The sequence below is a fragment of the Monodelphis domestica genome, chromosome 1, assembly GCF_027887165.1.
Source record: "Monodelphis domestica isolate mMonDom1 chromosome 1, mMonDom1.pri, whole genome shotgun sequence".
NCBI lineage: Eukaryota > Metazoa > Chordata > Mammalia > Didelphimorphia > Didelphidae > Monodelphis > Monodelphis domestica.
Genome location: NC_077227.1, coordinates 418,171,882 through 418,243,970, shown reverse-complemented (window position 1 = coordinate 418,243,970; position 72,089 = coordinate 418,171,882). Strand labels below are relative to the sequence as shown.

At 37.3% G+C, this 72,089-nt stretch overlaps 1 long non-coding RNA gene across 1 annotated transcript; it reads right to left on the bottom strand.

Moving 5' to 3' along the window:
- Window positions 1-18,709: 18,709 nt before the first annotated feature.
- On the bottom strand, window positions 18,710-65,190 carry LOC130456426 (uncharacterized). The gene is made up of 4 exons (XR_008915260.1): window positions 64,464-65,190; window positions 62,188-63,090; window positions 61,299-61,383; window positions 18,710-21,737 (listed from the first exon to the last, which is right to left on the bottom strand). It is a non-coding gene; the product is annotated as an uncharacterized LOC130456426 (long non-coding RNA).
- Between the last annotated feature and the right edge of the window lie 6,899 nt (window positions 65,191-72,089).

Sequence of the window (72,089 nt, the reverse complement as noted above, 5' to 3'; positions counted from 1 at the left end):
TGTAATGGACTTCTCCATTGGTGGCAATGCAGTGATCCTGGAGGGATCTATGAGAAAGAACACTATCCACATTCAGAGGAAGAACTGTGGAACACCAAACAAAAACACCAAAGAAAAACACTGCTTGATCACATGGGTGGAGGGGGATATGATTGGGGATTTAGACTCTCAACAACATGGAAATAGGTTCCAATCAAGGACACATGTAATACCCAGTGGAATTGTGTGTTGGCTACAGGAAGGGGAGGGGGAGGGGAGGGAGGGAAAGAATATGATTCTTTTAACCAAGGGATCATGTTCTAAATTGACTAAATAAAATTAAAAAAAAAAAAAACCTCTCCTTTCAGGACATAACTCCAACAACCCCTTCATACATGAAGACCTTACTGGTTCCAGCTGCTAGTTCCTTCCCTTCTAAATCGCCTTTAATTTAAATGCTTTGTATTTATTCCTTTTATATTTATTCTGTATACACTTGTGTATACTTCCTGTCTGCTGGATTAGAAGCAAATTCCTTGTGAATAGCAATTGCTTTATTCATCATGTTTTTATCTCTGGCACATTGCATAATGCTGGGTACATAGTAGATTCTTAATGTTTTTTGATTGATTGATTGGTTGAGCGACCTAAATGCAGCCTTCATGTGCCTGTATTGGTCATCCTGACAGTATGCAGTCAGAAGCCTGAAGGAGGAGCTCCAGCTCCTTGTGTCCTAAGAGACCAGTAAACTGTCTCAGTGGCCTGAACCTTAGAATTCTGAACTCCAATTAAATCCTGATGACGGCTGAAATACCTCTTAAAGGTAAGCTAGCCTATTCTGTGGTGGAGGGAGCATGGTAACTTAGGACATTGCTTCTATGATCCAAAGGAGGCAAGGTATTTCAGAGGGAGTAGTTAACAAAAATATAAAGGAGAGAGATGATAAATAGTCTTATTTGGCTAGAGAGTAGAATACTTTAAAATTAGAATCCTAGGCAGTTAGAATTTTAAGAGGGTTTTTAGAGATCACCTAAAGATCTCAGTTTATAAAGAGTGAAACTGAGACACAAAAAAGTTGTTGCTTGTACAAGATCACACAAGTAAATTAATGGCAAAGTGAGCATTTGAACATAATTCTTTGGATTCCAAATTTTTTCCATTATACTGTTCTTGCATGACACTATTACCTCCTATATGAATCAAGGCTGGAAAGGTAGGGTGATGTCAAATTGAATGATCAATTAAGCAAGCAAGCAAACATTTATTACCGTCCCAGTATGTTCTAAGTACTCTGTACACAATGGCAAAAATGAAATGGTACTTGCCCCCTTCCAGCATATGACCTGTAGTGATATGTCGCACAATTTTTCTCAGGAGAGAACACATGCCTAAATTAGAATTTGTATTTCTAGCAACTAGAATAGAGCCTTGTCCTATTAGGGACTTAGTACTGATTGACTTATTAAAGTATATTAAAAATAAATATAAGTCAAGTCTTTTTGTTTGGGGGGTGGGGGGAGGAATACCCTAGCAATAAGGAATGACCAGAAAATCCTTCATGGAGAATACATCACTCAGGCATAATTTTGAAGGAAACAAGAGACACTAAGGAACAAAGGTAGAGTCAGATTGCATTCTAGGCTTAGGGGACAACCAAATCAATAAATGAGATGTGCAAAGTCTTTTGTGATGAAAAAATAAGAAGGCTAATTTAGATGGATTATAAACTATGAACAAGGGAAAAATGAATAGTAAGGTTGGGAAGAATAGGCTGAAGTTACACTGTGTAGGACTTTAATAAAAGCTAAAGTAAAAAGTATGCATTTGATTTCAGAGGCAATAGGGAGCCATTGAAATTTGTTGAGTAGAGGAGTGATAATATAATTTGTACATTAGGAAAAGCACTTTGACAGCTCGGTGGAAGATGAGAGAGATTGCAGGAAGGAAAATGATGGAGGAATGATGAGAGCCTGAACTAGGGTAAGGGCCATTAGAATAGATAGTAGGAAATGAATGCAAGTGATATTATCAAGGTAATAATGCCATACTTTTGCAATTGACTGAACATTTGGAGTGAGAGAAAGTGAGGAGTCAAGGATGAAGCATCCTGGTACAGTTTTCAAATCTAGAAAAATACTGGTATCTGTGGTAGAAAGAGGGAAATCTGGAAGAGGGGAAGATTTGAGGGTGAAAAATCAGTTTTGGACATGTTTAGTTTGAAATGCCAAAGGAAAATCTAGTTTGAAATATCCCTTAAGCAGTTGGTGATATGGAACTAGCATTCAGGAAAGACACTGGGGTGGAATTGATAGATCTAGTGTCTTTTTTATAGAGATAATAATTAAACCTATAAGAGTGGATGCAGTTACCAAATTAGAGAGGTAGAAAGAGAGCAGAAAAGGGATATGGAAGAGATTGAGTAGGAGTGATCAGTCATGTAGAAGGAATAACAAGAAACTAATATTCATAGCCTTGAATGCTAGAGTGAAGAAATGGAATTTTACTTAATAGCTAATAAGGAATCACTGAAGAATTTTCAACGGAGACTATATCTGTGTATAAGAAAAAAATAGTTTGGCAGCTACATGAAGCATGACTTGGAGAAGAGTACAAATGGTGGCAGGAAGAATTGTTAGAAGGCTATTGTAATTGTCCAAGCAAGCAGTAATGAGGGGTGCAGTGGCAAAAGGACTAGAGATGAAGGGACAGATATTTCAGAATAGAATCATAGTCAGAATGTTACCAAAAGTATTGACCCAGTATATGATGGGATAGTTCTCAAACTTCATAATTATATCGTAGACTAGCTAGTTCCCAAGAGGCCTCATAGCCTCAGGCAGTAGGTAGCCAGAAATAGAAACCTGTTTTTATGAATCTTTAATTTTAAGCTGCATGGTACAGCTTAAAGAATAATCATTCTGGAGTCAGAGGAGCTGGGTTTGAATCCTGATTCTTCTTCTTACTGTATATGGGATATTCATCAAAGCATTTACCCTCTCTGGATTGTTTCCTAGTATATGAAATGAGAGGGTTGGACTCATGACCTCTAAGCAACCTACCAACTTAAAATTCATGATCCTAAGCTGCTTCTTGAATGACATTTTCCTTGAATTGACTTGGCTAATACAGCTTACTCTTTTCTATGTTTAGCCTATTGTTTCTCCCACTCACCCACCCACCCACCAGGTTGTGGGCCACATGCTGAACAAACATCTTTTCCTTGAACTATTCTTCATATGGTATGCTTTAGCAGACTAGTTCCATCTTGGAATGCTGTCTATCTACACATATGAAATCAAATGAGTTCAGTACTGGTACTGAAAACTATTAACTCTTTTGATATCTCTGCAGGCCTGAATAATCACTTGATTTCTCTGACTTTCAGCTTCTTGATCTATAAAACAGTATGGAAGGAGGAGAGTGGAAGAAGTTTTGGAAACAATGACCTCTAAGGTCTGTTCCATCTATAAATATATATTCTCTCTATAAAGATACTATGATTAATTAATTCTCCAAATAGATGATATTCCTATACTGCTTTGTGGTTTACAAAGTACTTTTCTCACACTAACCTTGAAGTAGGTACTATGCATATACTTATTTTATCTAACAATTGGAGAAACAAAGGGACAGAGATAGAAAATGATGAGTACGATTATGATTATGATTATCAAGCAGTGAAGCTAGAATTCAGATTGATTCAAATCTAAGATTTTAAAACAGGGTTCCTTCCCCCCCCCATTTCCCCAGTCTCATTTAATAAGCACCACCAAAAAGTATATGCAATTCAATACTGACTTTTACCTCTTAAGTTCACAAAGACTGTGGTATTCTCACCAGCATCCCTATAACTCCTAGCTGAAAAGGACCTCAGAGCCATGTGGTCCAACTTATAATTGACCCAGCATCCCCTCAAAAATTTCCTTGACAAATGGTCATTCATTTGAAGATCTTTAACATTACACCATGATATAGCCAGCTTTCTGAACCATGAAGGGTAATCTATTAGATACTAAGATCATATATTATGTTTTTTAAAACCTTTGCTTTCCATTTCAGAATCAATTCTGTGTTTTGGCTCTAAAGAAGAATGGTAAGGGCTACGCAATTGGAGTTAAGTGACTAACCCATGGTCATGAAGCTGGGAAGTGTCTGAAGGCAGATTTGAACTGTTGTATGGGGATTTTGGGGAATGGAAGGTTTTAAGGAAGGGATCACACAATTGTATAAAAACAGTTTTATTAACTAAAAGGGTAAGGAAATGACACGGGTCGAGGGCCCAACTTACTATTACCCACTGTTATAGAAAGAAATGGGCAAAGACAGAAGACAATGAGATGCAAAGAAAATGAGCTTAGGAAGAATTTGATGGCACTCTCTAGACCCACTGGGGGGAGGGGGAGTTCCATGGAAGGTTTCAAAAGCAGGAGTAGTTAACCAGAACTGCTGGTCTGGTCAGTTCTTCATTTTGACTTGACTACTTCACTTTTTTTCTTTCTGGCCAGGCCCTCTAAAGGGGGAAGGCAGAAGAAGTGCCTGACTTTTACCCTCCTCTACCTGGCTGAGCTGAAGAGAGAGTCTTGCTCAGTGAAGACTGCAGGTGGACTATAACTGTTTTCCCTCAGGGGAAGTCAACCTTATTTCTTTTGAAGAGACTTGAACTAAAGCCTTCAATAAGTGATAGGAATTAGAGTTAGGGAAATCCTATCTCCCTCTCTCCCCTTTTCCTTTCTTATTTCCTTTCCCCTAAGAAATAAATTAGATCTTTAGTTACAGAAACTGTCTTTAGAACTTTGTAATAAGAGGGAGGGGCTGACTCAACATCTGTTAGGTCAGACTCCATTAGGGATGTCCAGTAGAGAGAAACAAGAAGGAAAGTCACTCCTTTGAATTCAGTCCCCTACCTAAACCTGCTTTCTGAGGTCAACATCTATTTGGTCCCCCCCTCTCAGTATCCCTCACCACTACAATTTGGCACCCAAAACAAAGCCTGAACCCACCCCAGGCTAGTGAACAGAAAAAAATTGTATTGGGGAAAGGAATAAGGAAGAGAACAAACATGATGTTGCAGATCATGTTCTGGATACCTCTGCTAGTGGTTTTTGCTTTATATTGGATCTATAATATCATTTATAATATGGTTCCAGGAGTTATGTGGGACACAATGAATTTCATAGCTAACTCTACCTCATTTGTGACGATGGTACCTTTCTCCTAGTCTATCATGTGGCAAGTGATCATACAGATCTATGTTATCATAATTGCAACAATTCAAATTTTCTCATACCTCAGAAATGTTTCAAGACTAGTTACCCCTAAGAAAACTGCTCATATCCTAGTGCTTGATGATAAGTTACAACAATTGGTCTATAAAATGTGCTCTGAATATCTGGCACACTGGGAGAAAGGACCGAATAAGGAAAAGTCTGGAGAAAAGGCTGAAATGGTTGAGAAAACAGTGAATACTGAAAAAGATAACAGGAACAGATAAAGTTAAGAATGAGACAGAGGAAAAAGACAAAAATAATATAGATAAAGTTGCAGAGGCTCAGAAAATCCTACCATTGAGAGACATAGCTAAGATCACGGATAGGGCTGGAGAGTCATTTTTACACAGGACCTAGATTCTTTGAAATATCGATTTCCAAAATTTATCTACGAACCATATAGATGTTTAAAAGACCTGAAAGGGGCCTTTAAAGTCTTTAAGCCTGATTTTGAGAATGTAGATCTTATATTATATGAAGTATTTAGCCCTTATGAACACTGGCAGTTTGTAGAAAAGTCAAGAAAGGATGCTAATTTAACTAGTTGGCCAAAAGAAGATGAGAGGGAGGATTTTGATCTTGCTAGTCCAGCAAGCTTTCCCTGTCTAAGAAAGTTCAGGCTATCAAATCATTTTGTTCCAAGCCCAACACATGGAACAAATTTGATAAGATGATGCAAGATAAAGAGAAACATCCAACCACATATATTGATAGATTGACAGGAAGCATTTAATCTATCATGGGCATAAATCAGGGCTCTCAAGATTCTGTGGCACATATGAGAAGACAATTTCTAAGGGGATGTAATATGCAATTAAATAATTTTTCAGGAACGTTTTCTCAAAATAATGACACCACATCAATCACAGAGCTGAGGGACACTGCAATATATTTATTTGATAATCAGAAAGAGCAAGAAAGTGGAAAAGGTGAGTTAAAGCAAATGTTACATCATACTGAAGAATCTTTAAAACAAAAAAGAGATTGAAGAAATTAAAAATTTACACACAATTAGGATATATTCTACACCATCTTATCAACAACAGAGAGGTAAAAAAGAAACAAGGAAATATTTCTTGTGTCACAGAGTAGGCCACATAGTGAAAGACTGTTACTTAAAGAAAAAGTATGAGCAGAATAACAAAAGTATTAGGAATCAAGGAAGAACTTATTATAGTTCTAATACCAATAGGTGCTGTGATCATTGCACCCTAAAAAACTCAGAAACCCCAGATCTTAAGAGTATGCAAGCTGTTATACAATCTGGAGCTAAGTCATGGTACTTGGATATAGTTGCTAAAGGAAAATATTCAGCATGAAGCCAGGCTCCTAAATTAATTGAGAAAAAGAGTGGACATGGGGAAAAGATTGGAATATTGTAAAAAAAATTATAAGGGACTAACCAGATTGAAATCTGGTGACAAAAAGGGAGAAGAGATTACATGGGTGGTACCTGAAAATGAATTTATAGGTTCTGTGAGAGTTTCCAGAGAAGGATCCAACTAGAACATTAGTGAAAAGCAAAGATAAGTTAAGGAAATAGATTTGGAGATTAGACAAACAAAGTAGCAGAGATAAAACAAGATGTAGGAAATGCATACAGAGGGAACATAGTAGCAGTCAAGAGAAAACCAATGAACAAATCAAAACATATCAGGAAAATTTCTTTGGGTGCAGATTTGGTTCAGGGATTGAACAGGAGAGAAGGGAAAGTTATAGAAACTTGTATCAACAAAACCACAAGTTGATGGCAAAAACAACCAAATTCAAAATGTTGTAAATAAATCAACAGTTAGATTTGAAAACATAAGTAGAATGCAGGGCACAGCAATTGACAAGATGGTCGAGGGTTCATAAAGCTTCCATGAAGCCAAGATTCTGAATGGAGGGGGGAGGTCTAACCAAGTCAAAGAACATGGACAAATAGCTAACTATAGTTTAAATCCATGTTCCAAAACAGAGAAAGACACTACAGATGGAAGTGTTACTAAAGATCAGTCAGGAAATGAATTAAAACAAGAAATTTTAATTGGTCCATCCATATAGTCAGCAGATGATGAAAGTGCAGTGCAAAGTAATAACATGACTAATGGTTCACTGACAAATGAAACATCAGAACCATATGTATGGAGTAAAGTGGGTGAGAATGAATACACAGATCCCAATGATACAGGGGGTAATGCATCTGTACTAAAGTCATTCCCAGAAGATAACATCATAGAGAGAAAGGTTTCTACCTCAACAGTCAAAAGAGGGGTCATATGAATAAAAGCATGTAAATTATGTTATTGCTGTGCCTTGCATTCTATTTATGTTTTCAAATCTAACTGTTGTTATTTCAAATATTGTGAATTTGGTTATCAATTTTAACCCCATTTTCAGATGTATAATCATTTAAATTTGAATTTTCCAGATTGTATGGAAATTTCCAGATTGTATAGAAACCTTACTAAGGTTTCTAACTTAACCTTAATCTAACTAACTAAAGGGCAAATAAAGGATAAAATCCAAAAGGGTCCCAGATTATCACAAACTCGAGTCCTTGGTAGAGTCTTACTGAAGAATCTAGATATAGGGTCCTTACAATATTCAGGAAGGGAAGAAGTTCACACCCAAATCACTTCTGTCCACCAAAATGAATGGGGAACTCACACTCATTCTTTTTCTTGAGGATAATCCAAGTCAGGCAGCTTCAAAGATGATTTCTTCAGGGAGACTCTCAGATACACAGCCTCTGTGTCTGAATCCCACCTTAAGAGAGACAGTTGTTAGCTGCTCAACCAACTTAGAATCATGACCCAGCCAGCTCTGCAGAATCTTGGCTTGCAGGCTGTCAATCAACTTTTCAAAATCCCTAGCTATAGGACCAAGACCTCTGGTGTCTAGGTATGACACTCAATCTACTGAGCCACCTAACTGCCCCTGAGTATTGCATTTTTGGATAAATAATTGTTTGGAAAGGTTTTTTGTTGGTATTTTATTGGTAATTTTGTGAATTGATTTTTGTTCTTTTTAATTTAGATTTGAATCAATCTGAAACCTGAATGTCTAGCCATCTTCTTCTTTTGCAAAATACCATAAATTGGAGGATTTAATCCTGTACTGTTTAGAATTTCTGCCTTTTTCTTCCTCTTATGATCAGTGAGTGCTACATGTCATCCTGTTCATGTAAGCAGGCTCAGGCTATGCTTCTGCTCTATTCCCTAACTATTCCCTAATCTTCTTACCTGCAACCTTGAGTATATATGTCTTGGCTGCCCCCATTTTCCATGTAACTTTTCAATTCTGGGACCATAATGAAATTGATACTACTGTTGCTCCTTTTCTATTACAATCCTTGTAAAATTCTAAACCATAATATACCATTTGGATTATAACATCTTTATTCAGGCTCTGCCCCACTCCTCCTCAGAATGTAAATTTCTGGGAGTGAGTGACTCCATTCCTATTGATTCTGATCTTTTGGAACAACCACATGCATTTACATACTCATGTAACTATTCTCACCAAGCTAAAGATCCCCCGTTTATGTAAATGATCTTTACAAGGCATGATCTCCAGTTTTTAGAACATATCACCCTGAAACAAACAGCTCCCCACTTCACTCTCTTCCCTAGCAGTACAAGAAATCATCCAGGTTAGCTAGGCCAGAAGAGTGTCATCTGTGGGGAAATCTTACCCCCTTATCTTGACTTTAAGTAGTGCTCATGGGTTCTGAAGGAGATGAGAAACAATAACTCCATTCCTTCTAACCAAAAGTCTTTGCTCCACTCTTGCTGCCACCTCCTAAGATCTTCCAATTCTTCTCATCCACTTTGACTCTATGGTCTGACGTCTCACAGTATCTTCATATTAACTAGTAAAATAACCTAAGAACCTCTGGACTTTTTCTATTAGCACTAACAACTGTACCCTTATGACATCTCACTTTCCCTGAAGCTGAACTTTTCCTTCAATTTCAAGTGAGCTCATTGAGACCAGGGACTGTCTGTTTTTTTTTTGTTGTTGTTGTTGTTGTTTGAATCTCCAACATATAACACATAATAAATGCTTTATTAATGCTTTTAAAAATATCATTTCAGTCATTCTCTCACCATTCTGGTTGCCCTGTTTTGGATGTGCTCCATTTATTTATTTATTTTTTTTAAACTAATCAATTTAGAATTTTTTTCAATGGTTACATGATTCAAGTTCTTTTCCTTCCCTCCTCCCTCACCCCTCCCAGAGCTGACAAGAAATTCCACTAGGTTTTACATGTATCATTGTTCCCCAAACCTATTTCCATATTATTATTTGCAGCAAAGTGATCATTTAAAGTCAAAATCCCCAATCATATACCCAAATGTGCTCCATTTATTAATTCTTTTTTCCTGAGGATATTTGGGAGTTACTTCTTCTCATTCTCCTGAAGTTTTCTTTCACATCATCACCAAAGCAATCAGGGCAAGAGTTCTGAACAATCCACTTCAGAAGAGGCTGGAACACACATTTTGACTTAATGCCCACAATGTCTAATCAGCATCGATATAGTTGAAGAAGCACTCACCAACACTAATGGCTGAGCTAAAAGGAGGCTACTCAACTTGACTTCTAACATGAGTCCTGTTGGATGCTTCTCTTGATAATTAAAATGCCTTTTATGACAAAGGCAAGAATTCAGGCTAGCCTTAAAATGGAGAATGTTGTGCAGGACAAAGTCTAAGGTGAACATGGATCTATGAGACTTATTAAAGCATGCCTTCTTTCCATAGTCCCATTGGAGAAATACAGGGGAATAAATGTGCACAAATCTATGATCAATAACCAGGAGACAATAAAGGGAAAAGGAGATGAAGGAATATATGAAAAGAAGTTAGTATCTTAGGCAGCACCATGGGATGAAGACTACTTGCCAATTTTTTTCCCCAAGAACACTATGAGATAGGTAATTTAAATGCTTTTATTCCCATTTCATGGATAATAAAAAAGACTTAGTGAGGAAAGTTGACTTACCTAGGGCCATACAGTAAGTAGCAGAGAAAGAGCACTAGGAATTAGGCAAATGTCATGTGTTTTAATTGTCTCTTGGCATGTTTCTCATCTTCCTAATTAGACTGTAAAATCCATTGAAGGCATCTTCATAGGGTTATTTTGAGGAAAGTGCTTTACATAAAAAATAATCATTGCCTTTATTATCCTTATTATATTATTATTACAATGCATAATAATATAATAACACTATATTATTATCCTTATTTTTATCAGATGAAATTTCACTGGTGTCCAGAATTTCCTTTGAGGAAACTCCCTAAGGCAATATAAATTTACAAATTAATGTCTTAAAGAATTTTCTGGAGTATTCAAAAACTAAGCAATTTGCCTCTTGTCATATAGACAGTGTGTGTCTGAGATAGGATTTGAACCCAGGTCTTCCTGACTGAGGGCAGCTCACCATCTACTATATGATATCATCTATGGTTTCAATGAGCAAAGTCAATGCTCCCAGTCAATCTCCCACTGAAATATTAAACAGTTCCATTCTAGTTTGACTCCTATTATAAATTGAGATTTGATGCAGTAGGAGTGATATGGCTATAAACTTATTATTTATCTTATTCTACTCATTTTTTATTATGTGGAGTTCATATAGAAATAGTCCTGAGAAAAGTCACTACCCTGCTATCATCATTTTTATGTAATATGCTATAGACTACCTCAAACGTAGATAAAATGATTGCCTTTCTTAATGAATATACAAATGTAATCTCATCTTCTGCAGGCTCAGTGAAAGCAACTTCTGCATAACTTCTGTATCAGAAAGAAGATGATGACAATATGTTTCCCATCACATGCACTACAGTAACTTTTGAAATTCTCAAGAGATTAATATTAATTAATTAATATTTATTAATTTTAAAATCATTATGAAGGACCAGTCCAGATTTCCTAATTATGGTAAAAGGATTCTCTTGCATTTGCCAAAGACTCTGAAAACTCCTGGTACAGGTACTTACATGCACTTTGAGGAACTCATTATTTAGCTCCTCCCTTGAACATTCTAAAACAACTCTAATTGATAATCAGACTATTAGGAGGAGACCCATCAAACCCTAGACCCTTCCCCCCACAGAGAGATGAATAAGTAATTGGATTTATATTGGTATCATGGGGATTGGTCATGTGTTAATTCACAAAAAACAACAAACTTATCATTGCTATTATTTCAGACTCTTTTTTAAAAATAGTATTAAAAAAGAAATGATTTCAAGATAGGTCACTATCCTGATAGTATTCTTTGATATCTTGATTTTTGGGGACTATAATGTGGGTGAATCAAATTATTACTTTTTTTAATTGACTAAGAGTGTGTACAAATTTATGTTTTGAATGCTCTGAAAGTAATATCTTTAGAAAAAATACAATATAAAAGAAGAAAATAGAGCCAATGTGTACATTCATATGTTCTCATATGGTTTCAATTTATTTTGCTCCCCTTATATTAGAGAGCTATTCTATAAGTAACTTAGAGAGTAAGAATTATTATTATAGTGACAGTTATTAAATGCTATTTTAAAATTTTTTATCGATCAAGGTATTCAGACAGTTGTGGGCAACAACAATTTTTTTTCAAAATGAAGCTGTCCATTTCAAAATGAAGGTCCATTACAATCTATTTGTTGAATTCTCAAAGTCTTTTGGGGGTTTGCATGTGCAGATTAGGATGTTGTCTTTTGTCAGGTTATAAAGGAGAGTGAACTTTTGATGTATAATTCTAGCTATCTGATCATGTCTTTCTAGGTATCTAGTTCTTGGCTACATATGTATGTGTATATGTTTGTTTGTGTGCTTGTTTTAGTTTCCACCACTTCACTGACTAATCATGTAGCAATCTTTAGCAATCAATTAATTGGGGTCCTTTTTCATGTAATTTCTTTTTTTTAATATTTTATTTGATCATTTCCAAGCATTATTCATCAAAGACATAGATCATTTTCTTTTCCTCCCCCGCACCCCCCATAGCCGACGCGTAAATCCACTGGGCATTACATGTTTTCTTGATTTGAACCCATTGCTATGTTGATAATATTTGCATTAGAGTGTTCTTTAATGCAATTTCTAATGATAGTACTGTTATCTTGAGTTATTACATAAATTTCATTGTTGTGCATATCTCTTAATGATTTAGCCATTCAGCATTATATGTCAGGAATTCTGGTAAGAGTTTTACATTTATTATTTTATTTTATCCCCACAATAATCCTGGGAGGTAGGTCCTATTATTATCTCCCTTAGGCAGTTTAAGAAACTGGGTTTATTGACTTGCTCAAGGTCATAAAGCAATTAAGTGCATGGATTAATAAATTAATAAAACTCAAGTTTTGTTGATTTCAAGTCCAGTGTTCTACCCACTGCATCACTTAGGAGTCTAAGTTAATATATATTAATTTTCTTTTTATTTTTGGATGAGGGAAAGTAAATCCATGGCAGCTAGGTGGTACAGTGGATAGAGTACTGGGCCTGGAGTTAGACAGACTTATCTATATGTGTTCAAATCTGACCTCAGACATTTACTAGTTGTGTGATCCCAGGAAATTAACTCTGTTTCAGTTTCCTCATCTATAAAAGGAACCAGGGAAAGAAATGGCTAACCCCTCCAATATATTTGCAAAGAAAACCCCAAATAATGTCATTAAGAATTGAACACAACTGAAAAACAACTGAACAAGTATAATAAAAAATAACAAAATATTCCTATTGTTGCCTTGGGGTTAATAATTCTGCCTTTCCTTAAATTTACATAACTTTTTGTTTAGACTTTGTTTTTATGTGTTTTTGACTATTTCACCATGCCCAAAACTATTTATCAAGCCTATTATTGCAAAGATGTTAATTGCTTTAAATGTGTTCTTCTTTATTCCCTTTGACTTTAGGATTCCAGCTAGTCTCTTAACATGAAAAGTTTCAGTTTTTTTCTTTCATAGTGTTTTGCACATTTTCTCTTAGCTGGAGAAGATAAAAGTATTTGGAGGAATTGTCTTCATTTAGTGGTTAAATCTGACATGTAGATTCTGGCTCAATATTTTTAGTCTCTATTATTTCTTTACACTTATTAAAAATTTTAGGTTTATACAGTCCAAATTAAATTTTGATGCCATTAAAGAAAGACCCTATGAGAAACTTTGATATGATTTTCAGAAGAACCAAATGATTTGATGTATACAAATCAACTAGTTAATATAATGTTTTTGTACAATGAACTCATATATTGAGTTCTATTAAGAAATGATGGTAATGGGCTTAAAAGCTGGACAGAACGAAGTAGACTTCAGTAATCTTGAAAAATGGTACATATTGTGTTGGTAGCATATTTCAAAGAAACAGATTTCCATGCAGACATGAAATACCTTAGCTTTCTTCCTGGGCTTGCATCTACTTTATATACTCATAATACATTAGCTATGGATATAGAAATGAATCAAAGGCTTCACAATACCAATAAAAGTGGTATAATTGTTATAATGCTTTTAGGTGGCTTGTTAAATGATCTTTGAATTAATGATGAATTTCTGTTTACACCCCTGGGATTCTCTGACATACCTTTTTTCCTCCTCACCAAATATGATATTTTATTTTATATGCTTATAGATTTTTAAGTGAAATAAGCAGTAAATATTTTGCTTAAAGTGCACAAACTTGTAATTGATCTATATAGGGAGGAGTCACATATATTTTCATCTCTTGGTAATAATTACATGATGCCTCCTGTTTAAAAAAATCATAATCAAGCTTGTAAGGATAGTGCAATTGGTTTATTTTCCCTTGGGCTATATGTTGATACAATTTTAATAATATGTTTTTGATATTTTGTAATCCATTTGCTCTTCTTCCCTCCTACCCAACCCTTCTCACCAAAATTTCTGGTAATATGATATGAGTAGTACATGGGTTATCATACATTATATATTTCCATGTTCATCATAAAGTGAAAGAAAACACATATTACTTATAATAAAGAAAAATTCATGGAGTAAGTAAAGCAAAGAATGGCATGTTGTAATATACATTCAGATGCTGCAGTTCCTTCTATGGAAATGGATAGCTTTTTTTAGAGCCCTTTGGAGTTGTCCTATATCCTTGCATTGCTGATAATAGTTTAGTCATTCACAATTGATTTTCATGCTTTAAGGCTGTTATATAAATCACATTTTTAAATTTTTGCTTGTTTCCACTGTGGTTCAAACCCAGGATCACCTGCATATAAAGCAGATCTGATAATTGCTACACTATGGAACTGTTGAAAAGAGTTTTGCTAGTAATTCTCATTCTGCTGTTGTCATTACTGGCTTCTAGTTTTTCAGAGATGCTAAAATTTCAGGCATCTTCGCTAGGAGAACTGCTCTGTTCATTGTATCAATGATAGGTCAGCTTCCTATTTTAAGCTTAATATAGCTTGAGTTTTTATTGCATTCAAACAAATAGACAACCTCCTTTTAAGGGAATTCCTGTTTTCTTCTAATTTCTTTATATCTCAAATCTTTTATAATTCCTTTAAATTTATGTTGATTATTTTTATTCTTTCAACTATATCCACTCCTTTGCTTTAAACATTGGGCTTTTGTTTTCATTTGTTGATTAAATAGTAACAATTTCTGATATACATGTTTTCTGAGTTCTATTCAGCATATTCTTGTTTCCTTTTACTTAGCTATATGATATTTCATATTACTAATGCATGTATTATATAGATATTGTTATATACTTGTAATTTTTTTTCTGCAGGTCTTTATTTTTTTATCAAAGGCTTTTTCTGCATCTATTGAGATAATCATGTGGTTCTTGCTAGTTTGCTTGTTGATGTGGTCAATTATGTGGATGGTTTTCCTAATGTTGAACCAGCTCTGCATCCCTGGTATGAATCCTACTTGATCATGGTGAATGATCCTTCTGATCACTTGCTGGAGTCTTTTTGCTAGTATCCTATTTAAAATTTTTGCATCTATATTCATTAGGGAGATTGGTCTATAGTTTTCTTTCTCTGTTTTTGACCTGCCTGGTTTTGGAATCAGTACCATGTTTGTGTCGTAAAAGGAGTTTGGTAGAACTCCCTCTTTGCTTATTATGTCAAATAGTTTGTATAGTATTGGGGTTAACTGTTCTCTGAATGTTTGATAGAATTCACAGGTGAATCCATCAGGCCCTGGGGATTTTTTCTTAGGAAGTTCTTTGATGGCTTGATGGATTTCAATTTCTGATATGGGATTATTTAAGAATTCTATTTCCTCTTCTGTTAGTCTAGGCAGTTTGTATTTTTGTATATATTCATCCATTTCTCCTAAATTGGTGTATTTATTGCCATATAATTGGGCAAAGTAATTTCTAATGATTGCCTTAATTTCCTCCTCATTGGAGGTGCTGTCCCCCTTTTCATCTTTAATGCTGTGAATTTGCTTTTCTTCCTTCCTTTTTTTAATTAGATTGACCAGTACTTTGTCTATTTTGTTTGTTTTTTCAAAGTACCAGCTTCTTGTCTTATTTATTAAATCAATAGTTCTATCACTTTTGATTTTATTAATTTCTCCCTTAATTTTTAGGATTTCTAATTTGGTTTTCTGCTGGGAGTTTTTAATTTGATCGCTTTCGAGTTTTTTCAATTGCATTTCCAATTGATTGATCTCTGCTCTCCCTTGTTTGTTAATATGAGCTTTCAGGGATATGAATTTGCCTCTGATTACCGCTTTGGCTACATCCCAAAAGGTTTGAAAGGATGTTTCGCCATTGTCATTTTCCTTGATGAAATTATTAATTGTTTCTATGATTTCTTCTTTAGCTAAACGGTTTTGGAGTATCATATTGTTTAATTTCCAATTGGTTTTAGATTTGGTTTTCCATGTACCATTACTAATCATTATTTTTATTGCCTTGTGATCTGAGAAGGCTGCATTCATTATTTCTGCTTTTTTGCATTTGTGTGCTATGTTTCTGTGACCTAATGTATGGTCAATTTTTGTGAATGTGCCATGTGGTGCTGAGAAGAAGGTGTATTCCTTTTTATCCCTATTTATTTTTCTCCATATGTCTATTAATTCTAATTTTTCTAAGATTTCATTCACTTCTTTTACCTCTTTCTTATTTATTTTTTGATTTGATTTATCTAAATTTGATAATGGTTGGTTTAAGTCTCCCACTAGTATGGTTTTATTGTCTATTTCTTCCTTCAATTCTCCTAGTTTCTCCATTAGAAATTTGGGTGCTATATTATTTGGTGCATACATGTTGATTAATGATATTTCCTCATTGTCTAGAGTCCCTTTTAACAAAATATAATTACCTTCCCTATCCCTTTTGATCAGGTCTATTTTTGCATTGGCTTTATCAGATATCATGATTACCACTCCTGCCTTCTTTCTATCAGTTGAGGCCCAGAAGGTCTTACTCCATCCTTTAATTCTGACCTTGTGGGTGTCAACCCGCCTCATGTGTGTTTCTTGAAGACAACATATGGTAGGGTTTTGGATTCTAATCCATTCAGCTATTCGTCTACGTTTTATGGGTGAGTTCATCCCATTCACGTTCAAAGTTATGATTGTCATTTGTGGACTCCCTGGCATTTTGATTGCCTTCCCTAATTCTAACCTTTTCTTCTTTGGCTCTACCTTTTAGTCCAGTGATTTACTTTGAATCAGTCCCCCTTGTCCCCTCCCTTGATGTTTCCCTTTTTAGTCCCTCCCTTTTTGTTCCCTCCCCCTCCCCCCTCTCTTTCCCTCCCTTTTTGTTCTCCCTCTCCCCCTCCCCCCCTTGGTTTTCCCTTCTCCTTACCCTTGTTGGGTAAGATAGAATTCAAGATCCCAATGGATCTGGATGTTTTTCCCTCTCAGAGTTGATTTCCCTGAGATTGAGGTTTAAGTAAACCCCCCCCCCTCTCTTCCTCTCCTTCTTATAGGAGTTTTCTTCCCCTCCCCTTCCCCTGTGAATCTTTGTGTGAGAACCATTATTCTATTTGGTCTTTCTTTACCCCCTATTTATACATTACATTTTCCCCACATATTAGTATACATAGGTTGATATAAATGTAGTCCTTATAGAAGGGAGTTTGAGTAAAAGAAGATAACATTTTTCCCCTTTCCTTAATATTTACCTTTTCAGGTATTCCTTGCTCTTTGATTTTCGGTATCAAACTTTCCACAGAGCTCTGGTCTTTTCTTTGCAAAAAGTTGGAAGTCTTCTATTTTGTTGAATGCCCATACTTTCCCTTGGAAGTATATAGTCAGTTTTGCTGGGTAGCTGATTCTTGGTTGGAGACCCAGCTCTCTTGCCTTTCTGAAGATCATGTTCCATGCCTTATGATCATTCAGCGTAGAACTTGCAAGGTCTTGTGTGACCCTGATTGGCATTCCTTTATATCTAAATTGTCTTTTTCTGGCTTCCTGTAGGATTTTTTCTTTTGTTTGATAGCTTTGGAATTTGGCAATTACATTCCTGGGAGTTGTCTTTTGGGGGTTTAGTGTAGAAGGTGTTCTGTGAGCTCTGTCAGTGGCTGTATTGCCCCCTTGTTCTAGAATCTCTGGGCAATTTTCTTTGATTATATCTTGTATCACCATGTCCAGTTTGGTGTTTATTTCTGGCTTTTCTGGGAGTCCAATTATTCTTAAATTTTCTCTTCTCCCCCTGTTTTCCAGATCTATCACCTTGTCGGTGAGATATTTTATGTTCTCTTCTAATTTCTTGGTGTTTTGGCTTTGCTTTATTAGTTCTTGCTTTAAAGCCTGGTTTTCTTTTACAGTTTGGTCAAACTGGTTTTGTAGATGCGTGAATTTCTTTTGCATCATTTCCCACTTTTCCTCCCAGAGGGCTTCCATCTTTTTGGTCCTTTCTGATTCAAATTCTTCATGGGTTTGTGGAGAGTTTCTATTTCCTTTGGAAGATTTTGGAGAATTTTCTTGTATATCTTCTTCTATCTGCTCTGTATTTTGTATTTTGGCTCCATAGAATGTGTCCAGAGTCGCCCCTTTCTTCTTATTTTTCTTGGTATTTTGGGGCTTCTGTGCTTCTGTGGAGTTTGTCATCTCTGAACGTGGAGGATTGGCTTTTCTTGTCTTTGTCTGGTGATCAGAGGCTTTAGTCCTGGGCAGATGTTGGTTCTATGAGCGTTCCCTGGGTTAAACTGAATATGCCTCACTGGAACTGGAATGGAAGGGTCGGACCACGAGGCCACACTCTCCCCCTGGCTCGATTTCCGGAAGTTGCCTTCAGAATCCCTGGCCATGAGGCTGTTTCGTCGGCCTGCGGGGGGATGGGCTGCCGCTTCCCCAAGCTCCAAGAGCACAGACTTTCACTGAGACTTGGATAGCAGGATCCAGCCCGTGAGGCTGTCTTGCCCGCCCTGAGGGTTGCTGTTGTTTTGACCAGCTCTCTGCAGCGGAGGCCCCAGGCAGTAACTTTCACCGGGACCCAGCGGCTCTTTGCAGCGGAGGCCCCAGGCAGTAACTTTCACCCGGACTGGGACTTGGGTAGAAGACCCTGAGGGTTGTTGTTCCTCAGACCCTGCTCTCTGAGCCCGGCGCGGCTGCCGCTTCCGGGAGCCTTGGACTCTGCGCTCCTACCCCTGAGGTCCGAGGGATCTCGGGTTCTGGCTTTTAAGGGGAGCCGTACCTTTTGAACCGGGTCCAGGTCCAGGAGGAGGGTTCCCAGGGTCTGTGCTGTTGATCGTTTTGAATTTCGGCGCCTTAGGAGCTTCTAGTTTGAGATCGGTCGGGAAGGGTTTTCCGGAGATCTGAACTTCAGCTTTCTCTAAGCCGCCATCTTAACCGGAAGTCCCTCTGCAGGTCTTTAATAGTCTTCTCAAGTCACTCCTGCCAAGATGGTTGGACAATTTTCCTTAAGGGAAAGCCTGTGAAGCTCCATTTTCTTCCTATTGTCCTCACCATATAATACCTTTTAGGACCCAAATACTTATGCTTTCTGTATAATATTTTAGAGGAATGTATGAATTCCTGATAATTATAACAGATGACATTTTAAAAAGTCAGTATTTTAATTATTTGGTCTATTATAAGTGTTAGAATATTTTTTGCATCATAAATCCCTTTGGCAATTTTGGGAATATTATCAACCTTTTCTCAGAATAAGGCACTAACATGAATTAAACAAGATGCATCAGATTAAATTAAAAAAAACAAATTAAACTGAAACAGTTATTGAAAAATATTTTTAGGTCCATGTGGTTTTGGCTTCATGGTTTCATGGGAGTTTGGTTTGTGCTCTTCAACTCAAAAAGGAGTTTTCAAAGTTTCACTTTACAAATGTCCATCTTTCATTTCAAAATCAGTTGAGACATCAACTTTATTTTGTATAAACATTTCACTGTTAGGTAGATACTGAATTTTTGTTCACTATAAATTTTTAATGCCTCTGGGTTCTTCAGCTTTTTCTTCAAGTTTAAGTAACTCATCAATTTCTACTCTTACTTCATCTAATCTCTGCTTAGGAATGAAGTTATTTCCTAGGATTGCCCTACATTGATCTATAATATGCTGTTATGTAGCTTGAAGCTGAGAATATTGTTGTAGAAAAGCTGGAGAAAGTCTTTGCTCATAATTGTGAGATCTGCTTTCAATTTTGTTATGAAGCAGCTTTGGTACATAATAAAAACATCCATATCCTCCATTTCATGTGCAGTGGTAGTTTGCTTACTTTAATGGTCTGCACCATCTGCATTGAAGCATTTCCATCAGTTGGAGTATTGGCAATTCTGATTTCTTCCTATGTATCCCGTCTTCTTAAAGCACTCGAAGATAAAGGAGTTCTGTGCTCCATGTCACGATGATGATCACAATGATTCTGAGTCTGGCCAGCCAGGATACCTGATGTCACCTTGTCTATTTCTTAGATTCATAAGAACAGTTATATCACAACAGACAGAATGCTGCCTGCCCCAATTGATCAGCCTTTCAGAGCTCCTTGCAAATCTTCATTAGTCTCGGGGCACATAGAATCCCCATTGTTTATCACCCTGGCTGATACTCCCTTACTTTGGTATTTTCTGCCTCTTCACCCTTGCCTCCCTATATGGTTTTGTGGAGGTTGTTTTTCCTTGTAGATAATGCTGTCCCTGTCTTAAGCTTTTTGAAATAACATATTTCTTAGAGCAATTCTTTACATGAAGTCAGATCAGAACTCAATAACATCTGATTAACTGGCCCAAGACCCAAAGAAGTAATGGGTCAGAGATTAAACTACATTTCCAGAGATGAGGTGTTAAAGACACACCTCTCTTCCAACCTGCCTCCTCTGTATGGGGCTTTCATTGCTATCATTAGTCACTGGCTTTCTTGAGTCTGAACTTCATTCAGGCCTTTGGGGGAAGGGGAAGTGGGATGGGTGTTTTCCCCTTTTAGTTCAGTTTTAATTAGGGCTGTAGATAGCATTGGAATCCACAGACAGTAGAACAGGGTTGAGTGCAGGCAGGTGGCAAAACAATTTATGCAAGGCTTTTCGATCTGAGGTGTTAAAGTTGTTTTGTTTCTGCTTTTGGGTATCCAAGTTAGGCCCAAGAATAGAAATGCCTGTGCCAAAAATAATGAAGCTGCTTCCACAAATCTTCATCATTGTCACTGAATATGACCCTACAAAGAGGTACAGAGATCTCCAACCCAACACACTCACTTCTCCATCCTCTTCTAATCTTAGAACATTAGAATATAGAATATTAGAGCTGGAGTAGTCCTTAGAATATAGACTGTTAAAACACAAAATACAGACTAATAGATCAGAAGAGACCCTAGAAAGTGAAATGTAGAATACTTGAGCTGAAAGTTACCTTAGAACAGAGAATGTTTGATCCGAAATGGTCCTCCCAAGACTCCAGTTTTACAGATGACAACACTGAACCTCCCCTTCAGATGTGACCAACAAGTGTCCTTATCCCTGCCTCATCTGTAATCACTACAGCCCTGTGCCCACACATACACCTTTACGAATTGGCCCTCCAAAGCCAGCACCGCCAGAGTGAAACATAACATATCGCACAGCTGATTTAATGGCCTTTAAAAGTCCCATCCGGAGCGGCTCAGAAGCCTGGTCTCATCATCCTGGTGCTTGGCGCTGCTCATAAAGCTGTCACTATTCATCTCCACCCACCATCCTGATGGTGTCAGGGTCGGCCATCAGGGAAGAAAGATGTATATTTCTCTGGGGGGGATCTGGTCCATTGCTGCAGTATCCTTAACCCTGATTCATCAACGCTCCCTTACCCCTCGCAAATGATGCTATCTAAAACTCCAAAGCTGTGGTTTCATGGCTTCAATTATATGCCATTTGTTGGCAATATTGACTTTCTTTGCCCCAATTTGGAATATTCATTCCTGAATCTGTTTTGAGTCAATGCCTGAATTCCAAACCAAATGCTACCTGTCTCTCTGTTTAGTCTTTGTTAATCCACGTGCATCAGCGTCTTTGGAAGTATTCCTTTTCATCAGTGAGCAGATTTTCTCTCTCTGCATTGGAGTTGTGGGCCTGAGGAAAGAGCATAGGGTACTCATCATAGGATCTTGGAACTAGAAGGAACTTTCTAGTTCAAGTCTGTCATTTTCTAGATGAAGAAACTGAGAACCAAGAATGGCAATAATGATGATAGCCTTGCACTTAGATAGCATATAGGAATCATAAACATTTGGGCTATAAGAATCTTTGGAAATTATTTAATTCAACAGGACTTTAAAAATGAAGAAATTAAGTCCCAGGGGAGGGTGAAAGACTTCTAGTATCACTGATCACACTGCCTCTCTTCTTTCCAAAATGTTTTACTTCCACAATTTTATTTGATCCCCATGAATCTGGTTGGTATAAATATATCTCCCATTTTTTCAGATAAAGTTTTGACTGGTCCATGTTACTTAGCTATTAAGTGACTGAACTAAGACAAGAACTCACATCTCCTGATTCCAAATTCACTATTCATCCTACTATCCCGCATTGTCTCTCTTTTGAAAAGATTAACCAAGGTCTGTAAAAACTCCCTCTATACATGAAACATCACATTTTTGCCTATCAAAGCCACCTCCAAATTTGTTTCAGTGGCCCAGTGAGAGATATGTGCTCATCGATCTCTTCTACATATGTTCTGGAGATACTGCTCTCTTATCAATAAATTCCCTACTGTTTTTCTGAGTTTATCAAAGGATAGGATATCAATGTGAAGACATTAATGAAGGAAAAATCAACAAGACATGTTGACTGACTGGATGGAAGGCTGGGGATGGGAGATCCAAAGATGACTCATTGTCAGTCTGATTGATTGGAAGAATAATTCCATTCAATTCAGTACACTCTTATTAAGTAATTTTATTGTAGAAAGAGCACTGAACTAAACACTAGAGGTGATATAAAGATGACTATGTCAAAATATCTATCTTGATAGAACTTTTGGCCTTATAGATTAATGCTAGCTGGGGAGGCAACAGGATAAAACCTATAGAAAAGTGGCCTCAGGGCCAAGACCTGGGTTCAGAAGCTGCCTCTGACATACATATTGTCCATGTGACTAAGCAAGTCATTTAACTTCCTAGTGCTTAAGGTAACTCTTTCAGTGTTGAGTTGCAAAGAAGGTGCCACCTATATTAATAGGGGGAGTTTCCTTTTTCAGGAATTTCTTGCACCAATGAAATCACAGTTTCAGGCCCTATTATTATAGATTGCACACTAGGGTAAGATATATAAAGGTATGATTAAAGAAACAAAATTTAGAATTTGGATATAGACATTCTTAACTTGAGATATCAGCAGGCTAGCACAGAATTATAGATTTAGAGATGAAAGGAATCTTGTAAAGATCCAGAGTGATCCTTTTATAAAGATTTTCATCTAGACAGTGTTTTCTAGGAGTTCATGTATGTATATTCTATCTCTTCAAGTAGACTACAGGTTCAGAATAGAAAGTTTCATATATTTCCTTTGTACCATCTCCTTACCTCTTTCCTACACACTTTCTTTTCCTCATAGCCCCCATACACCAACTTCAACATGTACCCAAGCACAAGGCTTGAGAGCTTGGTATATTTTGGTCAAATGATGGTGATTCATTCAATGAATGAATGAATGATTAAGTAGGTGTTAGACACAGTAGGAAAAAAATGCTTGGATTTTTCATGCTGAAGAAAAAAGTGTGAAAGGGAATTTAATAATAATCTCCAAGTCCTTTAAAGATTCTTATGCAGAAAGCATCTCAAACTTCATAATCAATAGATCTGGAAGGGAATTTAAAACACAGACCTTTAGAACTGGAAGTGACATTAGAACACAGAATGTTCAAGCAGAAAGGGACTTTAGAATATTAATGCACATTTCTATAGTATGGTTTTAAGATGTATAAAGTATCCGATAAGTCTTGGGGCAGTTTTAATCTTTAGTAGTTTAACTATTAATAATAACTAATGTTAATATTAAAAGTAAGAGCTAATGGAGTATTAAATAATTTAAACACTTAGTTATCAAAGCTTAAAACTGCACTAAAATTTGAGACATCTTGTACTTTCTTCACAACAGTTCTGTATAATAAGTAGAAGAAGTATTGTCATTCCCATTTTATAGATGAGAAAACATAAGAAAGAGATAAAACATAAGAGATAAAGTAAATTACCCACTCTTAGGATTTATTGGAGCTGGAACTTTAAGTTCTCCTGACTTCTAGTGCAATAACCTTTCCATCATGCAATACAACCAGCAATAACATATTCTAGAACATATATGTGGGAGAATTTTTCAAGCTGGAGGATCAGAGGTGAATAGGACCTTAAGGATCATCTAAGCCATCACCCTCCTCATAGTAACCAATAAGGAAATTGTGGCTTAGAAAGGAAGGTTGACTTGCCCAAACTTACAAACCTAACTAGTATTTGAACTGGGACTATACACAAGACCTTGTACCCCTAAGACCAATGGAAGACTATTTGACAAATAAGAAAAGAGAAATAATCTAAATCATTAAAAATTAAAGTTAGTTGTAGAAGACTTTTTTGATTATAAAACCATTACACATAGGTTACCAAGGTCTATGAGAAATCACCCATGGTTTGACTTTAGGAGAAAAAAAATTATCACTTCTTATGTGTCTGGGATGTTGTATATAGGGCCTTGTGAGAAGGCATGGAGAAATAGGCAGGATGACCTCTCAAGGTCTCTTCTGGCTGTGGAGTGTTATTATCGCCTGGATCCCTGCAGTGCCCAGTAAGAAGGCTGCTTATCTTGAATTTTTTCTTATACTAGATGGTTCTGCTCCTAACCCCACCCCTTTCAACTTCCTCCCAGCAACCCAACAGGCAGGTAGGTATTTTTAAACTTCCTATAGTAGCTGTGTTCTTGCTACTGTTCCCTTCTCTATAGCAAAGAGGGCATTATACTCCCCTAACCCTTTGGGGATTGAAACTGAAGGGGAAGAGAGGCAGGAAGATCACTAGTGCTAAAAGATTTTATTTTCCTTGGCATAAAGAAAAATTCTTAAATAGTTTCCCCTGGGTAGGAATGGGGGTGTAAAAAGTGGGAAGTGGGAATGGTGTTGGAAGGAATCAGAGTACCTTAGTGGGATAAGAGATGACAGAGAAAAGAGGCAAAAAAGACAGAGATATATGGAGAGGTGAAGAGAGAGCAGGCAGAGCAAGACAGCAAGAGAGTAGTAGAAAGAAAAGTGGAGGAGGGAACAAGCATTTAATTAAGCACTTACTAGATGTCAAGCACTTTATAAATATTACCTCGTTTGATCCCCGTCACAGCCCTGAGAACCAGGTGCTATTATAATTTTAATTTTACAGTTGAGGAAACCGAGGCAAACAAAAGTGGTGTGTGTGTATGTGTGTGTGTGATTTGCCTAGGGTTACACAGCTAGTAATTATCTGAAGTTCAATTTGAACTCTGGTCTTTCTGACTCCAGGCCTGGCCTTCTATCTACTGTACTCTCTAGAAGCAGGGGGGAAAGAGACAAAGGATCCAGAGACACAAAGCCAATAGATGGAGAAGCAGAAACCGAAAGAGATTGAGACAGATACAGTAAAATAAAATAGAGTCAGAAAGAAGAGCAGGAAATGTCAGATTCTTCTGGTATTGAGAGCATCAAAACTGTCCTAAGAAACTGGTAGAAGATGCAAATTAAGAGAAGTTATGGTATTATTTTACTTATTTATTTATTTTTTACCAGCTGCTCTACTGTCTTTAGCTAACGTTGCTGTTGTAGCTCACTCCAAGCAGGAGAAGCATTAGCTGGCTTTGTGACTGCTCTACTTCAATCTAAAGTCCTTGGGGAATTATTCTAAACATGCCATACAGACAGCATAATAACACCTCTGCAGTATTACGACTGCTTTCCTGATGGTACAGAACACAGGGGAAGAAGCCATCACTGCTCATCTATAATCCTTTGTTAGTTTACTTTTTAAATGGCTGTGGGCATTTGGAAGCTTAGGAAAGTTTGGGTTGGTATTTCTTTTCCCTTTTTTTTCCTTTCCTCTCTTTTTCTTTTTAAAGCTTTAGCAAAAGTCTGCACTTGGCAAGAGAAGGAAACCCAAGAAGAGCACTATGCCCAGGGTGCCTCAGGGTTTCTATGTATTGCCTTCTAGGTCCTGAGGCAAGTCTCCTTCAAGTCAGGGAATATTCAAGGTGCTCACTCCTTAATATCTCCTTCCTCTTTTGCCCCAATCCAAGCTAACACCAGTGATAATAATAGCTCACATTTATATAAAACTTTATAGTGCACCCATCACAATAATTCAGTAAAAATAAATTAGGTTGGTATTCCCATTTTACATATAGGGAAGCTGAACCTTAGGGGAGTGAAAGGGTTTGATCAATCAAGGACATTTAGCAAATCAGTGATGGAACTAGGTCTCTGTCCAAGGTCCCTTTATTCCAAAGTCAAGGATATTTTCATTTCCCTTGCTAAAGAGCCCCTAGACTTTATGCTCTTTGTTGTTCCATCATGAATCTCTAGATATTTCTCTCTTCTGTTGTCATCTTTGCATTCTTTCACCCCTGGGCATCCTGAGTAAGATATATTATCAGAAAATCAGTAATTTGATGGTACAGAGCCCACTTTGATGAACAAAATACAAAATTTAATATGGCCCCTGACTTGGAAGGAAAGTTTATTATTGGTTCTACCTAAAAAGGAGATGGAAAGAAGGAAATACTATAAAGTACTAGACTTTGGTAAACCAATACCTTAGGATGATTCTCATGATGTCAGGGAATTAGACGAGATTTCTGAAGTTGGGGTTTTGGGACACTGGTGTTCAAATACCTTAGAAAAGTCACTTAACCTCTCTATACCTTAAATTTATCTTCTGAAAAGTTAAGGAATTAGACTAAATGAAATTTAAGCTCCTTCTATCTCTAAATACAATTATACATATATTTACTGGGACTAGGAAAGAAAATGAGCACCTCCTATACAAAGACTGCTCTCATTAACCCCTAATTAGGGGTTAATCAATGATATTTCCGTAGAAGGGTAAGAGATTTACTCCAGATATTGGTCATCTATATAGAGAAGTGAGAAGCAGTCATCTGTAAGGGACAGAGGAAGATGTTAGTCAAGATTATCTAAGTATCAAAAACTCTGACTTACCTACTTGTCTAGAATTGTCTACCACTCTATTATAGGAATTCCAAATTTATCTGCAACACTGATATTCTGTACTAATTTGTTCCTTCTTTATATTTCCCCCATTTCTTTTAATGGCACCACTATCTTCTCAATCACTCAAGGTCAAAGACCCAGTGATCTCTGACTCTTCCCTTGTCCTTCACATCCATGAGGGACATGACTAGCTCTGTTACTTCTCTAGCGTCCCTTCCTCTTCCTCTGCACTACTGTTGCCCTAGCTGAAATACCTATAAACCCTTCTGTGTATGCAGTCTTCAAACTGTCCCCTCTGCTTTCACTCTCATCAAGCTCTAGTTCAGCTTTCATCCAGAAGTCCTAAATACTATTCCTCTACTGCTCAAAATTCTTCATGGCCCTGATTACTTAGAGGATAAAATATAAACTCAGTGTAGCATTTAATGTTCTCCACAATCTGGCTCCAGCCTACTTACTTTCCAGCTTTATTTCACATGCCTCTCTTTTACACATTCTATATTCCAGCCAAATTAGACTAGTTGCTGTTCCCCAAACTAATCCTTCTATATCCTACTTCTTTCTTTAATGCAGGAGGTTTCTATGCTTATGATGGATTCCTCTAGGCTGCTGGATAGTGCAGTTGAGAAAATGCTGGATCTGGAGTCAGGAAGCTCTGAGTTCAAACTTAGCCTCAGCTACTTCAACCAGTCTGATCCTAGGCAAGTCACCTAATTTGTCTACCTTAATTTTCTCATTTTTAATTTGACATAATAGCATCATCTACCCCTCAGAGTAGTTATAAAGATCAAATGAAATTGTATTTGCAAAGTGATCAGTATATGATAGATGCTTAAAAATGTTTTTTTTTTCCCCTTTCCATTCCTGTTGAAATCCATCAAGATTCAATTCAAGTGTACTTTCTCCATCAAGCCTTCTCAGATTTCAATACCAGAGTCTGGTTTTCCCTTTGATATTTTTCCTTGAGAAGATTTGCATTTCTCTGTTGAGCCATCAGACACATTATGTTTATTGGGGTATAAATTATCACCACAACAATCCTCTCTTTCACCCTTATTACATTACAAGCATCTTGATGACAAGGACTAGACCATTTTCAATCTTTTTATCCTCCAGTACCAAGCCCAGTTCCTTAAACTTAGCAGGATTTTTATGTTTGTTGACTTGAAAGGGTAATCCATGCAAAACATACAAGAAATGAGCCTATTACTTAAGCTTTGCAGTAGGCCAGAAAGGAGCAAAATTCATCTAATTTTTCCCTTATTAAAAAAAAAGATTGAACTATTTTCTCATATTTATAATAGTCACTGTTAAAATACAAAGCTCCCATCACGTCAGTAGTCATTTCTACAAATAGAGCACTGACGTTTTATATTATTAACATGTGTTATAAATGTCATTGATATATTAAGATTTTCAGATGATCTAACCAAAAATAGCAAAGACAAAGAGGCAGAGAGGGGAAAAAAAACAGAAACAGAGGTGAGTAATTCAATAAGAGAAAAGGGAACAAGTTCTTGCACAATTAAACCCTGTATTTGTTAGTAGTGCAAATAAACACAATTCAGTTTTAGGGCTTGATTTCAATTCCCCAGCAGAGCAAAGAATAGATACTGCAGTAACCAGAAACAACTGATTGCATGAATACACAGAATTATGGAATGCTAAAGCTAGAGAGATTGTCAATTGCCTAGCTTCTTGTCTGACAGATGTGGGAACTATATCCCTATATGAGGCCTTGTTTAAGGTGATAGGGTAGCCAATACATGATATATATAAAGAATGCTCTTTCCATTGCATGCTCTCCACCACCACTCCCACCACATATATTTAATGGTAAAATTTTAGACTTAGTGAGAGGCAGTAGGAATATTGGAGCAGGGGAAGAGGGACCCTCCAAGAGCATTATACTATGTGGACAGTTGATTGACTATGGCCAGGGTCCACTATGCCACAGGACTATTTCTATCAAGAAGAAAACAAATTCACTCATGAGCCTGAACTGTATGGCAAAGTGTAGAATATTCGACCGAATTAATAAAAAGAAATCTAATATAAAACTGCTAAACAAAGAGATGCCATGGAGGGAGGAGGGAAATGGAGAGCTTTAACATAGGTCACAATAGCACAACATGAAAATGAAGAATCCTAATGAAATATTAGGCTACATTAAGATACAGTGCTAAGAAAAAGAGAAAGGATATTTCAGCTATATTCTTTGCTGATCAAACCACACCTGGAATATGCTGAGGAAGACAACCAGTTTATGAGTTTGGGTTTAAAACTTTGCCCTGCAAAGGCTAGTGGATCAGAATAGGAATGTTTAGTCTGGATAAAAGAAAATAATGGGGGCCATGATGTCTGTGTTCAAGTATTTTAAAGTAAGAACTCTCTTGTGCAAGAGGGATCAGAGGGATCAGATGTGTTTTGTTTCATAGTGAGGAGGGAAGGGGAGCAGATCTAGGAGCAATCTATCAACGGAACTTGTAGAAAGGCAACAATTGAACTCAATATATGGAAACAAAAGCAAAACGTCTTAAGAATTGGAGAGTTTTAAAAGTAGAACGAGTTATCATAGCAGGTAATTGGTCAACTTTGGTGACCAATATTTGGCAAAAGAATGGATAAAAACAAATTTTGGCTTTTTTAAGAGGGATTTATTTTATCAGGTATAGATTGAGACAGGTAGTCTGAGATTCTGTGATGTCACTTATCCTTCTCTTGGACTATTTACTTTTCTATAAACTGAGAGGCTTAGAAGAGAGGGTCATTCAGGTCCCTTATAAGTCCAATATCCTATGTTCTCCTTTATTATTCTATGTCCCAAGGTCCCTTCTAGTTCCAATATACTTTTAAAGAATTAGATTATATTATTCTATGAATTCCATTTGAATTTACAGCCTTTGCTTTGAATTGACTTCCCAGAAATGTCCTTGGTTTCTACCTTCTGGGAGAAAATTGCCAAGAATTCACCTGGTTATTATTTTATAAAAACCTTGAGATGTGCTTTTGCTTTATTTCTTATCCATCACTGAGACTTTTTCAAGGGCAATTTGGCCCCAGAATACCTTGAGGGTTTTAGGTTCTACAGGTCATGAAGAGAACCTGCCCAAGTTGATCTATGTCTCTTGCCCAGGTCCTGTCTCATTGGAGCCCAAATTACAGTCTAAGCCATAGGTGCTAATGTAAACCTACTATCTCTGTACATCTCAGCTATTCAACTCCCCTGTGTTTAAGAGACTCTTCCCTTACAACTTTTCTATTATAAAATATCACATACACCCGCCACTGAGACCTGGACCATAGCAACAGTGACAGGGATGAAAACTAGAGAAAACAATAAACTCAGAGAGGAAGGGAAATGCTGACATTTTCTCTAGGAGTGAATAATGTATTGGAATGCTTCATTTTGTTACAGATTGAAAGGGGCTTTAGGGGAAAGAGGTGAGAGGGGGAGGGAAGAACAGAGATAGAGGGACATGGAAGCCCTTAGAGACAGTTATTACAATCCAGAAAGTTATTTCTCAGACTGGGTTTAGTTCTAAAGTTCACCACTGAATTAAGTGTCAGATGCTCAGAGACCGTTGCAGGTACAGTCGCAACACCTCTAATGGAATTTAACGCTTGGTGTTGGACTCATCTCCACATTTCTATCTTTGGTTATTGTTTCAGCATCTTCAGTTTCCTTTTTTTCCCATTTATTTTCTATTTTTCCCTTCCTCTCTTTCCCAGGCATGTAATAGGTGCTCAATAAATAATACAACATTAAAACTGAACAGAAACTTAGAATACAAGTTAGAACATAGACTACAGAATGTTAGAGTTAGAAGGAATCTTACAGCATAGAGTGCATATGATATATTAGAATTAAGATTTAGAAAAGGACATTTGAAAGAGAATATTAGAATATAGAATACAATATAGCCTACTTTCCAATCTTCTCTGTAGTTTCTATGGATTGCTGAGATCAATTTGTTCTCTTTTGCAGTTTTGCAAATAAATATATCTTTATTGTGGCTTGAGCCCCCAATCCAACATAAAACTGGGAACATTTAAGAGTCCATTTAGTTCTAGACACTCATTCCTGGTCTAACAATTGACACAGGGAAACCAGAGCACAGAATAAATTAAACTCATAATTAAAAGAGAAAAGAAAAGGAAACAAACGTTAGAAATTACCATTATCCTCTTCCTGAACATAGTCCAGAGAGTAAGTTAGCTTCCTGATAGCTAGGTATCATCTTCAAATTAATTGAGGAAAACAGCCTACTAACTTGGCAGCCTCTGGCTTACTTCCTGGGTCAGTATGCTCATATAGCTAATCCTCAGCTCTAGTTCTGGTTGACTCAGTGAAAAAGAGTCTTAATATATTTTCTCCATGACCCTCAATTTTTCTTCCTTCTTACCTCATACTCTTTCCATGACATCCTTATACTACCAACTCTGCAGCAATAATAATTCACTGTCTTAACAATCTTCTACCCCAGCGTCCCAACCATCAGGCCTCATGCTTGGGCCTTGGTTCTTTGAGGAAAATTAGACATTGATAGTACAGAATGTATTTGTGGCATAGGATACTGGGAAGAATTATTTTCCCTTTCACCAGCCCCATTATAGTTCAATTGTTAGAAAGACCATAGAACATAGAACTTTAAAGCTAGAGTCAATTTTGCAAACCAACAGTTTAACCCTTCATTTGGCAAATGAAGAAATTCATGTAAAATAAATATCTCACAATTATGCTTATGAAGTAATTTCTATCAGTTATTCAATAAACATTTACTAAACAGCAATTATGTACTAGGCACTGTTCTAAGTTCTGGAGATACAAAGAAAGTTAAGAGCAGCTCTTTCTCTCAGGAAACTCACAGTCTAATGTGGGAAACACCATGCAAACAGTGATGGTCCAACAAGATATGAACAGGATTAATCTGAGACACTAAACAGAGAGAAAACTATAGCATGAAGAGAAAAAGCTTACTGTAGAAGGTGGGATTAAATCTGGTACTTGAAAGAAGCCAAGGAAGACAGGAAACAGATATAATGGGGAGAGCATACCAGGCAGGAGGGACAGCTAGTGAAAATGCCTGAAGGTGAAAAATGGAATGTCTTTTCTGATAAACAGCAAAGAGGCCATGTCATGGGACTAAAGAATAAATCCATGGAGGGAAGGGGGGAATGTAAGATATAAGGGTTCTGAAAAGGTAGGAGGGGAAAGGTCATGAAGGCCTTTGAATGCCCAAGAAGAAGATTTTATATTTGGTCCTGGAGGTAATAGGGAGCTACTGTATTTTATTGAGTTGGGGCTGAGGGATGAATGTCAGACCTGGAGATTCTGACAGCTGAGTGGAGAATGGATTGTAATGGGAATAGATTTGAGCCAAAGAGACCAACTAGCAGGTTATTTCAATGGTCAAGGAGTGAGGGACTGAGGACCTATACCAGGTGGCAATGTCAGATAAGATAGGGGCCCCAGATGAAAGATGTTACTAAAGTAAAATTGACAGGCCTTGAAAAAAGTGGGTGAGAGAGGTAGGACATGGTGGTTAACATCTTGGACTTGTAGTTAGGAAGACTTGGATTTAAATTCTGCCTTTGAAACTTGCTGGCTGTATGACCTTGGATAAATCATTTAACCTTTGTAAATCTTAGTTTCTTTATCTGTAAAATGCAATCAATGATACCTATAATATATCTACTTCACCAAATTTTTGGATTTTGAATTAACAATGTATAAAAATCACTTTGTGCTAATCACACTTTAGAGTAATATAAAGGTCAGTAATGTTGTGAAGATCTAATGAAATAACATGAAAATTGCTTTCCAAACTATATAATGCTTTATAAATTCTACCATTATTATTATTATTATCATATTTTATACTCATTTCAGATATGGGAGTTGGGCAAGCCTGGGATTAATATCCTCATTTAACAGGCAAAGAAACCAAGGTCCCAAGAGGTGGTATGACTTATCCAAGGTCATCCAAAGAGAAGTCAGAAAAGGGAAGGATTCAAAGGTATTTTTGGACTTCTCATTTAGTGACCTTAGATACTTCTTGGTGGATTTCTGGCATTTCTGTAGGCATGAATTCCATGTTCTCAGATTTATTTGCTAAAATATATATTGTTCCAAGTCTATGATCTGACCATGGTAAACTAAACCCAAATAATGACTGAAAATACATCTGTGTACATGTAAAGGCTTTAAGTAGATATGCATGCACTCCTGAGAAGTAGGTATAGCAAGTTTAATTCTTTTAGTGGATTGTATTATGAAATTGTAGATGTGTTCTTCTGGAGAAACTACACCAACAATAAAACATAAGTCCAAAGATGGAACAAAGTCACACATAAGATGCAGCAAGCCTTCTTAAATTGCCTACAGTATTTAAAGGAAAATGATAATTTACTGATCAAATATTAATGAGCCTCCAAATAAACTGCAAAATATGAATGCAAAATAGCTGTAGTTATTTTTATATCTGGCACAATAGCTTACAGGCCTGAAGGAAAAACTTTAGTGACAACTTAACTGAACTGAATGCTGAGAGGTACCCAGGTATCTCTCAAGTCCTAGTGAACAGTTAAATGATAAATCTTCTAGAATTTCAGAGGTAGAAGGGAGGAAAAATTGGAAAAAGATATGTTGATTGAAAGAAGGAAAGAATGAGTGAACAGAAAAACCACCTTCCTCGATAGTCTTTTAAAAGGAGACTTCAACTAAATTGTAGGAAGTCAGCTTGGGGCAAATAGATTTGGAGTCAGAGAGACCTGATTATGAATTATATTTCTCACTCTTACTTATCAGTTATTCAGTGTTGAAGAAATCATTTTCTTTGTTGGGGTCTCAGTTTCCTCATCTGTAAAATGATAGAATCAGATTAGCCAGTCTCTAAAGTCCATTTCAGCTTTAAAACCTCATGACCCTACTGTGTGCCTAGTCTTATTTAAAACATAAAAAAATAAAAGACATTGTTCTTGAACTGAACAAAAATCCAATTCAACTGCTTAGTTACTTAGCAAAAAGTCCTATTTTTGTTTGTTGTTTTTGTTTTAATATATTATTTACACTGAAGAGAGTCCTAGAAAAATGTCATCAATGAAATAAAAATGATAAATAATAGTAGATAACATTTTTATAGAACTTTTAAGATTTGAGGAAACACTTTCCCCAAAAAGAGCTTCCCCGCTTCTACAAAGAACCTTTTCCATTTTTGTTCAGTTTTAATGCCTCCCTCTGAGACTATGATCACTTTGTTCTTTCACATCTCATTTGTATATAGTTGTTTGAATGATGTCTCCTTCTTTAGAGTGTGAGCTCCTTGAAGGATGGAAATGATTTTTGCTTTTCTTTACCTCTCCAGCATCTGATACAATACATGGCACATAGAGGGTGCTTAATAAAGACTAGTTGATGAATTGACCAAAAGGATCATTAGCTTCAGTGAGGAAAATCGAGTTTGGCATGAGGATTTGAATTTAGGTCTTTTGACTTCAAGTACTCTTTCCATAATATCATACTTTCACTATTAATATTCATATTATTAATGATGGTGAAACAGCAAGGAATCATGGCTAATGAGCTGACTTGTAGCTTCGAGTCCCGGCTCGTGACACATACTGGTTGTAGGACCCAAGGCAAGGCTCTTAACCCCTCAAAGCCAGGGTACCCAACTAAGACTCTAAATTGGGAAACGGTACCAAGCTGAATGGGTGGAGGGAGTTTCTTCTCCAGAGTATTCCCTATGCCAATAAAATCACATCTTCAGTCCCTCTTCCCCTTTTCACAATAGTAGAAGCAACACTTCATATATCACTTTGAAATTTATAAGTTACTTTTCTCACAAGAACTATTGGTGGGAAAACCAAGGTTCATAGAAGAGGAAACTCGTTTTCCAGGACCACAAAGCTAGTAGGTGTTAATGATTTAGGCTTCAAACACAGTTTTTCTGGCTCCAAGCCCAGACTTTTCCACTACAACATATAGCCTCTGACTCCCAGTCTAATGTGTTTCAACTTCTGGGCTGTTCCCTTCTTCTCACCAGTAAGATCCAGTCCTTAGGATCGTGGTGGCTGAGCAGAAAGGAGAGAGCTTCATCAACACCATTTGTTTCAACTCTTTCTTAGCTTTGGAAAGAGTAGCCTCCGTCTGTGGTGGAAGTGCCAATTTAACTTGCATCTTTGGATGGCAAAACTCCTGGGCCCTGTGCAAGACCATGTTTCTATATAATCAGCTCATCAGGGGGTTATGGAGCTTAATTAATTACTGTTTTTAATGCAGCCTGAGCTCTACAGATGAAAGGTACCACCGAAGTGCAGAGTATCAACAGTGTAGCTCTGCATCAACAGAACCAACAGAAATTATATATAGCCTGAGAAGCAAACAGGCTTAGTAGGAGGGCTTAATTAACTAAGCACCTACATATATCACTGAGATTCCTAGAAACTAAAGGTTCAAATCTCTGTGGGATTCACTCAGTTTCCCCTGTTTCTACAGGGAGACAGATGAATAGGCCACTTCAAAGACTGCCAGCCCTAGGGTCTCGAAAGCAAACTGAGGACACACATTTACCATTTTCAGGAACCAAAATATAGTGTGGAGATCAAGGGAGACAAGGGGGATATTTTATTCTGTTCTCAGACCTCCTCTAGAGTCTTGTGTTCCATTCAAAAGGCCATATGTTATGTTCCATTCCAAAGGCCATATGTTCTATTAAAAGCTAAACATGAAAAAAGCAGTGCTTATTGGGATGCAGGCAATGGGGAAGCAGTACACAGTATAGGAGGAAGAGTACCGCATTTGGAATCAGAGCAACTGGGTTCCGGTTTTAATTCTTTGTATCTGTGTGACATTGGGCAAGTCATTTGGCTTTCTGGACTTTCATTTTCTTATGAGGAGACTATACTAAATTGAGGATTCTTAACCTGAAAGATAGATTTCAGGAGGCCTAAATGAATGGGAATTAGAAGCATTGTGTTTTGTAGTACTGAAGAGTAAAAATAAATGACATCTTTGTTTTCTCAATCTAATTGAAATTTATTGTTTACTTCAATATTTTGAATTTTAAAATAAAAACATGTTCTGAGAAGGGGGTCCGTGGACTGCCAAAAGGATTCATGGAAGGAAAAAAAAATACATATTTTTAAATGCCTTCATTATGCCAGGACCTTTGTTAATGTTGTTTGTTTGTTTGTTTTTTCCCCAATTCCCCTTGATCTTCACAGAGACTCTGGGAGGTTAAGTATTGTTATCTCCATTCTGTTACTTCCCAGTATAGGAAACTGAGGCAAATACATTTTAAGTTGAGGAAGGAAGGAAGATACCAGAGTAATTTCTACTTCCCTGTCCTTGATACTCTCCCCCTCCTTCCCATGTCCTTATCCCATTTCCTGTTATACTCCCCTAGTGCCCTTTGGACCACCCCCCCACTCCCCATTCTATTGTTAACAAATTGCTTCATATTATATCTATTCTATTTCTTTCTGTGTCATGGTCCATTGCTGAATCCCAGAAAATCCCTTTCAGGAAACTATTTATTCATTTGCTTGTTTATTTATTTATTTATAAAACCCTTACCTTCCATCTTGGAATCAATACTGTGTATTGGTTCAAAGCCAGAAGAGTGGTAAGGGCTAGGCAATGGGGGTTAAGTGACTTGTCCAGGGTCACACAGCTAGGAAGTATCTGAGGCCACATTTAACCCAGGACCTCCCATCTTTAGGCCTGGTTCATTGAGTCAGGAAACTTTTTAAAAAAACATAAAATACATTGGATTACAAAGGAAACACATCATAATGAAATAAAGTTATCTATCCTTCTTTCTGTCTCTCCATTTATTTATCTATATATCTGTCTATCTGCCCACTGACCTAATTTTAAAACAAGTTCTTGGATCCCAGATTAAGAGCCCATTACCAAAATTCTTATTACCTGTACCACCCGGATTATCAGTCTGTTTAGTCACAGCCTGTAGCACATATGAAAGAGTGTGTTTGTATTGGCACTTTTTCTTCAGCAAGTCTGAGAATACACTAATTCAATCTAAAGATTGTCCTTCTACCTTAGCGCAAAACCTGGGGAGGGATTGCGACTCCCTCTCCAGGAAAGGGAGAACAGCAGGTGGGGTTAATGTGCTTCACAATGAATTTTGATTTATAAAACATGATTAGTGGCTCATGAATATTCATATGATGTCTGCAAACAAAAGGTCACATGGCTTACGCAATGGGGGAAATAATATTTAAGACAAAGCTGGCAGTGCAGTTGCTAAGGTGGGGTATGGGTTTTGTAAAAGGTGAGCAAGGATATAGAGAGGTGGCTGGGGGTGGAAAGGGAGAGGCTGGAAAGTGCAGAAAGTGCACATAGGGGCAACAATCAGAGGAGCAGGTTCAAATAAATTGAAAAGGGTCGAGCAGACGGGGTAGAGGTTGCCCAGGATGGATGGGATTTCACTATGGCTTTGATAAAGGGGAAGGAGGGGGCAGTAGGAGAGCCCAGGACAGGTGAGCAAGATAAGGTTGCAATTGAAAAGCAATCAGGTGGAGAGGAAGGGGGAGAGGAGAAAGGTCAAGGCCACCTTGAAGTATTAAAATCTGCCAAGAGAAAAGAAAAACTTAATAATGGATTGGGAAGAAAGTTGCAAAGGCCTTTCCCATGGCATTTAAACTAATAAATATGTATTACTTTTCTGGGTTGTACACTATGCATAGGGTTATTTTTGGCTTATTCAATTAAAGAGCACACCTATATGTAATGCAATCAGGTGTCCTGTAGGATTGATCACAGGGTTGGTATAAGGAATACCTGGATGTTTTTGAAACTTTGATTCAGGTGCTAGGGCAAGACAAATGGATTTATCTTCAAACATTGAGATTGGACTAGATGACCTCTAAGGGCCTTTCAAGTTAAAAATAGTGGAAATTATAAAACTAAATTTCTAATATTCTCTGATCACTCTTTATGACTTTTAATTTGGTTATTCAAAAAAATAACCAGGCTCAGAATTAGGTTACTACCTAACTTACAGGCACCTAAGGCACAGGAAGGAATAACTCCTTTTCAACTCCTCAGGTCCTAGAAGTTCAATAAAGGATACTTAAAGATTTCCACTTCCATGTCTTGCATATCCATCTATGTCAGCTCCATCTGTTCCATGTCCTTATTCTATTCCATGTTATCTTTTCTTAGGGTCCTTTGGATCCCCTATTCTTTTCTTAACAAACTTTGTACCTATTCCTTTTTGTACCTATTCCGTTCCTACTCCTTCTATCTCATAATCACAGAAATTCTAGTTTCACCTCCCACTTCTCTACTAGAACACCATATCTCTCTAACTATCCTAACTGGATGCAACTTCATTCATGCTTCCTAAGTCCCAGGAGAAGTAGACATGAATCTTGTTCTTCATTGGTTTCTCAAGACTATTCCTACCTTAATCATTCAGCAACCTTTCCTCCTTTGAGAAGGTATACTCCATACAATTAATATTGCCCTCTATAGAGCCTATCTGCTGTTCTCTGCTCCCTTTCAGGGTATTCTCTGTGTTTCTCAGAGTTCAGCAATGGCTCACAGTCTTCTTTTCCTTCCAACTCCTGTCCTTATACTAGAGGATTTCAATATACATGTTTATATCCCCTGAAATAGCCTGACTTCCCAATCCATCCACCTCCTCAGCTCCTACGATCTTTACCTTAATTTCAACTCAGCCAAATACAGGGATTTATGTCATCATCACCCACATGTATTCCATCTTCATTATCCATAGTGCTTTCTCACCAGAACATCATCTCTTTGTGTCCTCCTGTTCTCTAATCCTCCTAAATATGCTAGCCTTACTTCTTGCTACTGTCTCAGGACATCATCTTTGTCCTGTCCTCACTTGTTTCCCTTTACAATATTTACCTGAGTGCTAACCAATTCAATTTTACCTTGCTTTCTACTCCTAAATCTCTTGCCTTGTCTTATCTTCTCCCCAAACCACAATTGTGGATCAATTGTACTTTCTCTAATCTTACATGTGGGTTGCTGAATTCAGATGGAAGAAGTTAGGCAGAAGTGTTGATTGGGTCCACTGATTTATATTCTATAATATCAACTGTACCTTTACTGCTATATCCTTATCCTCTTGTTATCTGATTGATTTTGAATTTTTCCTCAGCATCTGTTTCTTTTCTTTCCTCAGTCCCTCAACCACTCATTTACTGTCCCTGTATGAGGTATACCTCTCCAAACACTTCACTGAAAACAATGACAACAATAAAAACCGAAATTATCCATGATGTGTCCCTTCTTCTCTCCAACTCAATCCCATTCAATAAACATTTATTAAGCATTTACAATGTACCAGGAATTGTATTAAGCACTGGGGATATTAAAAAAACAAACAAACAAACAAAAGAAAAGACAGTCCCTACCCTCAAGGAACTTATAATATAAAGAAAGGAGACAATGTGTAAGCAAATATATCCAAATCAAGGAAAATCAGGATAAATAGGAAATAATTAACACAGGGAAGGCACAGCAAATAAGAGGGCTTGGGATATGCTTCCTGTAAGAGATGGGATTTTTAGGTAGGTCTTCAATAGGAATCTAAGAGGTCAATAATCAGTGCATATGGGAGATCGTTCTAGTCATTCTAATTCAAGTCCTGATCTTTCATACCGACTACCACAATAGTTTACTGATCTAAGAGGACTGGCCAGTGAAAGTCCAGACCTTGTGGCATGCACAGACAATCTTTGCCTACTTCAAATGCAACATGTAGAACTTTGTGTCTCTAGATTTCAGTCATGGTGATTTGATGTATTTACTATATGATCACAAAAAAACCTCCTAATTAGTTTCATAGGCAAAAAGACTGATGACTCATAAGTATACACACAAAAGGTTCCAGCTTTGATCTCTGATTCCCTTCCTTGACTGCTTTTGGATGAAGAATAAGGCTGTAAGTTGCCAAGTAGAGGAAGAAGAATTGCTGTATTTCCCATATAGTTGTCATGTGTTCATGACGAATTGTTGCTTCTAAATCTTTTTTAATTTATTCTTGCTTAATTTTCAGTGAACAAATGTCCTGAGATGGAAGTACACAGGCAACAGATAAGAGTGAGAAATCCATCAAAGCCACTTGCAAGTGAAGTTCATAGCAGTCAGTAGGAGTGCTAGTGTCTGACTAAAAGAGAAATACCTACAGATGGAGGTAAAAAGACAGGCCCTAAGGATGGCAGCAGCTTCCGAGATCATGACCCTGTGTGATGGAGACAAATGATAGCTGTGGACCTTGGAAAAAATGTCAATATACTTAGATCCTAGGACTACACCTAAAGGGACTACCATGAGACCTCCACTAAAGGAAAATAGGACTTCCAGTTTCAGGAGCAGGGAGGTACTTCTAGCCCCAAGACTCTCCTACACTTGTGACTTAGTCCTTTTAAGGGTGAGCTCACTACCTTAAGTGATTGTGTATATGCTCACATTTGTATCTGTGTGTCTCTGTATGTGTGTGTGTGTGTATATATATACAAAGAGAGAGTAATCCTCATGTTTGGGGGTGCTCTATAACAACTCTTGTTCTTTCTCAATAAATATTTTATATCTTAAAACAAAGGTTCAAGTAGTCAAAATTTATTTTCTTTCCCTCCCACCTGCCTTGCCACCCACTCATGGGGGGGAAACAAAATCAAAACCTTGTAGCATAAATGTATAGTCAAGTTTAAAAAATACCATATTGGACATGTCCATTTTTTTTTCTAGTGGAAGTGGTAGCAGTGGAAGACTAAACAATGAGCTATGGTCACAGATTATGATAGGAAAAGATCCTGGTGGAACATTTCTCCTTAGTATGAGTCTCTAGAGCTAGCACAGGGAAAGAGATTCTGCTACAGAAGTGATAATGATGATGATGGAAAAGAAGCAGCAGCTATATCTGGACCTGAACAGTCCCCCTAATAAAGACTTTTAATTAAGTACAATTTAGCAACCACAGTTTAACTATGGTTAACACACATGAATAGGTAATCCTTTCCTTGAGAACTCAACAAGAAGCCTCACTGGTATGTCATCAGTGGATTCCTGTGGCATGGAACAACATGAGCATGTAGAATGTTGTATGAGCTTGGTCAGTCTAAAAAACAAGTTTATTTGATGAAAGGAACTGCCACGACTGTCATCATTCACTATCCAGTTCTAGAAAGTGCCTGCTAAAGATTCTCCCCCCTTTGTAGACTCGTAACTCTCTAGGATAGTTCTCTATACCTTCTTATTTTCCTATTTTGTATTTTCCTATATTCCTATTTTCACAGGTTCAGATTTTTCTAAAAGAGGAGCTAATTATGGTGAAATGTAGTGTTCTATAAAGACAATTCCTGAAGATCTTTTCTCATTTATGTATGTGTGTGTATGTCCGGGAAAAGATGGGATTCATGTTTACACTTTTTCAGGTTGGGATCCAGACTGATGATGAGGCCCACATTTGTTTGATATTTTTCCTGTTTCTTACTCTCACAGCTTTTGTGTCTGACACTTTAGTTTTACTTGTTTTGGCTTGCTGCCCTCCAAAGAAGCATGACATCTATTAAATATATGTGTGCATATATAATATTCATCTTAAAGTTCATTTCCTTTATTCCAAGAGGTCAGTGATATGCTTCTAAGTGCTTTTTCCAGAAGCTAATAGTTTTACTTATTGAATGATATTAGGAGGATACATTGGATAAAAGATCATGAATAACTGTCTTAGAAATCTGAGCCCCATCAATTGGGAAATGGTTGAAAAACTTGTAGCATAGGATTGTGATGGAATATTATTATGTTATAAGAAATGATGAACATGACGGCTTCAGAGAAACTGTGAAGGCTTATGTGAACCATGAGAACATTGTACATAGTAAGTGTATCTCACATCATGGGGATTAGGGCAGCCCCTGGGATCTGGAAAATTTGAATAACATTTTTTGACCTTCCCTTCAAAACAGAGAAGGTCTGATTTTTTTTTCTTTTTCTTTTATAGGGTTTTTACAATACCTTGCTGTAAAATTTGGGTTAAGTATTTGGTCATAGGCTATAGGTTGGTCAATGTTAAGATATCTCTATGTTTCTAGCCTTTGCGTGTCATCTGCTAGCTTTCATGTTCTTATTTTAACTTAAAAAATTGCATATAGTTATGGTATTAAAAATAAAATATGTTGATATTATATAACATTATACCTATATTTTATGCATTTCTGAGTTTCTGAACTTTTTCTGGCTTTTGAGAGTTGTCTATAGCTTCTGCAAACCTCAAAAAATAAATCCCATTTAATTTCTTATGCCACTGTTTAATATCTGTCATATCTGTGAAGGGGAAAGTTAGGATGTGGAATGGATCCCTGTAACTGCAATATGGTAGGATGACCAATTGTGAATGGCTTAGCTCTTCATAGATACAGAATGAGCCATAACAATTCTAAAGGACATAGGACAAAAAATATGATCCACCTCTATAAAAAGAACTGATGGAGTCTGAATGTAGAACAAAGCATCCCTTTTTATTTTACTTTTTATGCTTCTTTCTTTTTTGGGATTGCATTTTCTTTTTTAACATGGCTAAAATGGAAATACGTTTTGCATGACTGCCCATCTGTTATCTATATTAAATTACTCTCAAGGAGGGGGATAGAAGGGAAGGAAATAAATTATAACTCATTTTTTAAAATGAATATTAAAATTGTTTTAAAATATAATTGAGAAAAACAATAAATGAAAAGAAGAAAAAGAAACCTGAACTCTTCAGAATTACTACCTATAATTTCAAGTGAAGAAAGAATCTCTCTTCTGTTAACTTAATCCAGTGTAAGATAGAGAGTGAGTCCAGATAGAGATGCTACATTCCCAACTTAATTTCCAGCCTCTAATCAGAGCTTCAGTTCATCCTTCACATATTTGCTAACATATTTCTGTCAATTTAGAACATTATTCCTTGTTTACAAGAGTCTTATTATTTCTCTCCCTCCCCTCTACCCACCCTTCCCGCAGCCATCACGTAATTTCATTGGGTATCACTTGTGTACTTAATCAAAACCCATTTCCATGTTGTTGGTGTTTGCATTAGGATGTTCATTTAGAATCTACATCCCCAACCATATCCCTTCGACCCATGTATTCAAGCAGTTGTTTTACTTCTGTGTTTCTACTCCCACAGTTCTTCCTCTGGGTGTGTATAGTGTTTTTTTCTCATAGATCCCTCCAAGTTGTTCAGGATCACTGCATGGCCACTAATGATGAAGTCAATTACATTTAATTGTACCACAGTGTATCAGTCTCCATGTACAATGTTCTCCTGGTTCTGCTCCTTTCACTCTGCATCAATTCCCAGACGTCATTCCAGTTCACATGGAATTCCTCCAGTTTATTATTTCTTTGAGCACAATAGTATTCCATCACCAACACATACCACAATTTGTTCAGCCATTCCCCAATTGAAGGGCATCCCCTTATTTTCCAATTTTTTTGCCACCACAAAGAGTGCAGCTATGAATATCCTTGTACAAATCTTTTTCCTTATTATCCCTTTGGGGTACAAACCCAGCAGTGCTATGGCTGGATCAAAGGGCAGACAGTCTTTTAGCGCCCTTTGAGTATACTAAAATAATATTTCTAAAGCATATGTGTGCCTGTCTTTCCCTTGCTTAAGAAATAACTGTGGCTTCCTGTTGTTGTTCAATCATTTCATTCATGTCTAACTCTTCATGACCCAATTTTGGGGAGTTTTTATGACAGAGATTGTAAAGCCATTCACATTTCCTTCTTTGGCTTATTATATGATGAAGAACCATGCAAACTGAGTGAAGTGACTTGCCCAGGGTCACACAGGTAGTAAGTATTTGAGGCCAGATTTGAATTCATGCCCAGTTTCCATGCCCAGTACCATAACAACTACCCTGATCTAGCTGTCCACTCTTGCTCCTAGAATAAAATAAAAGACCATCTGTTAGCTTTTGGAGCCTTCCACAATCTGAGTCCAGACAAACTCTTCAAGATTACTTATGCATTGATTATGTTCATGAGTTCAGATTCCAACCAAAATAGTTCACTTGCTTTCTCCTGTACATTAAGTTCCATCTCTTGTATTGATTACTAAAGATAGGAGTTGTTTCCCATACCTTTGGAGTGCATTCCTTCTGTCTCCTTGAAATATATGCTCTCTTCATGTTTGCTTCCTCAATACTCTTGCTTCCTTCAAAATTTATCCTGACTCATGTAGGAATACAAGAAGCCAATTCTGAAACCCTCCCTGTTTTTAGTGCCTTGCCTGTGGAAGTTTTTTGTTTGTTTGTTTGTTTGTTTAATTTTCAATGTAAATGTCTTCTTTCTCTTAAAATGTAGGCTCTCAATTTATAAAGAGCTAAACCAATTGTACAAAAAAATCAAGCCATTCTCCATTTGATAAATGGGCAAGGGACATGAATAGGCAATTTTCAGTTAAAGAAATCAAAACTATTAATAAGCACATGAAAAAGTGTTCTAAATCTCTTATAATCAGAGAAATGCAAATCAAAACAACTCTGAGGTATCATCTCACACCTAGCAGATTGGCTAACATGACAGCTATGCAAAGTAATGAATGCTGGAGGGGATGTGGCAAAGTGGGGACATTAATTCATTGCTGGTGGAGTTGTGAATTGATCCAACCATTCTGGAGGGCAATTTGGAACTATGCCCAAAGGGCGATAAAAGACTGTCTGCCCTTTGATCCAGCCATAGCACTGCTGGTTTTGTACCCCAAAGAGATAATAAGGAAAAAGTCATGTACAAAAATATTCATAGCTGCGCTCTTTGTGGTGGCCAAAAACTGGAAAATGAGGGGATGCCCTTCAATTGGGGAATGGCTGAGCAAATTGTGGTATATGTTGGTGATGGAATACTATAGTGCTCAAAAGAATATATAAGTGGAGGAATTCTATGGGGACTGGAACAATCTCCAGGAATTGATGCAGAGTGAGAGGAGAAGAACCAGGAAAACATTGTACACAGAGACTGATACACTATGTTACAATCAAATGTAATGGACTTCTCCATTATTGGCAATGCAGTGATCCTGAACAAGTTGGATCTACAAGAAAAACTCCTATCCACATTCAGAGGAAACACTGTGGGAGTAAAAACACCCAAGAAAAACAACTGCTTGAATACATGGGTCAAAGGAATATGATTGGGGATGTAGACTCTAAATGAATATCCTAGTGCAAACAACAACATGGAAATGGGTTCTGATCAAGGACATAAGCGATACCCAATGAAATTACGTGTTGACTGCAGAAAGGGTGGGTAGAGGGGAGGGAGGGAAATAATGTGATTATTGTAATCAAGGAATAACGTTCTAAATTGACTAAATAAACTAATTCAAATGGGAAAAAATAAAATAAAATATAGGCTCTCTGAGATCAAGGGATGCTTTGTTTTTATCTTGTATATTTTCAGGACCTAACGAAATTCCTGACACAAAATAAATTTATAAATGCTATTTTAATTGAATTGAATTTGATAAGTTATCTGTGACTTCCTGATAATATATAAATCCCAACATTATTAAGTCTCCAAGCTCTTAGATTCTATGCCCTTGATGAAGATCACTATTCCATTTGTGGAGGCTTAATTATTTCTCCACTCACCCTAAGTAATTGGCCTTAAACATCCTGTATTACTTCTCTGGGCCTGAGTTTATTCATCTATGAGTTTCAAATGTGGAGGTGGGATTAAATGATTGTAATCTACTAATGCTACTCTGCTACACTAAAAAAGAACATTAATTCTTGAGCCAGAGGACCTAAATTCAAATTCTACCTCCAGTAATTACTACCTTAATGACTTTGGATGTCATTTAACTTCCCTTGTTCTTAGTTTCCTTATTTCTGATTCCGAATGTGGAGGTTGGATTAGATGCTTTCTGAGGTCCCTTCAACCTCTAAAGAGATGATTCTATTATCTCTAGTAACATTATATTTTTAAGGTATAGTGCTTTTAAACTTGAATATTTTCTGTTTTAAGAACACTTTCACTTCTGACACATGGTTATATAATTCTAAGAGTGGTCAGAATCAGATGGTTTATCTGACCTTCTATGGATTCATATTATTTAGTTACCCATTGTTTGAGTTCCAGAAATTTTATACCTTCCTCCCTCATTCCTCCCTCATTCATCCAAAGTGGCTCCTAGTGACTCTAAATATACCTGAAGTCACATATCAATCTAAAGGCTGTGGAAAGTTTCCTATCATGAGTGTGAATTTTTTCGAAATAAAGACCAATATTTCAGCCATTAGGTTACAGGATCCCTGATAGAGGGAGATTCGTAGTACACAGAGGGATAGATCTATATATCTAGATAGCATGTCTGAAAATCTTTAGCATGAGATGAATGCAGACTTGAAGAGTCAGGCATGAGTCACATGAGATGTGCATAGTATAAAGACTGAATAAAGTGGAAAAAAGATATATTAATCAGTCAGTTAATTTAGGGACCAATATCTTTATGTCTGTAGCCAATTAACTGAGGAATGTCTAATAAATTTGGAGTCATGGGTTCAATACTCTCTTTTTATAGGCTGGTTTTGCTGTTTCAATCATAGGCTGCACAAATAACTCCACCAATCTCTCAACCTGGCCTTTGAATATGTGATCAAATCTTCTTCTAAATAAGAGAGGCAGTTTGATATAGAGGATATATTCCTATTCTACTTCTTCTTCCACTCTTCTTTTCCCTCCTCCCACAAAAGGGATTTGGAGCTAGCTAGAGTATGTATGTACTCATTCCACTACTTTCCACCTGTATAACTTTGGTCAAGGCAAAGTTTTATTGTCTTAGTTTAATCATTTGTGAAATAAAGTGGCCAGACTAGTATTTTAAATTCCCTTCTGTGTATTAAGGAGATGAATCTGCTTCAAGAACAGTAAGATCTAAATACAAAGAGAAGAGGAATCTATATGATGAAGAGAACTTTCAAGATCTCTTGTAATGGGTGCTAGACTTTTCCATGTGAATATATTTATTCCTTCTCCTGTTCCAGTTTTTACAGCTTGTGTTCCATGCCAAAAAAAGAAGGAAATCAAATTGTTCTTTGCCTTGAGCAATGAGCATGCTGGCCTGGATTTACCCTACAACAGACTCACACGCAGAGTGTCTTGAATGAGGTAGAGCAGAAGTGCCAACCTTACAACTACAGTGCTCCCTAAATGCCTCAGCACGAGATTTAAATGTATAGTTATCCCTTCCACATTAAGGGGGATATTGGTATGGTGACCCTCACAGAAAATCCATGGACAATTTTTTGGCCCTCCCTTCTAAAAAAGTCCAAAGTTTTTCTTTGAATTTTATAGAGTGTTTACAATACCTTATTGTAAATTTTGGGTTAAGTCTGCATTTCCAAGTTTCAAAACTTTTTCTGTGTCATCTGCTAGCCTTTGTGTCACTTCTGTGGCTTCTGTAAAATTCCCCAACAATTTCCATTTAATTTCTTATGCTGACCCACAATATGTTGAAATCAAGATAGGGAAAGTCATGATGTGGAAGAGATAAGTGTAATTAGTAATTTAAAAAAATACAAATAATTTAGAACAAAGATAATGTTTTCTAACATCTTTACATGTGTGTTAGTGGCCTCTATTTCTATTTGGAATAAAATGAGGGGAACAAAACCTTAGTAAAGATAGGTCATGCTAGATGACAAACACATGAAATGTTGAATTATATTAGTCAGAAGAGACTTTAGGAATCATAAAACAGTGTAAGCCCAGCAGGAATTATCGTTGTTCTCTGTATTTGTATCACAAGAATTTAGCACAGGGCCTATATACACACTGTACATGTTTAATAAATGTTTGTTGATGGACTGTTCATCTCTTCTTATCTACTTATCATAAAAGAAGATACAGAAACCTAGGCAACAAAATGATTTCCTCAAAGTCAAATAGCTGGTTAATGTCCAAGCTGAGATTTGAACCCAGAGCTCCCAATTCTAAAATCATTGCACTTTAAATTATTGTAGCTGTTCAGGTTGTTAAGAAAATGACTAAAAATACTATAAAGGCATTGACTTTTGTCACATAAATAATGTCCTTGGGTTAGAGAGAATAATGTAGCAGAATATAGAGGTGAGAGCAGGAGGATATGTGTCAAAAGACAGAAGCAGAGGTACATGCTTTCAGACAAATGAGGCCAGGTTGGCAGAAGTAAGGCAAGGCCCACTTATAGCAGCTGCGGTGACATTCTTTTAATTGGAAATAATTGGGATTCTGTCTCAAATCACAGAGCCCTGATATAACCAACTCATCCTCAACCAGGAAGCATCTGTTGCCATCTCCAATGGCAACAATTCAATCCCCACTCCAGTGTGCCACCTCCCTGTGCCAACTGGCAGGAGTTATCTACTCACTTAGAGCCTCAAGTCCTCCTGCTTGTACCCCAGGAAGAACCCAAGCAAATTCCAGCTAGACAAACTTCTTTGAATATGGGCCCTAGTAGAGAGGCTCTACTTGCTAAGAAAACACAATTCCTGCTTCTTGGTGTCTGGGGAGGTGGAGAGGGAGTGGACACACAGCTGATAGATGGTGGAAATCTCAAAGCTGCCAAGCAAAAGGAAATAGGTTAAGGGGTAAAGGGAAGGAATGCTCTAGAGAGAATGGCTGTTGGATGAGGGAATCTGGAGAAGAGAGTCAAAAGTCCATTGCTTAAATATATTTAAAATGACATTTAACAACAACATGAAAGCCCTTCATTAAGATGTTTTTGGGTTTTGTTGTTGTTGTTGTTTGGGGGAAGAGGAGGAATGGAGGAAAGAAACAAGTTGTTTGGATGGGTAAGTGAAAATAGAGCAACTATTTCTAAAAGAACTGCAAGAGAAGGAGGCTTTGTGCTTTGGGATGCAGATTGCTTACAGAAAAAAAAAAAAAACTACAGAAACTAGGCCAACATGTCCACAGAAAGCCAGAAGTAGAAGAGATTTTAAAATATAAGAGTATTATATATGGAAGGTATTTTAGGATATAGGATATTAGTAAAGGAAAGAACCTTAGAAATGATCTAGTTCAACTACACTGAATGATAAAGGGAGAAACTGAGGCTCAGAGGGGAGAAATGACTACTCAAATTCTACAGAACCATAATCAAAGCACTCTTATCTAAGATTCCAACCACAGAGCATCAAGGTTCTTTCTATGAATAAAAGTATAAGGAAATTATATTTGTTTAAAAACTATTTTCTCAGCTTTCTCACTTTTGGAAAGAAAAGGACAGTTACATTTCTTCGGCTCTTTGCATGGGTAAGTTTGATATACTTGTATCAGTGGTGTAGAGTATATGTGTGTATGTGTGTGTGTCTGTGTGTGTGTGTGTGAGAGAGAGAGAGAGAGAGAGAGAGAGAAAGTGTATCTGGGGGGAAGGTGTTATAAACATGTCAATCATAGAAGGATTCTAGAGACCTAGGTGCTACTAATTGTGTGAGGGACAAATGACAAGAGAATTTGCTTTTCTTCTCTATAGACTTGCTTTCCCCAAAGGTAAAATGAAAAGGTTACACCAAATGGTCTCTTTTATAGCTCTAATATTCTGTGAGCCCATATTAGTGTTGAGAAGTACATTCCAAATCCTGACATATTATTTCCTATCCAACCCAATCCAATCAATCTAATAAGAATTTATAAAGAACCAAGTAAATACAAAATATGTTCTGTGATCTCAGTCCCCTTTCGGTTTTAACATTGCATGTTCTTTGGTTCTTTCCAGTTTTATTATGCTATGTTGAAAGATTCCACCTGCCTCTCATATTTTATGTTCTATGTTCTAACATTTAGTGGTCTAAGTTTCCAGTTCTAAAATTATGTGATTCTCTTAATCATTGTCAGTCATGCTACTCTTGACATTGGCTAATGCCAAAATTTCAGTGCTCCCCACAAGATACTTGGTCAATTTCCCAAGAGAAGAACTATTATCCTCACAGTTTCCATGACATTTGGGGATAATTACAGTGGTGTTTGTTCATTTCCTCAATCATCTTAGGTTTTGTATTTAAGACTTCCTTTGAGCAGAAGGAAAGAGCTATGATGCCTGTGCTCCTGTGGGGAAGGGAGGAATCCTAAGAAGATGAATTGATATTCTGTAATTGATCAAATGCCTGAAAAAAAAAAAAACAACTTCCCAGACATGTGAGTAGTGAAACTCTACCTGTGAGCTCTGTTTTTTTTTTAGGCCTAAGGCCAAGATTCTGTCCATTCTATCTTAGTATTTCTTAACTTTTTTTCCGTCCCTTTAATTTTTACTTCCATCACTTCTCACTTTGAATACTGAAATAGCTTATTACCCAGAGGCACTGTGATATAATGGAAAGAACATTATATTTAGGGTCAGAGGACCTGAGTTTCATTCTTTATTTTTATACTTGGTAGCTTGGGCAAATCCTTTTGCCTCCATGGGACTCAGTTTCCTCCTCCATAAAATGAAGTAGATAGATTCTAGATTATCTTTTATCAAGTGCACTGTCTAGTGCATAATAGGCACTTAATAAAGATTTATTGAGAGAAAAAAATATTGACCAATCCTTTTAAGGCAGCGGGCACATGCTGTCACTTTAAACTTCCTGATTCAGTTATAATCACATCATTCCTAGCTCCCAAACTTTCTGTCTTCCTACTAAACAATGAATGAAGTCCAAAATCTTCAGCATGACATATTCAGGTTTTACCTGCTTTGCCAATTCAATTCCACAGTGCTTCCTCTAATGTACCCTTTACTCAACCTTCTCTCAATGAAACCAATCTCTCTATGAAAATTCTATTAATCATCAAAGTCATATGATTCATTTCCCTATCTAGGAGTAGCTTTTCAGTACACCCTCCCCAAGTACAGAAATTGTTAGTGGTCCATTCCCTCCAATTTACTTTGTCTATAGTTGAATTCATATAAATATGCACTTACTTTGTTTTGTTTTTCCCTCATAAAATATAAGCTCCTTCAGAGCAGAGACTGTTTCATTTCTGACTTTATGTCCTTACTGCCCAACATAGTAGTGGGCATTTAGAATAATGCTTAATAAAAACATGCTGATTTTAACCCAATTGAAAGTTCAAGACCAAATCTTCAATAAAACCTTCATGTATCTTTCCCCATTCACTAACTGAAGGAGATCTTTTCCTCTAGGTAGTCCTTCATAATTTATGCAATTAGACTTAAGAAAATGATGAAGAACATTTTAATAATGCAGATTAAACTCGAAAGTATTTCATGCCTTTTCAGAGAGTTGGTTGTTAAACATCTACTAATACATCCTTGGTCACAGCCTTTTGGAACTGGTATCTGAGAAAATACAGGATGCTACATCCTGGGAAGACCACTGGACTTGGGACCAAAGTCTCTGCACTTGTAGTCTAGTTCTGCCACTAACTGTGTGACTTTAGGGAAATCACTTCATTTCTTAGGTCACAGGGACTCAAAGTCTGTTATCAGTGAGAACTTTTACATCTTTATTATATTTTCCTCTGTACTTTTTGTGTCCATATATACCATAATTATAACCTCTATTAGTATGATAGAATTGAAGAATTAGCAGATCACCTTATCAAGCTCCTCCATTTACTGATAATGGAACCCCCTCAAGCCTCTAGAGGTCAAATGAGTTTTCCAGGGTCATATGGAAGTGAAGTAGTAAAGACTAAAATCAAGGTCTTCTGACTGAATATTCCCAAATGTATGCTGCTCAAAGATGGCAACTCCTTATCAAGTTGATGGTGTTGCCTCATCTGCAAATGTGAATCATCCTTCTATCCATCCCTGTCACCTTGATGTCCAAAAGGAACATTTTCAATCTTAAAATAGGACATATTATTTTGATCTTTCCCTCAAAGGAAAGCCAGAAAGTTGAGAACAGAAGAGAATCAGAGATATTCCAGGGAGATGATGGGAGACAATGGGTAGGGTGTGTCAATAGTGCCCAGAGTTGGCTTGAGGTCTAGGGCAGTAGCAAGTAAGAGAGGAGGATCTTCATTAGTAGTCTAGAAAGATGCCTCAGAATGGACGCAGAGGGGTGAGGGTGAAGAAATCAGTCACACAGAAAAATCGCGTGGGTGATAAGAGTTAAGAGTGCTGAAAAGCAATGGCTTTTGGTTTGAACATCAATAGGTGTTTGAAGATCTTAGAAATTAGACAGAACCCTATTTTTATCTCATCATTTATTTTGAGGTTTTCTTATGGATCTGTGTCGTACAGCATGTTTGCTTGCTGTCCCTGGCCCCACAGGGGTCCTTAGCAAATGACCTCCTGAGTCACTCGTTCCCTGATTTTTTCTCCCATTTGTAATAACTTTGTTTTTTCTTCCTGACATCCACTTTAACCAGCACTGTCTTCTAATTTATATAGTATTTTCTTTCTTTCTTTTTCTTTTGCTCTGGTTCCTTTCTCTCTTTGGAGTATGAAGTTTATCACTTCACACACATATACAAAAGAAAGAAATAAAAGTCAACTGTGATTCTTTTACCATACCCCCTCTAATTTTCCTCATCAGATTTGGGTTTTTGTTGTTGTTTTTATTGTTTTCTCTGTGTGTGTGTGTTTGCAGATAACAATTTTTTTTTTCAAGCAGCAGATTTCCAGATATAGTAGGAACTGTGAAATTACACAAAATAAAGAGAAAGAGAAACTCAAACTTTTCTAGCTTTGAGGATGACCACTTAGAAGGTAGGTCATAGCAGGGGTATATTAGAGACAGCTCCTACCATCAGAAGAACCAGTTCTTAAATTTTCAGGGTGAGTGCAATTCAGAAATTGAATCAGGATAATCAACAACTTTAGCAAAGTTGCAGGATACAAAATAAACCCACATAAGTCATCAGCATTTCTATATATTTCCAACATAGCTCAGCAGCAAGAACTAGAAAGAGAAATCCCATTCAAAATCACCTTAGAGAAAATAAAATACTTAGGAATCTATCTCCCGAGACAAACACAGGATCTATATGAACACAACTACAAAACACTCTCCACACAACTAAAACTAGACTTGAACAATTGGAAAAACATCAACTGCTCATGGGTAGGACGAGCCAATATAATAAAAATGACAATCCTACCCAAACTCGTTTATCTATTTAGTGCCATACCCAATGAACTTCCAAAAAAGTTTTTACTGAACTAGAAAAAAGCATAACAAAGTTCATTTGGAAGAACAAAGGATCAAGGATATCCAGGGAAACAATGAAAAAAAAATACAAAGGAAGGGGGCCTTGCAGTCCCAGATCTCAGACTATATTATAAAGCAGCGGTCATCAAAACAATTTGGTACTGGCTAAGAGACAGAAAGGAGGATCAGTGGAATAGACTTGGGGTAAGTGACCTCAGCAGGACAGTATATGACAAACCCAGAGAACCCAGGTTTGGGACAAAAATACACTATTTCATAAAAACTGCTGGGAAAATTGGAGGACAGTGTGGGAAAGAATAGGTTTAGATCAACACCTCACACCCTACACCAAGATAAATTCAAAATGGGTGAATGACTTGAACATAAAGAAGGAAACTATAAGAAAATTAGGTGAACACAGAATAGTATACATGTCAGACCTTTGGGAAGGGAAAGATTTTAAAACCAAGCAAGACATAGAAAGAGTCACAAAATGCAAAATAAATAATTTTGACTACATCAAATTAAAAAGTTTTTGTACAAACAAAACCAATGTAACTAAAATCAGAAGGAAAGCAGCAAATTGGGAAGCAATCTTCATAAAAACCTCTGACAAAAGTATAATTACTCAAATTTGCAGAGCTAAATCAATTGTATAAAAATTCAAGCCATTCTCCAATTGATAAATGGGCAAGGGACATGAACAGGCAGTTCTCAGCCAAAGAAATCAAAACTATTTAATAAGCACATGAAAAAGTGCTCTACATCTCTTATAATCAGAGAGATGCAAATCAAAACAATTCTGAGGTATCACCTCACACCTAGCAGATTGGCTAACATGACAGCTATGGAAAGTAATGAATGCTGGAGGGGATGTGGCAAAGTAGGGACACTAATTCATTGCTGGTGGAGTTGTGAATTGATCCAACCATTCTGGAGGGCAATTTGGAACTATGCCCAAAGGGTGATAAAAGACTGTCTGCCCTTTGATCCAGCCATAGCACTGCTGGTTTTGTACCCCAAAGAGATAATAAGGAAAAAGTCTTGTACAAGAATATTCATAGCTGCACTCTTTGTGGTGGCCAAAAATTGGAAAATGAGGGGATGCCCTTCGATTGGGGAATGGCTGAACAAATTGTGGTATATGTTGGTGATGAAATACTATTGTGCTAAAAGTAATAATAAAGTGGAGGAATTCCACGGAGTCTGGAACAACCTCCAGGAAGTGATGCAGAGTGAAAGGAGCAGAACCAGGAAATCATTATACACAGAGACTGATACACTGTGGTACAATCGAAGGTAGTTGACTTCTCCATTAGTGGCAATGCAATGTCCCTGAACAATCTGCAGGTATCTAAAAAACATTATCCACAAGCAGAGGACAAACTGTGGGAGTAAAAACACTGATGGAAAGCAACTGCTTGACTACAGGGGTGGAGGGGATATGACTGAGGAGAGACTCTAAATGAACACTAATGCAAATACCAACAACACAGAAATGGGTTCGAATCAAGAACACATGTGATACCCAGTGGAATCATGCGTCGGCTATGGGACTGGTGGTGGTGGTGGTGAGGAAAGAAAATGATCTTTGTTTCCAATGAATAATGTTTGGAAATGACCAAATAAAATAATGTTAAAAAAAAAATAAATTCCCCTACAAACTCTAAACAATTACCCGGGTGCAATTATCAGTAATAGGGAAATAGATCTTGATCAGTGATACATGTAAAACCCAGTGGAATTGCACATTGACTATGGGGGGTGCAGGGGGTGGAGGGAAGGGAAAGAACATGAATCATTTAACCATGGGAAAATATTCTAAATTAATCTATTAAATAAAAATTTTCAATTAAAAAAAGAAATTGAATCAGGAATTGATTTATCTTTTTGTTGATTTCCCAGCCTTAAAGAAAATTATGACAAACTATAGTAATGTAAATTAAACTTAAAGTCCTGTCTTGCCTTTTCAGAAGCTTGGTTGTTAAACATTTACTAACACAACCTTGCCCACAATCCTTTGAAATTATTACCTGAGAAAGAAAATACAGGTTGCCCTAGCACTGGAAAGTGCAAAAGACTTGGGGCCAGAGACCCTGCATTTCTAGTTCGACTTTGCCACTTAATTGTGACTTTAGGAAACTCACTTCATTTCTCAGGGTCTTAATATTTCTTATCTGAAAACTGAGGAGAGTCAACTAGGCGACCTCTAGGTCTTTTCCAACTTCCAAATATGGTTCTATATTCACATCCATCATGTCATATGATCTTTACAGTACCTAACTGTGGGGTAGCTTGTGCCAATATTATTATATACATTTTTTAGATGAGGAACCTTAGGCTCTGAAAAGTTTAATGATTTTCCAGAGCTGATAAGTGGCAGAAACAAGCCTATAACTCTAGCTCTTCTGGCTCCAAGCCATGTACTTTTTCCTCCCACTTTTTCTTTCACACTATCTCTCAATAAAGGAACAAAAAATTAATGAATATTCCTTTGTTGTCAGCCTTATGCTGAACATCTCATGGACAGGTTCATAATGACTCTCAGTTCTTTAGGTCTTTCAGGTTTACAAAATGTTTTTCTTATAATAACCTTATAAGGGAGATAATTGAAGTATTAGTATCCATTTTTTCAGATAGGGAAACAGAGGCATGAAGAGATAAAGAGAATTTCCCAGGGTGATACAGGTAGCAGGTTTTTGAGTTTGGACTTGAACATAGGCCTCAGATTCCTTCCAGTATACTACTTTTTCTGAAAGAAGCAAGATATGGCAATGTGGAGCAGTGGGCAGAAAGTTAGACCTGGAGCCCAGAGAGACCTGAGTTCAAATCCAACTTCAGAAACTTAGGACATTTTCAACAATGAGGAAGTCATTTACTTCTCTGAGCCTCAGTTTCTTCCTTTATAAAATGAGGGCTTACTACACAGTGCTGTCATGAGGATCTAATGAGAAACCATATGGAGAATGTCTTGAAAAACCTTAAAGTGCTGAAGCAATGTGAGCTATCATCCTTATTCATAGAGGGCAAGTGCTGCCTCCCAGAATCTTTTACCTTTAATCCAATTTCCAAATGGTGAATCTGAGAGCTCAGCAAAGCCGGTGAACATGATTGTCCCCAGGGAGGGAACTAATTTCATTCAAGTCTCTTCTAAGCCCCTTTCCTCCTATACTTAGAAAGTATTGTTCACAGTGAATAATCTTTCCATCCAATCCAATGCACAGCTACTGAGTGCCTACTATATACAAGGGGCATTGCTTCAACTGCCAGGTAGACTGTATAGAGTCCAGAGAAGACAACTGCTTGAATAAATACAAGGCAGAAATGCAAAATGATATTACTAGAGAAGTATATACATAGATACAAATATTAAAACATTTGTAGCTGTATATTATGCATTGCCTATATACCATGTCAGTCTAATATATATATATATAATATATATATATGTATGTATATAATATGTATATATATATATATATATATATATATATATATATATATATATATATATATATATATATATATATATATATATATATATATATATATGATAGATGTGTGTGTGTCAGGGAGTGGGACATCTATTGTCTCCCCTGAACTCTGTTTTGCAAAGAATCTCTCAATTCTGAAAAGACTGAACCCCTCAACTTCAAGAGAGAGAGACAGAGAGAGAGAGAGAGAATTAATAATAGTTAATAGCTAACATTTACAGAGAACTTAATACAAGCCAGGTACTATGACAAGTGTTTTACAATTATTATCTCATTTGATCCTCACAACCACCCTGGGAAGTAGATGTATAGAGGTGTGTGTGTGTGTGTGTGTGTGTGTGTGTGTGTGTGTGTGTGTGTGTGTGTGTGTGCACGTGTGTGTAAGCATGCCTGCATGCACATGGTTTGAAGGAGGCAGAAAGAGGATCAGGGGAAGGAAGAAGCACTTACAGCTGAGCTGATAGAGTGAGGCTTCATTGGAGCTGGGTCTTGAAGGATAGGCAAGATTTGAACAGGCCAAGATAAGTATGAAAGTCAGGGAGAGAAGAGAAGGAGCTTCATGAACAAGTTGAAAGAACTCTGGATTTAGTCAGAAAACCTATTTTAGATCTTGACTCTGTTACTTATTCTATGTGAATCACATATTTCTCTGGATCTCAGCTCTCATCTCCTTCAGATCAAGGATTTAGAATAGATAATCTCTAAGGGCTTTTTTCTAATCCTTAAAATCATTTCACCCAGATGGAGAGAACAGAATGAGAGAAGTCACAGAGTTCATGGTTAAGGGCCAACAGGGACCACTGTTTGGCTAGAACTTCCATTCTGTTTTAGGGAATCAATGAGTGACATGCTTGAAGGGTTCAGTCTGACAGGGTGAGTAAGACCAGGAATGACTAGTACCCAGAAACCAATCAGAACCAGCAAGACCAGAAAAAAGTCACCCTTAGATATCTATCCAAGCATTAATTAAAGAAAGAAGAAATGGTCTGAGATTTAGGAGACCTGATCTCTGGTTCAGGTAGGAGCCCCAATTAGCTCCTACACTCAAACAAGTCACCCCGTTTTTCTAAGCCTCATCAATAAAAAAGGAGGATGAATGAAATGGCTAAGACCTTTTATATCTCCTATAAATTTTATGTCATCTTATTCCATGTCCTAAGGTATCTTCCAGTTCTAACAGGCTATGGAATGCTCTGAAATTTTATCTTCTAAGGTCCCTTGGAGTCCTAGAATCCTATGATCTAAAATTACTTTCATCTCTAACAACTATCATATATACATACATATTATATATGGTTCTAGTTCATATAGCAGGTTCTAACATTCCCTTACAGCTCTAATTGCATACATTGCATGAGTCTGTGAACTCTGAGAAAGGAGAGAAGTTAGGGAATTATAGCTTACTGTAGGTGAGCAAGCAAGTTTTGGTTGGGGTTGGGGGAAGGATTAATGTAAAGGGTTTTGAATTCCTGTGAGAAATGACAATGAGCAAAAGTGAGGAAAATATGTATTTTTCATATCACAGCCTATTGTCATGCTTTGTCTTTTAAGGTCAGCAACTAGAGAGCTGTTCAGCTCCCATTCTAATGAAGAATCAGTGATATTTATGCAGAGCTGTCTTGTTGGCTAATGTCTCTACTGGCTCTTCAATTGTGCTATTCTGTACAGCCAGGAGAATGTCAGAATCCTTGGGAGCTAAGGCCCTAGACATTCATCCCCTCAGTTGAGGGGACAGCAGCTGCTACATTGACAGAGGAGGCGAGTACAGATGTTGGGGCAGCACTGTTGCCCTATGCAGATGTCCAGAGATAGCTTCATGGCCTAATCTACAGGACAGGAGGCAATCAAACGGGTGGTTTGTTCTGAAGGCCCTTTGCCAAATAGTGGTATTAATCATGTGGCTCTGTTTTAGTCTGAACTGGTATCATTTTTAATCTATGGATCTGTCTGTTCAAATATGCAAGGGCATAATCATCATGCATTGTATGCAAAGATTGATTCTCTCCAGAGACCCCTAAGTGAGCTACATTGTTGAACCTACATTTAGGGCTTGTAGAAAGTCACCTTCCCAACTAATAAAGCCACCTTACATTCAAATGTCCTGTAACTATTTTTAAATACAGTGCAACAACTCAATAGATATTTAGATAGGTTGTTGGATCTGTGATCTCACCAGAGTAAATAACCCTTCCAGTGATTCGGATCATGATCCATCCATGCCTTTTCATCTTCTGAGTGTCCGGTCCATTCCCTCTTATAAATCTTTACAGGAGGTTCACCTAGCATGCTGGGGATACTTTCCCCTAGATTTCTTCACATTACATGGATGAATGAAGCAATAATGCAATAGAAAGTTGTTAAACACCAGCTGTATGCAGAATGTTGTATTTGATCTGAAGAAATATAAAACTTAGATATATTATGATTTCTTCTGTTAAGAGTATGATAGAGACATAGAGAGCTCCAATATACGATATTATAGTATAAGAGAGACCCATTAGAGAGGACAGAGTGTCAAAGGAAGACTAAGGAGAAATGCCATGACCAACCATAATCAGAGACCCATAGAGCTGTAGCTTAAAAGAACCTTTGAGGTCATCTAGTTTAATTCCCTCTTCTTACAGATGGGGACAGAGGGACAGAGAGATTAAGTGATTCAAATTTAAACAGGTAATAAGCAGCAGAGCTATAATTTGCATGCCAAATTTAGAATTCCAAGTTCAGGAGTCTTTCAATAGTAGAGGAAGACTGCCTGGAGGAAACTCAATTGAGCTTTGAAGGACAGATAGGAATTCAACACATGCAGAAATAGAAAAGACATTCTAGGCAAAGGGAATATGAACAAAGGAAGGCACAGTGATGGTGATGGTAGAGCATGGTATATATTTCAAAGAGTCATAGCACCAGAGTAGGAAGGGATCATCTAGTTCAACTCTCTCAGTTGTAGATGAGGAACTGAGGTGCAGAGAGTTAGATAACTTGCCTAAGGTCACAAGGAAGTAGGATTATATCAGTTCTAACTCAGGGCTCCTGATTCCAAATCCAGCTTTCTTCTGTACCACATTGAGAACAGTCCAGTTTGTCAGAAGTGAAGAGTGGGTGGATGGGGGTATATCGTCCCCTAAGAAGCCAATCAATGTCAGAAAGAAAGTCAATGATATAATAGAGATAAGGATGTGTTGATATGAGGGTTTTTTTTAAATGCAAAATAAGTATGTATATCCTGTTATTCCCATAGGGAGTGTACAAAAGCTCTCTGATATAATTAGAGATCACTTGCCTTGGGCTAGCTAAATTTACTAGTTAGCCATTAAAAATCAAACTTGCCATCCTTGAAAGAAAGTCAATATAGTCAAGGTAAAAAATAAAATTGTGGAATAGGAATTTTAGAATGTGGCCTCTATGCCTTTACCAAAGGGCAGCAAATAGGGAGGGGGAGGTGACTACTTACTCTCTCCCCCATTTCCTATTGGCTATAGTGTCTTATGAGGAGCTACCAGCTCAATAGTAACCACCCTATTCAGCTTTAACATTAAAGAAAACAGGTGACCAACAGTAATGTCTGGGACTTTAGTCCCTTAGTTCCTGGAAGTAGAGAAGAGAACCCTGAAAGAATAAAAGAGTTAGTTTTGGTTATCATGAGTCAAACTCTGGAGAGAGAGCAGACTCAGGGATCTCAAGGAAGACTTACCCAGCCAGCTCAGATGCTCACCAAAGGAAGGGAAGGGAAAAAGACACTGGGACCTTGAAGTGATGAACCATCTTGGCTACATACATTCCTTATATATGTGCCTCATTACTAGTGTATTTTCAGTAAGTGCCTACTCTTCCCAATGATTCTGTTTACAGCTATGGGAGAATGTGCCCTAGGTTTATGTGAGGAATGCTAGGTAGCTACTCAAAAACTACTCAATGACTTTGCATTGAGCTAATTAAATCTACTGAGTGACTATTAAAATTAGGTATATGTGTAGGGGTTGAGGAATTGTAGCTTTAGGAGTTAACGCAGAGTACCCTGGTACCTTTGGGAAATCAGCCTGCAAATTTGTGGATGCCAAGTGAATGAGGAATCTTAGAAGGTAAGTTACAGGCGAAATTAGATTTAAAAAAAAGCCCCTAGATTGGCATTGGCATTGGCAAAGATGTGGCATTTGTGTTCCAGCATGCTGGAGGGGGCTGCTCTGTTCCTCCTCTCCACTGTGCCTGGGGACAATGTTCACATGCTCTACAGCTGAATGGGAGCATTTCCTCCCTCTACTGGGGTAATGTGTGGGATGGGGTGGGGTGGGGCATGCAATCTTTAAAAGGTTTACCAAAGCTGCAAGACTCTTCCATTATTTCACTGACCTCTCCCCACAGCCCTGTGAAATAGACAGTTCACATTATACCTATTTTTAAAATGAGGAAGTGAAGTTAAAACTAAAAAACAGAGACAAAAAGCATAATCGCTAGTGCTTAATGTCCTTTCCTTCCTCAAAAATCATGTACTTATTCTGTTTATATATTCCCTTGGTAGAATTAATAGTCTTTTTGAGGATAGATGCTATTTTCCATTTTGCCTCTGTGTTCCCAGCATCTTGGGCAGAATGTTGCATTTAGAAGGTGTTTGCTAAATGTTTGTAGGATTGGAAAATAGAGCATAGAATGTTAGAACAATATGGGATTTTATAACTCAAAAGGTGAGAGCTAGAAGATAAATAAGTGAGAATGCATATAATTAGAGTGCAAAAGTACATTAGCACTCACTGAGTCCATTTCTACAATTTGACAGAAGCAGAAATTGAGATCCAGGGGACTTCAGAGTCAGTTACTTACCCAAGGCAAAACATTCTGTTAATGGAAGAGCTCAGAATAAAACATCAGTTTCTTGACATCCACTTTCACATTTCTTACAATTCAACTAAGCAGGAAAATGGGAGAGAAAAAAGTTACCCAGACAGTAAGAACAAAGTTGAGAAAAGAACCAGGGTCTCTTGATTTCAAATATTATTCCTGTTTCTGAAATGAGGTGGCTTCATTTCTACCAGCCATTAGCACAGTCCACACCTGCTTCCCTTCTCCACCCACACAATCCTTCTCAGACTCTTCTCCCAGCTTCTCTCTTATGAATTAAACAAAATGAAGAAAAACAACAACAAAAAGCTTTCCACAGCAGGGCATTCAGAAGCTGGCTCCAAATTCATTTTCTGCTCCACAATACATGCTGCCCATTTATTACATTGTGTATACACAATTCCTTTGATCTGAGAGAGATCAGCATATTACAGGAAGAAGCCAAATTTCTTTTTGGCTTCTAGATAGGGAAACTGAGACCTATAAGTAATGCTTAATAATAATAATAGTAATAATAATATATCACATTTACATAATACTTTGTAAAATGCTTTCTTAAAAATATTGCTGTACGATAGACATTATAATTCTTTTCCCCATTTTCCAGATGAAGAGTGAGTCTTAAGGAATAGGAAGGGGTGAATGGGTTCTCCTAAGATTTTCCAGATTCTAAGATTGGTGCTCTTTATTCTATGCTTTTTCAATTGTTAAAAAAAATTCTCTTAATGATGATTCAGCATCCTAGGAGAAAAGATCCCTGCCTCTGCTCCAGATGTAGTCCAGACAAGTGATTTATCTTTCAAAAAAATTATATAAGTATCTTCATCTCAGTATAGCTATATCTTAAATTGGTATGAAATAGAATATTTACCTTAACACACAGGGTGTTGTCGAATTTAATTAATGTCTGGAAGCTCTCTGAATACATCAGATGAAATGTACTATATAAAAGCAAAGTAGTGTTATTATTAAAATTACCAGTTTTCAGGCTCTCTGATTCCTGCTGCATGGTGTACTCTGTTTTGCTTAAAAGATAAATAGCCCCCCACTCAAAATAATCAATCCAAGACTCAGGTATGGGTTGTTTCCTAACATTGTGTTAGGAACCAGAGGAGGCCTGGGAAAGATAGAGTTAACAGGGGCTCAGAAAGAGGTCTGAAAAAGGGTATGTTGAGTATCAGTTACATATTGTCTATCTCAGCTGAGAAGTTGAAAACTCTTGGTCCATGGCAGTCAAGCAGATGCTCAGAATAAATAACCCCCAGAATCTGGGAGTGATATTTAGCCAGAGAAGAGTGAGGTCTCCATTGATCAGGTAAGAAAGTAGGATCAAGAGATTAAACCAAGTCACCAGCTATAGTACAATGTGAAGAAGATAGCCTAGAAGAAGAGAAAGAAGCAAACATCAGAGAGTGGTTGGAATAACAAAGAGAAGAAGGGAACAGGAGCAGAGTGGACAATCTTTGACCATACTATAAATAATCAGATTCATCTACAGATGCTTTGTCCATCTAGGTACATGGTCATGTAGTCAGTTCTCAGTATTTAGAAGAGGAAATATATTGAAATGGAGAAAAGATTGGCTCACTTTGGAGTCAGGATGGCCTAGATTTAACTTCTGCCTCTTTTTATATATTCTGACAATATATGTGATCTTGAGCAAGATACTTAATTTCCGTATTCTCTTTGTTGGAGAAAATTTGTCCATCTGTTTCAGAAGAGGGATTTTGTTTCCTTTTATTGAGCAGCTCCATATATCGATGGAGTCACAATTCTAGAAAAAGAAATAAAAAACATCGTTTAGTGGAGACAGTATTACTATTGTTATCATACCACCTGGGTTTTAATCTTGATTCTCCCATTTACTAATTGTCTGACTTTGTGCAAGTCACTTCTCATCTATGTACTCTCAGTTTCTTCATTTGTGAAATGAAGGATTTAGAATATCTCATTCAACTCAAAATATTATCAGTGTGATGGTGATATTTTTTATTTAATTTCCCACAGCATTTTAATATTTATTCACTTATTTAGTCCTCACAGCAATCCTATGGCATAGGCAGGGAAGGAAGAGCAACAGTACAACTCAGTGATAATACAAGCATTTATAGAGTAAAGTATAGATGTGGTGCAGTGGATAGAGTGCTGGGCCTGGAAGTCCTGAGTTCAAATCTTGGCTCAGATATTTCTTTACTATATAACCCCGGGCAAGTCTCTTAATCTTTGGCTTTATTTCTTCAACTGTAAAATGGGGATCATAATAGCACCTACCTCCTACAGTTGTGAGGCTCGAATGAGATATTTGCAAAATGCTTAGCAAAATGCCTGGCACATAGTAGATGCTATATAAATACTAGCTACTAATATGATATCATACCTCAAGGCTTACAAGGCACTGTAGATGTTTTATTTGAACATCCCAATAACCTTTGAGTCCAGGGTTATTAACATCTTTTTATTTAGGGACCTGAGAATGAGAGAGATTAAAATGTCTTATGCTCTGTCCACTGTACCACCCTGCTGCCTCTAATAAAGGGGAGGTATATGGTGATAAGGAAAGATAAGTAGGCTAGAGGCAGAGGACCTGAACTCTTTCACCAGCATTGCCAGTTACAGTGTGGATTCAGTTAATTTGGGCAATACATTTTGCTTCTCTAAAATGAGGAGGCAGATCTAGCTCTTGGAAGTTCCTTCCTATTTTAACCTTCTGAAGTTTTTGTCCTTATTTGATAAATAAGGAAACTGAGGCTTCTGAGAGATGAAGTCATTATAGAAAGTCCTACTCATGTTAATTATTGTTCAAACAAAGGAATCTGAATATATTTCATCTCACATCCTTTTCCTTTTTGCTTTGACCAGAATGAGGTCCTGACTTTGCTTTCTCTGCAAACTTCCAATTTTAGGTAGGCTCTAGGTCTCAGTCCCAGCTCTCCTCTCTATCCCCCAAGGGCAGAAATAGCTGACATCTACCTGAATTGAAATAGAGACTTTGGCAGATAAATACTTTCACTCAACACAGTCAAAGGAACTCCCCAATGGGAAATTTTATGCTCAGCACATCCAGGCCTACATTCCCCTATCCCCTCTGGTCTGTCCCTTAGCAGCCATATCATAATATCTGCCAGGGTGAGTAACAGCCTCACTCACTGTGCCTTTTCACTGGTGGGAATAGTCCAAGATGTCCTTTGAGGGTTGGCGCTGGATAGTATCCACAGCTGAGCCAGGGATGTGGAAAGTTACACTGAGGGCTGGGGTTTTATTCAGCTGTTCTCCACCCTGATTAATTTTCCAGCTAATGACTCTCCAGACATGGTGATGTACGGTGCTCTGTCAGTGACAAAAAAATTGAACTTTTACTAATTAAATAGAACATCTTCATGCGGTGAAAGGTTTTACAAACGAAAGTAACTCACAAAGAATTATGTTGGCAGGAGATTACCACCAAAACCATCTCAGAAAGGCCAAGGACTGATGAAAGAAAAGACCCCAAAAGGAGAGAGACAGAGAGAGAGAGAGAGAGACACTCAGGACATTTATATCAGCCGCCAAGCTAATGTTTTACTCTAAAGCGCAATCTAGTCCATCTGGCAGAGGGCAGACCTTTCTCATTATGCTAGACTCACCCTCTGTCACACTTAGAGCTAACCACAAGGAAAAACAGAAAGACAGGAATATTCACCAAGGCATCAATGTAAAGAGCACTGGGTTTAGTGTCAGAAGCCCTGGGTTCACATTGTAACTTGGCAACCTGCTACTTGGGCAAGAGAAGCAGTATGGAGTAGTAGTGGTTAGAAGGTAAACTTCAGAATCAGAAAGACCTGGGTTCAAGTCCTGCTCTGATATATAAATGTTACAAACACTTTTAACAACTATGTGCAAGTAACTTAATAGCTCAGTGCCCAATGTTATAAAACCATATTAGAGACCAAGTATCAATTTGTGTCAGTAGAACCCATTCTTAGATCAATTAAGTCAAACTCCCAGACAAATACTGTACTCCAGTGGGGCAAATTATTTCTCTAAATTTCCATCTCTGTAAAATGAAGATAGCTAGATTAGATCATCTCTAAATTCCTTAAAAAAATACTCATACCTTCCATTTTCAAATCAATACTGTGTATTGGTTCCAAGGCAGAAGACCAGTAAAGGCTAGGTAATGGGTTTAAGTGACTTGCCCAGGGTCACACAGCTAGGAAGTAAATAACTGAGCCCAAATTCAAACACAGGACCTCCTGGAGTCTCGAGATCTGGCTTTCAATCCACTAAGCCTCCCAGCTGCCTCTGTAAATTCTTTTTAATGCTATCATTATCATTCTTTTTTCTCTCCTTGATATTACTCTGGGTGGCCCTATCATTAAGAACTATAACGAAGTTGACCTCTCAAAGGCCAGATAGGTCTAGAAACTAGATGCTGGACACCAGAAAGTTTCTGGGCTTCGTTCCCTGAAGTGAGAGATTTTATCCAAAATGCAGCTAGTTTCAGATTAATATGAATAATGAATCTCCTGAAGTGGTCATATGTATTTAAATTTGCAGTATTCAAAGTTATTATTATGTGAAATATAGCAATTGGTTATAGCAACAGAAATATGCAGCATGAATTCAAATAATGCCACCACTTCAGGGGATTCATTATTCACACTAATTGAGACCAAGCTGTAACTCTTTGAGTAGCCTAGGCCATTGGATTGCCCATATGACTCAACAGATATACATAACTACATAATAACAGATAAAGATTTAGGTCAACCTTATATTCAAATGCCTTCCATGAAGGTTTTTCCGATAATCACAGGCCAAGACGACTTTTTTCCTCCATCAAACTTGGAGGATTTGGTACTCACCTTATCAATGGGTTTGCATTACTATTTAGCCATTGTATTGTTATAGAAATTAGACATAGGTTAATATTTTATCTCCTTAACTACAAGATTAGAACACAACTTCATACATTTATAACTGCTTAACAGATGCTGAGTATTAAAGGAATGATACAATGTTGTGACTTTCTTATTATAGGATACTCTGACCTCTGATTACCAGTTTCACAAAGGATTAGTAGCCCGATGGCTTCCCTTCTGATTTAGGGGTATCACCACTCAGGTTTTGAGTGACTGCTGGGTCTGGGGACCTCTAAGAGCCCGTCATACAGTCCTCTGCATTAAACTATATAGGAGACATGGATAGCACAAGGGAACAAAAACCACAAAAACAAAGGGAAAGTAATCCAGTTAACCAGACTCAGCTGAACCATATTACTTTCCCAGAGGGATCTCTAAAGTGTTTCTACTTCTTCTAGCAACACATTCAATTCAGAAATATGAGGACTGGTTTGGAAACATTAGCTCAGAAGTCAGGACTAATGGCTTTTATAAGCCGGCTAATAACAGCCAAAAGAAGAGAAGAGAATCTGGTGCCCTTTTTGGGGTCATTGGTTATAGCTTCCTATTTGTGGTAACATTAATTTTCAAATGTTCTCAATTACTGCCTAATCTAAGCTGGTTTCTATCTCAAGACAAGTAGAATGAAGTGACTTAATGCTTGTTAAATTAAAAAAATAATATAGTACCTCCCTCCAGCAGGAAAATAATATTATGAACTTTCCATTCACTCCTTTCCTTTCTCCTTTAGGCATTAGCCAGTATCATCCCTGTTAAGCTTCCTATCTGGGACAGTTAGGTGGCACAGTGGATGAGTCTGAAGTCAGAAATTCATTTTCCTGTGTGACCCTAGGCAAGTCACTTAGCTCTTTTCATCTCAGTTCTTCATCTGTAAAATGAACTAGAGAAGGAAATGACAAACCATTTCAGTATCTTTGCTAAGAAAATCCCAAATGGGATTATGGAGAGTTGGATAAGACTGAATAACAATATCAGTAAACTTCCTATGTTCTCATCCAACTCTGAGAGTCTATGTTTCCATCATTCTAGGTCCTTTTCTTTTGAAAATTCAGCTCATTAATCCTTCCCAGAGGTCAGATGCAAAGAAATCTGAATTTAATTTTAGTTTGGATTCAGCCACTAAGACATCTATGACCTTGGATAAGTCCCTATCTTGTGCAACAATATTCTCTGTAATATAAAAGAATGGCACTAAATTATCTTTAAGGTTTTTTCTGGCTCTAAATAGTATGGCATTATATATCAGCACCTTTCTTGGGCCTCAGTTTCCCCCTCTGCTAAGGGAGAGAGTTCGACTTAATGATCTATATAAGGTCCCTTTCAGTTTCACAATTTGAATGATTCCTTTTTGTCATGCATCAAGATGATCTCCCGGGGACATTGCCTCATGGAACATAAAACTTTGTGGTATTTTAACCAGAAAACCCACTTTAAAATATTGAAATGACTCATTAAACATTTATTTTTTTTCAGCTCCTTGTTAAGAAATAAGGAAGGCAGCCTAGTCTGACTGAAAGGTCCTACAAGAGTTTTATATTTGGAAAGGGCTATGATTTTGTCATTTGGCATAGTATGGGTTAGGTTTAGAGAAGACATAACATTAAGATTTCTGGACTAAACTCACTATGACTAAGTGAGCTACCCTTTTCGGGCCTCAGTTTCCTCTTCCATTAAATATTTGGACTGAATTAGAGTTTTTAATTTAGAGTCCAGGACATTTTTTAACATCTTAATAAATATTGATAAAAATGATAAATTAATGTCCTATGTAATCTTATATTTATTTTTTGCATTATAAAACACAGTTCTGAGAAAAGATTAATAGATTCCTCCAAACTGCCAGGGGTGAATATATGGCATATTATGGCACATTAAAAACATTAAGAATCCCTGGAATAAATGATCTCTAAGGTCCCTTTTTGACTCCAATGTGCTATGAGTCCAAGAATTTTTCATCCTCTTTCAGTTAAATTGTCAAACTTATCTTCCTCACTTTAGGAATGGAGGTTGATACAAATCAGATCAAATTCTTATTCCAAGAATCATTCTACATTCTATTCTTACATAGACCTTTATGTACTTCTCTTCAAATTCTTGGTATTGGAGTATAGGAAATAAATTTCTGGATGAACATTCTTTACAATTTAGAGGAGAACCATAGACTCGGAGAACAATGGAGCTAGAAGAACTGGAAAGACCACATAGCTCAACCTTAAAACTTCCAGATCAGAAAACACAAGCCTAATGTGGCAAAAATGACTTTAAATCTAGAATTCATGCATTAGTTCCAGTTTCCTTGCTTTGGATCATTTCAGTGTCAGGGTAAACAATTTCATTGCTAGGAGCCTACATATATAGGATTTCATGTTTCATTAAAGTCCTGTGTTTTAAACACATAGGTTATGAAGATTTCCCATTTTTAATGTAGTAACTTGTATCCATTCTAAGCCTTTTTGTTATCTTCTCTCTCCCCTATCCCTGAAGCAATTCCCAGGCTTTCCCTCTTGCTTTCTCTCCATCACTATTTGATATATTACATGTTGATTATAATAACTTGTATATTATTTTGCCCATAGGCCTGGACCTTAATAGCAATGTAAAAAAGTTGAAGTTTGTCTTCAGTGCACTTCCTTTCTTTTCTACATTCCTTCTTTGAGGGCAAGAAATATGACACCCATTATATATATATATGAAGTCACACAAAACATTTCCACATTAGCTATGTTGCAGGGCAGGGAAGGCAATAAAAAATAAAGAAAAATATGCTTTACTATGCACTCAGTCTATAAATTCTCTCTGGAGGTAGATAGTATTATTCATCATGAGTCCTTTGTGATTACTGAGGATAATGAATCAATGTGAATATTGTATTGGTCAGAGTAGCTAAATCTTTCACAGTTGATTATGGTTACAATAATTGCTGTTATGCCAGGAACTATATATTAGTTAATATTCCCTGTTACTATGTAGTATGTTTTCCTACTTCTACTCACTTCACTTTGAATCAGTTAATATAAATCTTCCCAGGTTTTTCTGAAACCATCCCCTTCATCATTTCTAAAAGTACAGCAGTATTCTTTTACAACCATAAATGACATTCTCTTTCAAGAAAGTTATCTAATTCCATCATATATCACTACTTCCATAATCCTTATTTCTCTCACTTTCCAGACCTTGTCCATAACCTTTTCTTCCCCAACTGGACCTATCAGATCTGTACCTCATTTCATCAGGACTCTACTCTTTTTTTTTTTTTTTACCAAGTGAGTCTAAGCTAAAGTGAAATTGCACTATGCCAATGAAATTATAAGTAGTTTAAAGTATTATCCCTAAAATGCTAGAACATTAGAAAAGAAGGAACTTTAGAGCACAAACTGTTAGACACAGAGTATCAAAATTGGAAGGAACTAGAATTTGCATAGAATATAGAATTTCATAAGCCTTCCCTCTTCTCATATGGCAGATGAGGAAACAGAGTTTGGGATAAATAATGTCTTATTTAAAGGAACTGGACGTAAGAAGACTAAACTATTCCTGCTCTCTCTACTTTCCTTCAAAATTTATTGACTTAAAAGATCAGATACTTCTTTCTATTTTATTTGGCTGCTTTACCTGTTCTTCCCCCTCATTTTGTTTGTAAGTGATGTTGGCAGGAGAATCAGACACCTGTTCCTGTTCTTATATTTCTTCACCTTTCTTTCTATTCAGCACCTGAAGATGACATCCACTGTTAACTCACCCAAAGATCTCTAACTGAGGTCATTTCTGTACTAACTTACCATTGTTGCTATGGGAACTGTGATGTCATGTGAACAGACTTATTGGTTCTGATGTCTAAGATGATGAATTCTTCTAAACAAGTATGCAAATTTCATGAAAATATGGAATCCTTGAACTCAGAATTGGATCCAGTTATGTTCAAGTACATATGAATATATATACATAAATATGAACACATATTATATGTGTATGAATATATATATATATGTACATATATAGTTGTTGTTCAGTTGCTTAGTCATATCTGAATCTTTGCAATTCCATGGACCATACTGCCCATGGAATTTTCTTGGCAAAGACAATAGAATGATTTGCCATTTTCTCCTTCCATGGATTAAAGGAAAGAAAGGCTAAAGTAAAGAGAGTCTCAGCACTCTATCTACTGAGCCACCTTGATACCTTTAGGTCAACAGAGGATAAGTGACTTAAACAAGGTCACCTAGTTAATAAGTGTCTGAGATTTAGTAGATAGAACACCAAGCCTGGAGCTAGAAGATTCACCTTCCTGAGTTCAAATCTAGCTTCAGACTCTTTCTAAATTTGTGATTATGGTCAAAGTCACTTAATCCTATTTGCCTTAGTTTCTCATTTCTAAAATGAGCTGGAGAAGGAAATGGTAAATCACTCTATTAACTTTCTCAAGAAAATCCCAAATGGGGTCACAATCTGAGTCACAAAAAAAGAGTTGGGCACAAATGAAATGACTGAACCATAACTTTCTAACTCCAGCACTCTGTCCACTGAGTCTTCTGGCTGCCTCATATATAATATATAATAAATGAACAATAAAAATTTGGACTATATGATCCTTAATAGGAAGGGAAAGTGAACAGGCTAGAACACTATACTAGTTGAAATCTTTTCCATTTGCTAACTTTATGACATTAGGAAGATGTTTATCCTTTCTAAACCTTCTTTTCTATGCCTTTCAAACTGGAAATGGAAATTGGACTAGATAATATTCGGAGGTTCCTTCTACCTCTAAAAATATTTGAATCTATGATTTCCAAGGACATTTTCAACTTAAAGATTTTCTGGTCCTATGAAAATTAAATGTCCATTTTCTATAAGAGAAGGGATCTTCATCTTTAGAGAAAATGAAGGAATTGTACATCAAGAGTCAAAATTTTGTGATGGAAAACATCTTTATTCTAAGTCAGAAGACAGGAGGTCCTAGCTCTTGCATTAACTGACTATGGGATCTTAGGTAATTTGTCAGGCTTCTTTCCCTCTCTGGGACCCAGTTTCTACTGTGATAAAAATTAGTAATACTCAATGATCTTTAAGATTTCTTTTAGGACTTCCGGTTAAGATGGCGGCTTAGAGAAAGCTGAAGTTCAGATCTCCGGAAAACCCTTCCCGACCGATCTCAAACTAGAAGCTCCTAAGGCGCCGAAATTCAAAACGATCAACAGCACAGACCCTGGGAAGCCTCCTCCTGGACCTGGACCCGGTTCAAAAGGTACGGCTCCCCTCAAAAGCCAGAACCCGAGATCACTCGGACCTCAGGGGTAGGAGTGCAGAGTCCAAGGCTCCCGGAAGCCGCAGCCCAGCCGGGCTCAGAGAGCAGGGTCTGAGGAACAACAACCCTCAGGGTCTTCTACCCAAGTCCCAGTCCAGGTGAAAGTTACTGCCTGGGGCCTCCGCTGCAAAGAGCTGGTCGGTCCGGGTGAAAGTTACTGCCTGGGGCCTCCGCTGCAGAGAGCTGGTCAAAACAACAGCAACCCTCAGGGCGGGCAAGACAGCCTCACGGGCTGGATCCTGCTATCCAAGTCTCAGTGAAAGTCTGTGCTCTCGGAGCTTGGGGAAGCGGCAGCCCATCCCCCCGCAGGCCAACGAAACAGCCTCACGGCCAGGGATTCTGAAGGCAACTTCCGGAAATCGAGCCAGGGGGAGAGTGTGGCCTCGTGGTCCGACCCTTCCATTCCAGTTCCAGTGAGGCATATTCAGTTTAACCCAGGGAACGCTCATAGAACCAACATCTGCCCAGGACTAAAGCCACTGATCACCAGACAAAGACAAGAAAAGCCAATCCTCCACGTTCAGAGATGACAAATTCCACAGAAGCACAGAAGCCCCAAAATACCAAGAA